The following is a 72,089-nucleotide window of genomic DNA, read 5'->3' as shown; positions in this document are numbered from 1 at the left end:
GTTTACTGAATCAGGCATTTTAACCTGAAACCGAAGATCTTGGACAAGAAAAAGCGTGAAAGGTAACTTGCGTTATGTGATGAAACTAGCAAGAAAAAATCACTATTATTTTTAGCCCCATCAATAAATTTAATTGTTATTACCATTTTCACGGTAAACAAACTCCATCATTCAGAAGAGGGAGTATTCATGACCTTACTTCCTAAGTTTAGTTCAGTTATCAGTTTCAGTTTCAGTTTTACAGTTCTTTCCTTCAGTTGTTTTACATACCAGTGCAATTCAAATGTACTAACGTCCCTTTTTGCCCGGGGCCTGCATCTCGCGATGGAGGTAACGATTTACAAGTTGACGACTCTTCTTGCTATGACATCTCGTATCAGCTATTGGTGAGCCCCAGTCTTTCGGGGCATTATCCCTCATTTGTTTTCGTCATTATAGTATTTCAGTTAATAAGGTATACCGGGGACCTTGTCTTGGTAAACAGTTAGCATTTCAATATTCTTTAGAGGCTTCATAGACTATAGTTCAGTCAGTTAGATGTTAGCAGGCTTTTATGTGTTAGCCTTGTCAGCTACTCGTTTATACTTGCAGACTTCTCAGTATTTTTTGCATCAATGATATTTCAGTCAAACTCTTTAGTAGATCATCATGTTATATATTTACATCTAGCTTAAAGTTATACCACATGTTGATCCAGCCATACAGTTGATTAGCTCGGTCACCTGCAATCAGGCACCGTATGTCGTGTTACGCCAAGGCCATGGTTGGGGTGTGACACTTCTTGGCGCTGTGTTTATGCCCACGAGTACAGATAGACCCGGTGACGCCCCAGTAGGTGGATGATTCAACTGTTGGTTGTTGCTCTCCACTTCTTCAGAGTAGCATTTCAGAGGTCAATAGGTTCTGAAGCAGATGTCATAAATGTTTTGGGTACGGTGTGACCCTATCTCGACCAAGTTGTGTAATATATATAACTCTTTTGGTACTCATAGAGGCTTGCATACTAGTGTTAGTGTTTGGTTGCATGTAATGGCTGGGTAGGACAATGTTAGTATCGGTATTGATCATATATAAAATGCAATGTTTCTTTTGTTAATAAGTTGTACTCGTTTTAAATTTTGATCGTCGTTACTAGAAGGCCTCAACAACCTAGATTTCTATGGATAAAAAGATGGAGGAGCACGCGTCGGTTCACGCGGGCCTCCTGTCATAGTGTGCCGGTCGCACCTCTCTAGGTTGGGGTGTGATAACTGAGTCACGGTCATGCCCTCTTAGAGTAGATTCTCAAACTCACTATGCAACTCATCCTTTGGAGTAGGTGCAATAACCTTTTCCAAGATGTTATCTGAGGATTAAGACCATTTGTGTGGTGCCATAAGCATGTCCACTCAACTCAGAAGTCTACCACTATCGGTATACTAGTCCCGTCAACGAGAAAGTAGTAAAGTCAATCGCATTCAAATCTGCTATACCCAAAGTGCGCAAGAATCCGATGACACTGATTAAGGAAACCATATGTGTCCTCGATAGGCTCCCAACTATACTGAGGAGGATAAATTATTTGAAATCTCTCAATCCTCTTCTACTCCTCAACAGTCAAGGCTGGCCTAATCTCGGTTTGAGCTGCAAAAACTAGCTTCACCGATAGAGTCCTCAGTGTCTGATAAGCACACGTCAACTACTCTGGTGTGTGTATTGCATGAGTCCGGGCTCCTTCCCCAGCTTGTGATGTAGCTAGATCAACAGGGATCATACCCACCTGAGCTAAACTCATATACACGCTCAAAATTAGAGCCAAAATCTCCTGAAGTCCCGGTGTAGCGACAGGTCCCTGTGAATCCTGAGTTGGTCAAACCGGCTAAACATAATCAGGAATATTCTCCTCAATAGGAACTATTGGTGGTTCCACTATGGCTAATCTAGCAGGGACTCTAATCGCGACACGTGGTCCATCCATGTCTCTACCTTTACCCCGACCTCTTGTGGCCCTAGCCTGGGGTAATGGCACCCGCTCAGCTATACCAGATGAACATGCCCTCACCATCTATGACAAAATAGAAACGCAAAGATTCAGACTCTAGAATAAACAAATTCGCACAATTCAGAATGAAAGAAAGGTAACTTTTCCTAACATTCTCGTAGCCTCTTGGAGATATGTACAGACATCTCTGTACCAATACGTAAGATTCTACTAGATTCGCTCATGACTTGTGGAACCTATGAACCTAGGGCGCTGATATCAACTTGTCACGACCCAAAACCCCACCGGTCGTGATGGCGCCTAACCCACTTGGTAGGCAAGCTAATAAATAAACAACAAAGAAACATAATAATAAATTATTGAATTAATGAAAATGAAACCAAATAACCATAGATAGCAATAGAATCAATACATAAAAACCCCAGAAACTGGTAACACTAAGTCATGAGCTCGAACATATGAGTACAAGTCCAAAAATACGATATACTATCTGAGTCAAATGCAGTAATAAAAATGATAGAAGGAGGCGCTAGGGACTGCGATCGGGATGCAGGTCTACCTCGAGTCTCTACAGCAACAACAATAATCTCCAAAAGCTCAACTTAGTCCAACTTTTGGATCTGCTCAATTAAGTGCATAGTGTAGAATGAGTACAACCGACCCTATGCACTCAATAAGTATCATGACTTACCTCGGTGAGGTAGTGGCGAGTATGGCCAAAGATACACACTAATCAAACATGTATAGTTATGATTACATATGTACACAACGACAGTAACAAAAGCTAGGCAGAGAGTACGGGTAAGGCCAACATTACATATAGGGAAGATATGCATGCATAACAAGTCAAGACACATAATTAGAAAACAAATATAGCAAGGATAACTCGGGTGCCATAACCATAACAACTGCACAGACAATTCATGTGCCAATAAGAACAATAATTGCAGGAATAGCACACGTGCTGCTCCGACAACCCACGTGTCAAATGACAACCACAGGGATAACTCACGCGATGTACAAATAACTCACGTTCCAATAATCACAATGAAAGCATGGACACATCATGTCTACCCGAAAACCCCACGTGCCGATACTCACAATAACTGTACCGACAACTCAGTGTTGCCACAAAAATCTATGTCACAGAAAACATATACAAGAATGCATGTATACGAATACGAATATCAAATTATATACTTCTGGATAGTGAAAAATAGCATGCGAAAGTGTATGAATGTGCAAAGTGTACAACTATGGCCCAGAACATGCGGATATACCAAACAATATCAAGTATAATGCTCAAATAGAAAATCAAGGCTTACACATGTCGCTACCATGATTTGTGAAACTCACATAGTTATACAAATGATCAGAACATCACTTATAGGAAGCACGTAGTAAAAACAAAGCATAATAGAAACCCAAGTTTACTCCGGTCTAAATCATACATAGTACCTCGATATACGCTCGTCACCTCGCATACACATTGTTTCCCACACATTCTAATTAGCCAAACAAATTGACATCCTAAGACAGGTTTTCCCCCATGCAAGATTAGGTAAGAAACTTACCATAAACGGGCAAAATCATTACTCCAAGAATTCTTTCCCTTAAAAATCACCTCCAACCGGCTTGAAGCTATCCAAAAATAACTTAATAACATCTAACAAAGCCATAGGAATTAATTTCAAACAATAAAACGTCAATATTCATTCAATTTCAAAAAAGTCAACTTGGACCCACTTGGTCAAATCCGAGTCAAGGGGTAGAACCCATCTAGACATAATTCCATAAGTCCAAATATGTGATTAGATTTCCAAATCAAGTCCAAATCGACCATCAAATCTTTAATTTTCACTCTCTTAAGTTGTAGGAAAAACCCTAAAATTTCTCTTGAAATTCTATGTTTTAGGCATTAATAATCCATGTAGATTCTTGAAATAATGCAAAAAATGAGTTGAGATCACCTACCTCAAAGTCTTGTATGAAAGTCTCCTTCAAAAATTACCCCTCTCCAAGTCTAGGGTTCAGAATATAAGAGAATAGGCTAAAATCCCAAAATAAAAACTTCATATAGTCTTCCCAGCATTACCCTTCGCAAATGCCGCCACTGCCTCACGTTCGCAAAGCACAGATGGTGACAGCCTCAAAGTACCCAATCACGAATGCGGCACTATCATCATGAAAGTGGTGCATAGATGCCCCAGATCTACGCGAATGCGAGCCCCCCTCCCCCACCCACCCACCCACTGCAAAAGCCAAGCTCCAGCCAACTCCCAACCGGCCTCCCTTCTACATGAATGCAACTCCCGGTGTGAAAACGCCAAGATCAAATGCCACAATGCAGTGCGAGTGCGATATCCACCTCGCGAACGCGATGGACAAACCAATCTACCCCTAAATCCTTCCCCGCGATCACAAGACCTGCTCCCCGACGCAAAGCACACCAGATACCAACAAAACCTTCAACATCAAACATGCTCTGGGTGATCCGTAGCACACCCGAGCTACCTGGGACCCCGTTCAATCATACCAACAAGTCCATAAATACTACACGAACCTATCCAAAGCCTCTGAACATATACGACAACATCATATCAATGAATCAAAGGCCAAAACACAAATTGCACTTCTCTTAATTTCAAGAACTTCTAAACATCAAAACAAGCATCCGATTCAAGCCTAACCAATTCGGATTGCAACCAAACTTTGAACACAAGTCCCAAACAACAAAACAAACGTATTCCGAATTCTGGTAATACAATACAAAATCGATATCAGTAAAGTCAACTCCCAGTCAAACGTATGAACTCTCTAAACTTTCAAATTGCCAACTTTCGGCAAACTCATCCAAAGCATCCTAGGAACCTTAAAAGCAAAATTCCACCATACGCGTAAGTCCAAAATAACCATACGAACCTATTGGAATCATCAAATCACCAATCTGATTCAACATATAAATCCAACCTCTGTCAATTCTTACAAGTTAAGTTTCCAACAATAGAACTAAGTGTTTCATTCACTCCAAAACCTTTTTGGAACCAAACCAACCATCCCCGCAAGTTAAAAAATAACAATCAGATATACAAAAAATATCAAATAGGAAAATGGGGCTCTAATATACAAAACGACCGACTAGATTGTTATAAAAGAACTTAAGTAGAATATATTAGGTGGTTGAATATGCAAGAATCTATCTTGAGACAAAAATCGCAATTTAAATAGTTTGAAGAGAGTGACTGCAATATTAAATACTTTCACAATCAAGAAGACTGCAATTACATAAAATCAAGAATCACATGGACAAGTAGATTCAAAGGGGAGGAAAGGATTGCTAAAGTTGCAATTAGATATTTCTAAAAACTGCTCAACTTGAAGCAGCCTATCGTGAGTAGCAGGATAGTTAAGTGCATTCCTTCATATATTACTGATGAAGGTAATTATGCCTTGATCATGTTGCCTGAAGAGCCTGAAATTAAGGAGGCATCATTTAGTAAGAGCCTTGATGGTGCTGCAGGTCTAGTTGGCTATAATGGATAATTTTATCAAAGTTGCTGGAATATCATACAAAAGGATATTATTATATATGTCCAGAATTTTTTTCAATGGAATGAATCTTACTAAGTTTTATACTCACACATGTTTAGTGCTACCATCAAACGTGGACATCCCTCAAAAGTTTCTCTAATTTAATGCACATTGCCTTGAGATATTTTCTACTAAATGCATCTCTAAGATCCTTTTTAGGAGACTTAGCCCTTCACTTTTGAGACGTTTTATTTCAGATAATTAGAGTGGCTTCATTAAAGTTAGATTGATCACTAAGAATGTACAATTAGCACAAGACATAGTACAGGGAACAGGTGAACCCAACAAAGGAGATAATATTATTATCAAGCTCGATATGGAAATGATATATAATAGAATATCATGGGAATTTCTATTTGTGGTCTTAAGAAAACATGCTTTTTTGAAGATTGGATTGGTATAGTGTGGAGGTTAATCTATGATGTTTGGTACTTAATAGTCGTAAATAATTCCATAAGATGTTTCTTTACTTCTTCAAAAGGACTCAAATAAGGAGACTCTTTATCCCTTCACTTTTTATTTTTAGAGCTGAAGTATAATCTAGACTTTTAAATAATATAAATACCAATAATAAATTTATTCCTCCTTCTATGTCGGATAGGAGGCCCAAGATATATCATTTGGCATGTGCGGACGGTCTCATTATTTTTAGCAGGGGTAACAAAAAGTCCATGAAACTTATTATGAATCAAATTAGAGCTCCGGACAAAAGATTAATGATGAAAAAAATTTCTTCTTCGTAAACCCTAAAGTATGTGCTAGCAAGATCAATAATATGAAGCAAAAATTGATTCTATGGATAAGGAATTTCTTTTCTGGGATGTCCAATCTACAAATAAAGAAAAAAGATGTCACACTTTGACAACATGTTGGCCAACGTAATCAAGAGGCTCAAATGGTTAGTAGCGAAGAATACATTCCCCGGGTGGAAGAATGACTTTGATCAAGTATATCTTGTAATCTATACTAGCTTAGTCTTTAACGGTTATAGATCCTGCCAAAGCCACCTTGAATTTGATAAAGAGTTATTTTGAAATGAAAAAAAAGTTGACGCAACAGTAGAGACAAAAATAAATTTCTAAGGGGTTCCTAAAAAACCTTTATCATCCTAATTAGGAAGAAGGGGGAATAGGAACTAAAGTTGAGGCAACAATGGTGAAAAAAATAAATTTCTAAGGGGTTCCTAAAAAAATCATCCTAAGGAATAAGGGGAATAGGAACTAGAAGAATTAATGCATGAGACAAGTGACACTATAACAATTAAAAAAATGATGAAGGTTTAGATCTCAACCTTCTTTGTGGGCTACCTACCAACAATCAAAATATTATAGTAGTAGAAAGTACTCTATGGCAGGAAAATCTATTTCTGGAATCTCACACTTGTTAAAACGTAAGATAAAAATCAAGACCAAAGCAGAATAGAATATGACACTGTAACGGTCGAAATCAGGTATCCCCGATTTTACGGGCTCGAAAAGTCGCTTCGAGCCCGAGTTGAGGATGGGCCGAGTTCGAGACCAATGAACTAAGCCCGAGCCCGTTGATAGAGTATAAGGCTCGAAGATCGGAGTACGCGGCGAACCACCGAAGCCGAGTATGATCGACCCCGGGATGATGCCGTTACGGGTTTGTTACAGAAAAGCAAGATTCCCGCCACGTCCCCATGATCATGATGTAAATTTCGGAATAGATTCGTACGAGTTAGTACGAATCCGTACTAGGCGGTTAGACAGTTGTCCCAACAAGATTCTTTACTATATATAGAAATATACCGTATTTAGGGTTCACCTATTATATAAAGGGGACCCCAATCATTTGTAACGATCATCAATCATTAGCAAAGAATATATTTTCTTACTTTATTGCTCATATTTCATCAGAATTGTCTATTAGCTTCTTTGTCTTTATTTCACTATTCTTGTTCTTGTTGACCAACCTCGAGGCCATCACAGCTCGAGGTCGAGACTTGCTTAAAAACTGGTTGATTCAACTTACATCTTTCAATTATACTTCAGATTTCTTAGTTATTAATTAGAATTGAAATAAACCACGTATCTTTAAAATAATAAACAAATTTAATTCACTCGTATTTTCGAGGTAAGCAGTTTGGCGCCCACCACAGGGCTAAAGATAATAGTGGTTATTTCAGTACTGATTCTTATAACACACGTCATTTTCACACTTGTTCTTGTCAAGAATTTTTGTTCTCGGGTTAAACATGTCAAACTCGCAAAACACACCCGTACACAATGATGATGGTCTTGGATTCCATAGGGAAAACAACAATGTAGGGGTCGGTGTACCACCGATTAACCCTGGGGAAGTGCCAAATGTTAAACTAGTTGATGTCAGTTCACACATTGCTTTGAATGCGGATCTAGGCGCAGACCCCGGAGGAAGTGTACGCGGGGAAGCCCGATCTGGTGGCCAAGGAACACAGGGTATAGGAGATGGGGGAGTTATCCTCCAAGTAATATTCGATATGCTTCAAGCTCAACAGCTTGCCATCGCTCAGCTTCAAAGTCAGCACAAAACACCAAGTATAGTCGAACCAGAAAACACTCACCGTGCTGAGCTGGTGCCTGAAAGATTAAACGCTAGTGGCTCGGGGACTAACCCCACGATTATGAGTATGCTCGAAGAACTCACCAAAAGAATCGCGTCGGGGGAGAAAAAGATTGAATATAATGACAAAATGGTAGAGACGTACAACTCCCATGTCGATCAAATACCGGGAGCACCCCTGGTCTTGAAGGGTTTGGATGCCAAGAAATTCGTACAAAAGCCATTCCCTCCGAGTGCGGCTCCGAAGCCAATCCCTAAAAAGTACAGTATGCCCGATATACCTAAATACAACGGGACAAGTGACCCTAATGAGCACATTACCTCGTACACTTGAGGGATTAAAGGAAACGACCTAAATGATGATGAGATCCAGTCGGTTTTGTTGAAAAAATTTGGGGAGACTTTGTCCAGAGGAGCAATGATTTGGTATCACAACTTGCCACCGAATTTTATTGATTCGTTTGCTATGTGAGCAGACGCCTTCGTGAAGGCACACGCCAGGGCAATAAAGGTTGCAACAAGGAAATCAGACGCTTTTATGATAAGACAGAGAAATGATGAGATGTTAAGGGAGTTCGTATCCTGATTCCAAATGGAGCGAATGGAATTACCACCGGTCTCGTATGATTGGGTCGTGCAAGCTTTTATGCATGGGTTGAACGAGCGGAGTTCGATCGCGTCACGACAGCTGAAGCAAAATCTGATCAGTACCCAGCTGTGACTTGGTCAGATGTACATAATCGTTACCAATCGAAGATCAGGGTCGAGGACGACCAGCTGGGAGCCCCCTCGAGCTCAGTTCACCCAAATAGATTGGCAGTTAAGGCCCCGAGGGATACAGACAGAGAACCAAGATCAAATAGGGAACGATATCAGCCATATGCCTATGATCGAAGAAACAATGGTTTGGGGCGAAATCCCCCTCGGAATGATCGGAGAAACGATCGAGGACGGAATTCTCGGGGACTTATGAGTAAGAAGGTTTTGATAAACATACCGATCCCAAAGAAGCACCTCGGTTGTCGAAGTATAATTTCAGCGTAGATACATCGGGGATCGTATCAGCTATTGGAAGGATCAAAGACACCAGGTGGCCCAGTCCTATACAAACCGATCCTTCTCAAAGGAATCCAAATTTGATGTGTAAATATCATGGCACACATGGCAATAAGACTGAAGACTGTAGGCAGCTAAGGGAGGAAGTAGCTCGATTATTCAACGAAGGTCAGCTTTGAGAGTTTCTCAGTGATCGGGCTAAGAACCACTTCAGGGAAAGAGATGCAAACAGAAAAAATGAGCAGGAAGAACCGCAACATTTAATTCATATGATCGTTAGCGGTATCGATGTTCCACAAGGGCCTATATTCAAACACACCAAGGTGTCGATCACCAGAGAAAAACAAACTCGGAGTTATGTGCCCGAAGGCGTCCTATTATTTAATGACGAGGAAGCGGAAGGCATATCCCAACCGCACAATGACACCCTGGTAATTTCTATTTTGTTAAATAAAATTCAAGTTAAACGTGTTCTAGTGGATCCAGGTAGCTCGGCAAACATCATCAGGTCGAGGGTCGTAGAGCAGCTCGGCCTACAGGACCAAATTGTACCTGCATCTCGAGTCATAAATGGCTTCACCTTGGCGAGTGAAACAACGAAGTGAGAGATAATCCTACCAGTGAACGTAGCTGGGACCGTCCAAGATACAAAATTCCATGTCATCGAAGGCGACATGAGATATAATGCACTACTCGGGAGGCTATGGATCCACAACATGAGGGCAGTACCTTCAACCCTTCATCAGATGATGAAATTCCCAACAATGGATGGTGTAAAACAGTTTACGGGGAACAACACGCTGCAAAGGAAATGTTTCCAGTTGATGAGGTCACACCGGTACCAGCGCCTTCTGCCTCAGAAAAGTCAAGCACCAAAGATAAGTAGACGTCAAATAGCAATCACCGTCCCCAACCTCGACCGAATCAGAGAAGCAGATAATTGAAGAAAAAGAAGAAGAGGATCTCCTTACTCCTTGAACGTTCTTTGTTCCCGAAGAGACCGATGCAACCAAGCCAACGGTCGAGGAACTGGATCAGATCATACTAATCGAGTACATGCCCGAGAAAAAGGTATACCTAGAAACAGGATTAACCCCCGAACTCAGGAAAAAACTCTTTCAATTTCTTATCGATAACATGGACTATTTTGCTTGGTCCCATTTAGACATGACAGAGATCCCACCGGAAATAACAATACACCGGCTAAGCCTCGATCCCAGGTTCAAACCGGTAAAGCATAAAAGGAGGGCCCAGTCCGAGGTGAAGCATGCAATCATAAAGGATGAGGTAACTAAACTTCTTAAAATAGGGTCTATTCGGGAGGTAAAATACCCAGAATGGTTAGCCAATGTAGTTGTAGTCCCTAAAAAGGGGAAAACTTAGAATTTGCATAGATTATAAAGATTTAAACAAGGCATGCCCTAAAGACTCTTTTCCACTACCTAACATCGGTTGCATGATCCATGCCATGGCTGGCCACAAGATCCTTACCTTTCTCGACGCCTACTCTGGGTACAATCAAATTCATATGAACCTGGAGGACCAGGAGAAGACCTCATTTATCACTAAGTTTGGAACATACTTTTACAAGGTAATGCCCTCCGGGCTAAAAAATTACTAGAGCCACGTACCAACGCCTAGTTAACAAAATGTTCGAGGAACAAATAGGTAAATCAATGGAAGTTTATATTGATGATATGTTGGTTAAGTCCCTGCCAAAGGACCATTTAACTCATTTGCAGGAAACATTCAAAATCTTGAGGCAGTACAACATGAAGCTTAACCTAGAAAAATGTGCCTTCGGAGTCGGCTCAGGCAAGTTCCTCGGCTTCATGGTATCTAATCGGGGAATTGAGAACAACCCTAATAAGATTTAAGGCCGTCGAATATATCACAATCATGGATAGTGTGAAAGATGTGCAAAGGCTAACATGACGAATAGCCGCCTTGGGTCGATTCATTTCGAGGTCATCAGATCGAAGCCACAGGTTCTTTTTCTTGCTAAAAAGGAAAAAAAAATTCGCATGGATCCCGGAATGCTAGCAAGCATTAGAGGAATTGAAGCGATATTTATCGAGCCCACCTCTGCTTCACACTCCGAAGGTAAATGAAAAGCTTTACTTATATTTGGCAGTGTCTGAGATAGCGGTAAGTGGGGTACAAGTTCGAGAAGTGCAAGGTATGCAATACTCTGTTTATTATGTAAGCCGGACTTTAGGAGATAATGAAACTAGATACCTTCACTTAGAAAATTAGCACTTGCATTAATACGCGCATCTAGAAAGCAAAAGCCATATTTCTAGTGTCACCCAATATGTGTGTTAACCACTTATCCTCTCCGAAATGTTTTACATAAGCCCGAGCTATCAGGCCGTTTGGCCAAATGCGCACTCGAACTTAGCGGGTATGATATCGAATATCAACCCCGAACGGCCATCAAGTCTTAAATCTTGGCTGACTTCGTGGCCGATTTTATACCGACCCTCGTACTCAAAGTGGAGAAAAAACTTCTGCTAAAATCGGGTACATCATCGGGGGTATGGACCCTTTTTACGGACGGTGCCTCGAATGTGAAAGGGTCCGGGCTTGGCATTGTTTTGAAGGCTCCAACAGGTAGTACTATTAGACAATCTATCAAAACTTCTAGGTTGACTGGAAATGAGGCCGAGTACGAGGCCATGATTGCAGGTCTCAAGCTAGCTAAAAGCTTCGGGGCAGAAGTCATTGAAGCAAAATGCGATTCTCTTTTGGTGGTGAACCAAGTAAACAAAAGCTTCGGAGTTCGAGAGGTAGGATGCAAAGATATTTGGACAAGCTACAGGTAACCTTGCACCGCTTCAAGGAGTGGACTCTAAATCATGTTCCTTGAGAACAAAACAGTGAGGTCGATGCACTTGCTAACTTGGGGTCATCAATTGAAGAAGATGATGTCGTCCCGAGGACTGTCGTCCAATTATCGAGATCTATGGTTGAGGAGGGTCATGCCGAGATAAACTCCACATGTTTGACTTGGGATTGGAGGAATAAGTATATCGAATATTTGAAAAATGGAAAACTCCCTTCGGATCATAAAGAATCGAGGGCTCTACGAACCAAGGCTTCTAGGTTCACATTGGATGAAGATAGAACACTGAATAGGATTTGATGGACCGTTGGCGGTATGTTTAGGGCCAGGGGACACCGATTATGTTGTACGAGAAATCCACGAAGGCACTTATGGGAATCACTCCGGCGTCGGGTCCTTGATTCGCAAAATTATTAGAGCTGGGTATTACTGGGATAGCATGAAAAAAGACACTAAGGAGTTTGTTAAAAAATGTGATAAATGTCAAAGGTTTGCACCGATGAGTCATTAGCCCGGAGAGCAACTTCACTCAGTCCTGTCCCCATGGCCTTTCATGAAATGGGGAATGGACATCGTTGGCCCTCTACCAACGGCTCCAGGTAAAGCTAAATTCATTTTGTTTATGACTGATTACTTTTATAAATAGGTGGAAGCACAGGCCTTCGAGAAGGTCAGAAAAAAGGAAGTTATTGACTTCATCTGGGATCACATCGTGTGTCGATTTGGGATACCTGCCGAAATTGTCTGTGACAACGGGAAGCAATTCGTCGGCAATAAGGTAACAAAGTTCCTCGAAGCACACAAAATAAAAAGGATCTTATCAACATTGTACCACCCGAGCGGTAACGGACAGGCTGAGTCAACAAACAAAACTATCATTCAAAACTTAAAGAAGAGGTTGGACGATGCAAAAGGAAAATGGAGAGAAGTTCTAGCCGAGGTTCTTTGGGCATATCGAACAACATCGAAACCCAGCACGGGGGTGACCCCGCTCATGTTGGTATACGGCTCTGAGGCCTTGATCCTGGTCGAGGTCGGGGAAACCAGCACCAGATTTCGACATGCATCGGAGGAGACAAATCACGAGGCAATGAATACTAGCCTCGAGCTACTAGATGAAAAATGAGAAACTGCACCTGTTCGGATGGCAGCGCAGAAACAAAGTATCGAGAGATATTATAATAGAAGGACTAACCTTCGACACTTCGGAATCGGGGACTTAGTTCTACGGAAAGTCATCCTCAATACTAGAGACCCAAATGAAGGGAATAGGCCAAAATTGGGAAGGACCAGACCGAGTCATCGGAGTTATCAGTAAAGGATCTTACAAAGATGGCACGATGGGGGTGAACAATTGCCAAACAACTGGAATATATCATTACTCAAACGGTATTATTGCCAAGGTATGACCTTCTCCTTTTTCCATTTGTATTTAAGACTAACTCATTGCAGATATTTGATCGAAGAGAGCAAGGGCACCATTATACACGAAGACCTTAGGTTTTAAAGCACACGTTACACTCTTTTCCCCTTAGATTGGGTTTTATCCCAAATGGGTTTTTCCGGCGAGATTTTTAATGAGGAAACAACTATGTGCTACCTAAGGAGAATTCAACAGTATCCAAGGCTTCTTTTCAATCAACCTCGAATACTGGGGGGCATCACCCTCAGTGGTTATAATTTCGAGGAAAATACTTCACGCCAAAGAGGGCCTCGGTAGGAAAATTTTGTAATGGGCCAAACGCTTAGATGAACCTGTCCATATAGAATAGTCGAGCCCCGATGGCAAAACATGTATGCATGTATCAATTATTCAAAGAAGCATTCTTTCTATATCAAAACACTTTGTGTCTCAAAGAAATTTGCTACTATACGAACATCATACTTGTGATTCTGCGAGAAATGGCTCAAGGGCAAAAACGCGAATACACCTCGAATACTCGGGCACTGTCATCGACAGTTAACACATTCGAATATCTAAACTCGAATTTAAAAGACCTCAAAGAGGCATCCCTCGACTCAAATGCCAAGGCCATTATACTCGAGGACTAACCTTTCGGACAAGTTCAAAAGGTTATCGGGAAATAAGTCCAAGAGACACACCCGAAGGCTATGGCCTCATTAAAGACCACGGTCATATAAAAAGTCTGCGGCGGAAATAATGTGGCTTAGAGAAGTCCGACTTCCCCCATAAGTTAAAGGCCTTAAAATACTTTGAAAAATCGGTTAAATAAGGCTACCCTCAGCAAAGCAAATAAAAAGGGGGCTTCGACAAAATTAGTCCTCTAATAATTTAAAGGCTTCAATAATATCAGCCTTCAAAAAAGCCTCAAGAGGTATTAAATTATCTTAACACCAACGGGTTAAGAAAAAATTTGGTTCTGATTGATTGAACCCTCGAAAAACACAACGGGTACAAAAAACACATGCTAAGGCATAAAGAAATTTTCATTAGGTCTTCTAGCCAAAGAGGGAAAAATTATATCCTTTTTAGAGGCCGAATTGGCCCAACTTAAAGAGCCTAAGGGCCTACCTAAAAGAGCCTAAGGGCCAATATAAAAGAGCCCAAGGGCCGATTTAGTAAGCCTAGAAGGCCGATACACATAGAGTTCGAGACCTTGTTCTCACTCAACTCGGACCTTAGGGTCCCATCATCCCGAGCTCGCTTCAAATCGACTTAAGCACAGCTCGAGGATTCGTCAAAAAACCTTAAGAGGTATTCCATTATAAGTTCAAAGATCACCCATTTATTGTTAAAAACTCGCTCGATCATTGAAGTTATAACATCAAAATATTCACAAAACGATGACGAAGCAGAATTCAAAACAAATCGAAGATGGAAAGAAAAAGAATTCCTTATATTCATAAAAGATATTTACAATTCCCACAAGGGGACTTGCACAAAAAAAACAAAAGAGCCTAATCTACTTTGGGAGCCACATCCTCGGGAGCCACATCTTTGAGAGCCGCATCTTCGGGAACCTCCTCCTCGGGGACTTCATCCTCGCCTTCTTCGCTCTCGAAGCCACTAGCGGAATCTTCAACATCGGAGAGTAAAGCGGCAGCCTCGTCCTCCAAAGTTTTTGCCTTTTCAATGGCAGCTGAGAGGTCAAAGCCACGAGCGTTCACCTCCTCGAGAGTTTCTCTCCGGGATTGTCACCTGGAATGATAGAGAGCACATGACAATTTAACTTTAGCAGCGGTGGAGATTTCCTGTGCTCGAATGTTATCAGCCTCGGCGTCAGCTCGATAAGAGGCCACAAGTGCCTCTGCCACAGATTTGGCCTTCGCAAGCTCAGCAGCCGATTTAGCTTCGAACTCCTCGATCTTTCGGCTCCGGGCCAAGCTTTCCCCCTTTACATTTTGAAGTTGGCGTTTGATCGATGTCAGCTGGTCTCGAGGTGTGTCTTTCTCCGAGGTGAGACGATCCATATGTTGCTTCCACCCCAGGGTCTGGACCTCTTTCACCTGGAGCTCTTCTCGAAGCTGCTCCACCAGCTCGCCTTCTACTGGGCCTACAAAGTTGAAGTGTTAATCGCTAAATCAAATAAGTACATAACTGACCCCAAAAGGCTACATTACCTATTCAATTAGCTTAGTCTGTTCTTGACGAGCCTTCTCCAATTCAACTCGGAGGTCCCTTACCTCCTCCTCTTTTTTTTACATAGAGGCGATTGAGGCTGTTCCTCTATTCCACCAACTTCTTGAGTTCGGCTTCGCATCGGGAAAGCTCGGCTCGATATTTGGAAAATGCTTGTCAATGAAGTGCCACAGCCTTCCCACAAAGAAAAGGAGCCCGACCTAGAGAAACGAGAATAAAACTCGAGCACAATTATGGAGGTAGAAACTTACTTCTTTGAGAAGCCACTGAGCCTCATCATAGATAAACGAAGCATCCGGGTCGGCACCATCTTCGACCTCTGCGAGGCACTCCCGGAAAATATCACTCCCTTCGTGGGTCGTTCTCACATTGGGGCCTGGGCATCTCGGAATTGCCCTTCGGAGAACACAGGGTAGGGCGGTGATTCATCTATGTTCATTATCCCAAGTGATTCACTAGGGACATTATCATCTCTTTGGAGGGCTTTGAAACTAGGCCCCTCGGGCTCACCCGCCAAATGACCTCCAAGACGAGGTGCTCTTTTGCCGCCCGATGGCTCGGGGACTCTGCTCGAACTCCCCTTCGGGATTTCTTCAGTTCGAGAATGAACCACATCAGCCATCACCGGTTCGACAGATTTTGAAGCCTCAATGCCTCCTCTTTTCCGAGCGAACAACATGCAGTCGTCATCTTCTCCTTCCTCCTCGTCATCCCGAATGTGTTTGACCACTTCTGCAGATAGGGCCGCAGGATCAGCCCTAATCTTTCGGGCCTTACTTTTCATGTGCTTCGGTTAACTCGTAGGCGAAGCCCTTTTCCTTTTCTTCTCCTTGGTTGACTTTGGGATTTCTTCTTCACTGGGCGGAGGCGGCCGCATAGCAACGGCGTCTCCGAGGCCTGCGTAAGAGTAAATTTAGTATTTCACTGAGAAACACCAATATATGAACAAGGGAACTCACTATAGTTTTTAGCTTGCCACCGACCTTTGGCCAAATCACACCAACTGGGTTCCGCGTATGAAGAGGTGGAGGCCAGTTGTCGGACCCAACCTTCAAGGTCCGGAATCGCACTAGGGACCAGGGGGCTACTGCATCATCGAAAGGGAGTTAAATCGAGGAAGAATGGGGAAAGCAGAATATTAATCATCATCGATGAATTTGTACTTACGTTTCATGTTCCACCCCTCGGGGATGGCATCCTCTCAGAAGGAATCAAATCGGAAGTCCTAATTCGGACAAACCGGCTTATCCACCCTCGGTCGTCATCTTCATCGATGCTGGAAAATATCGACTTCGAGGATCGACGCTAGAGCTTTATCAGGCCGCCTCGATAAAAGTGAGGGTTGTACAGTCTAATCAGGTGGTCGAGGGTAAAAGGAATCCCCTCAATCTGGCCCGAGAAATACCTGATCAAATTGACGATGTGCCAGAAAGAAGGATAGATCTTTCCAAGCGTCACCCGTATTGTTGGCAGAAATCAAGATTGACTAGATCTATAGGACCTAGTGATGGATCTACGGGACCCAATGTGAAAGGGTAAGTATACACGCTTAAGTATCCTACCTTATGGGTGGTGATGTCCTCTTCGGAGGAGGTAATCACGACATCCTTATCCCCCCAATTACAGTCTGCTTTCACCTACTTGAGTTCATCTTTAGTTATCAGGCAGATGTATCGAGACATGGGTTGGTATCGGCCTGGAACCGATATGGGCTTATCAATTTTCAAATCGGAGGATAGCTCGCATAGCCCGGGAATACATTCCTCGATACGAGGTTGCACCGTCATTCTACCTTTGTGATGTAATTCATTGAGTTAACAAAGAACCAACCAACCAGGATCAAGATCTTGAAACGAAAACGTGGTTTGTGGGTCAATTTCAAGAAATAACGTATCTCAAGTTTCAGGACTCAGAATCTGACGAGGTGAAAGATGACGATCAGAACTATAAGAAAGACTATTTTCTCGTCCAAAATAAGTGAATATTGATGTTGCACCAGTTCAATGAAAGTTATGATTCTATGATATCAAAAGAACAAATTTAGATCAAGAAACGTGTTCTTAAAAGATCAAGAACTAAACGAGTTCCTAAAGTCACCACTTGAAATTAATTAACGTGATAAAGAAACACAACACGCAATTGATAACAAGATAAAGACTATCACCACCTTTCTTGGAACCTAACACATGGATAAAGAAGATAAAATAGAGAAAAATACTCTATTGTAAAACTAGGGCAAGCCTAAAAAACGTCAATTCTATTCTACAAGGCAAGAGAACCTTTTATACAGGCCTAGAGTCTCTTCTTTGATGACTACAATTCCTATTCTAATGACAAGGAAAGTAAAATCCCTATTCTACAAGGAAAAGAAACTAGAATCCTACGAAAAGGAAAATCCTTATTCTAAAAGGAATAAAATAAATCCTCTTTTAAGAAGGAAAGAATCTTGGGTTCTTGATATCAATCTTGAGCTTCTTGGACTTCTTGGCGCTTCTTGAAAATAATTTCATATGTTTGGACTTGAGCTCAAAAACATTATCTTGTCAAAATTTAATAAACTTTTACATAGATTCTTCTTTTACATCATTCTCCCCTGGTTGAGAAAGACTCGTCCTCGTGTCTAAAGGTTCCACAAATGGCACAAATTGGCAATTTCCATGATTTGATTGAACTCATATTCACCAGGCTATAAGTTGCATTTTTCTAACTTGTCAAAGAGCTTCATCTTATTGTAACAAAGCTTAGCATGTGGCCGAACTAAATCCCACTTTCTCAATAGTAACTTTGACCAATAGTTCTGCAATAAATACCTCCTAAATAGATTTCCAAACACTAATCCATAATCATAAGTTGTTTTCTTTTTATCTTCAGGAATCTTGAACTTCTCCATGTCAATGTGGTGCTTATGGAATATGGCCAAAAAAGTCGATTTAATACCACAAAAACCCTTAGAAGAATCAAATTCAAGTACCGTTGTATCTATCTTGAAAATCGAGGTATATCTTCCTGAGAATTGATCAGCAACAACGCTTTCATATTTAACTAGATCATATCCATTGATGGAATTTGTTTTGAGATCTCTTGTTCCAATATATTCTTGAAAATATTCATCCATTGGGGGCAAGAAAAAAATTGGAACAAAATTTGAACTCAAACCCTCCATTATGGACTCCTTTTTAAGCAACCCTTCCTCTTGTGTTTGCAAAATTTCATGGTCTTCTGGATTAATGCAATATGTTGCCTCATTTGGAAGGATAGAATCAACAATCAAATCGATATTATGTTGATCATCTCTATTAGGCAAAAAGTTAATCTCACGTATCGGATGCTCTAATGGATCATCATCAAACTTCGGAGCTAAATCCTCAACTTGCAGATCAACTTTATGCTCCTCCTCCTTGATTGGACCTGTTCAAAGGGTTTTCTCTATTGATTGGACCAACTATTTGTAATTTGGTCAGAAAAGAATCATCATTGAGCTTCAGATTTTTAGCAATTTCTTCTGGATTCAATGGTACTAAAATAATCTTACGTTCATCCTTTGTAAAAGAATAGGTATTAAGGTATTCATCATATTTAGCACACCCATAAAACACCCATGGTCTTCCAAGTAATAAGTGACAAGCATTTATCTTCACTACGTCACACCAAATCTGGTCTTTATAGATTTTACCAATAGAAACAGAGAGTAGGCATTGAAAAGTTACCTCTAAACCATCATTATCTTCAACTTCGATGCTGTAAGGATATGGATGAAGTTTGGTTGACAAGCCAAGTTTTGTAACCATCTCTTCAGAAAAGATATTTATATGACTCCCATGATCAATGATTAACGAACAGACTTTTCCATAGGAGGTACATCTAGTGTGGAAAAGAGAGATGTTGTCTCATTTCTTCATCTTCTTGAACCAAGAATTTTCCTCTTTGTTGAATCTTAGACATGATGATTTCTCAACCTTTGGACATGTGGGTTATAGCTTTGATACAAAATTGATGTAATTCTTCGAGTTAACAAAGAACCAAGTGACCAGGATCAAGATCTTGAATGAAAACGTGGTTTGTGGGTCGATTTCAAGAAATAATCTCATGTTTTAGGACTCAGAATCTTATGATTAAAAAATGAGGTGAAAGATGACAATATGAACTATAAGAAAGACTATTACTCATTCAAAACAAGTAAATATTGATGCTTTACCCGTTCAATGAAAGTAATAGTTCTATGATATCAAAAGAACGAATTTAGATCAAGAAACATGTTCTTAAAAGATTAAGAACTAAACAAGTTCCTAAAGTCACCACTTGGAATCGATTAACGCGATAAAGAAACATCACACGCAATTGATAACAAGATAAAGACTATCACCACCTTGCTTGGAACCAAAAACAAGGATAAAGAAGACAAAATAGAGAAAAGCACTCTATTGTAAAACTAGGGCAAGCCTCAAAAACGTCAATTCTATTCTACAAGGCAAGAGAACCCTTTATATAGGCCTAGAGTCTCTTCTTTGATGACTACAATTCCTATTCTAATAAGGAAATAAAATAACTAAAGACAATAAAAGTAAAATCCCTATTCTGCAAGGAAAAAAAACTAGAATCCTACTAAAAGGAAAATCCTTATTCTAAAAGGAATAAAACAAATCCAATTTTAAGAAGGAAAGAATCTTGGGTTCTTGATATCAATATTGAGTTTCTTGGACTTCTTGCTCTTCTTGAAAATAATTTCAAATGTTTGAACTTGAGCTCGAAAACATTATCTTGGCCAAATTTAATAAACTTTAACATAGATTCTTCTTTTACATCACTCTGGCCGGCTGTGTTGATGAGGAGCCTTTCTCTTTCTGAGGAACGATTTTAGATGTTTTGGCCATTACTGTTAAGGAATTCAATAGAAGAGAAGAAGTTGGTGTTATAGCAAGAACAAGTTGAAGAAAGGATGAATTCAAGAAAGACGGAGAAGCTAGTGAGGTTTTGAGAAAGATTTGAGAAGTAAAGAGTGTAAAAGTTGTGAGATTAACCTATTTATAGTGATCATTTTAACGGTTTGGGGAAGCCGATGGCCGACCATCAGCCGCCTTCAATTAATGGCCTTGGGAACTATGCAGACGCGACCTTTCAATCACTTCAGTCGCTGACATCACGAGATTGACGTCATGATAGAGGCATCGGAGGATCGAGGATCAATTCGTTTCTTATCGTCTTACTCTAAGAAACGCGGGGACTATCTGTATACGGTCGAAATCAGGTATACGAGCTCGAAGAATCGCTTCGAGCCCGAGTTCAGGATGGGTCGATTTCGAGACCAATGAACTAAGCCCGAGCCCGATGATAGAGTATAAGGCTCGAAGATCGGAGTACGCGGCAAAGAACCGAAGCCGAGTATGACCAACCCCAGGATGATGCGGTTACGGGTTTGTTACAGAAAAGAAAGATTCCTGCCACGTCCCCAAGATCATGGCGTAAATTCCGGAATAGATTCGTACGAGTTAATACGAATCCATACTAGGGGGTTTGACAGCTGTTCCAAGAAGATTCTTTACTATAGATAGAAATGTATCTTATTTAGGGTTCCCTATTATATAAAAGGGACCCCAATCATTTGTAATGACCATCAATCATTAGCAAAAAATATACTTTCTTACTTTATTGCTCATATTTCATCAGAATTGTCTCTTAGCTTCTTTGTCTTTATTTCAATGTTCTTGTTCTTGTTGACCAACCTCGAGGCCATCACAGCTCGAGGTCGAGACTTGCTTAAAACTGGTTTGATTCAACTTACTTCTTTCATTTATACTTCAGATTTATTGGTTATTAATTAGTATTGAATTAAATCACGTATCTTTAAAACCATAAACAAATTTAATTGTTACTCGTATTTTCGAGCTAAACAGACACAAAAATTCCTGGGAGGAAATTATAGCTTCTGGCAGGATAAATGGACATGAAAAGGAGCTCCAGCTTCTTTAAGCTCAAACATCTCTAGGCTGCCAAAATTTATATCAATGATTTTTTGATTAACCATAAGTGAGATAGAAACAACCTACAGAATAATCTACAGTATTTTTAATTGGTACAACATATCATTATGATTTCTTAATTTGGGGATAAAACATTAGAGACCAATCTCAGGAGGATTTCTTAATTTTGGACAAATCATTTGATATAAACTTTTTTAATAAGTCTTCTTGGCAGATTAAACATGGCACAACTCCATACATTTCGAAGTTTCTTTTTTCTTTTTCTTTAGAGGTTTCTATTGAGGAAACTACCTCTAGATGATGTTATGTATAGATTAAGAAATAATGTGGTATCTAAATGTTGTCGCTGCTAGAATCCAAAATAAGAAATTACTCAACATTTATTTGTATATTGTGGTGTTGCTACTCATTTGTGAAAAAGCTTTGGTGCTCCTTCGAGTTTGAACTATCAATGAGGCAACATCACGAGTACTGTCACTGAATGGTGGCAATATGATGCACTACTCCAGGTTATTCACAATTTATTCTAGAAATTGACTCGATACTAATATGTATAATCCATGAAGACAGATGCACTAACACTTGAAGCTCAGGAAAATTATTGAAGACGCTATTCAGACAATATGCCAAGCTAATGTGCAATTCTCCCACTGCTTAAGAGAAGCAAACCAAATTGCTAACTACAAGTCAGGACAATAGCTCTGTATTCTCTTCTTTTTTATGATTCCTAGAGGGGCATAAAGTCCTTTTTCAATTGCATAAATGGCAAATATCTTCTCTAAGAATCAGATATAATAAGGCTAATTTTAAAGTTAGTTAAATGTATAGTTGATAGATAGAGGTGATTGCACTTTTTCTGTAATTAGGGGGCTAGCTTTTACTCTATTCACCTCTATCATATTTTTGGAAAAGAAGTTCTTTGTTCGTCTTTTTCTTTTATTGTATCAACTAGATGGTGTGTGCCTGTGCTGTACACTAAGACCGAAAAAAGTCAGGTGTCAGCGGAAGCTAGTAAAGCAAATCTTCAATGGCGATAAATCAGACAACAAAAAAGAAATATACCAAAAGAGACACAAACATATAATGTGGTTCGGTCAACTGGCCTACATCCACGGCGGAGATGAGCAATCCACTAAATAAAAGGGAGTACAAAATATTGAGAGAACAACCTCATGAAGAGGCAAATACAAGTGACACACTTACACTTGTCCCATAAAGTTCTCCCCCTAAACACGACTTTCAAACCCCATATGGCTACATTGTGGATGCTACTGAATGAGAAGGAAGGATCCTCAATTTATAGAAGTCCAAACCTTTTCCTACAAGAAAAGCGACTAACCAAATATGGGAGATTTATAATTTCCTACTACAAGAAGGAAAACCCAATTATGGTAAATATGTTGTCTTTTCCTTCAAAAGATAGGAAAACCAAATATGGTTAGAAAATCAGGACAACACCTAACAATTCTCCCCCTTGGCTTGAATTTTCTGATGAAATAAACTTGATCCACCTTCTTCGCATAGCTGTTGACAGGTCGCATCTCCAAATCTCCACCACAAAGTTTGTCTCAACGTGCGTAGCACACTGGTCAAATTTCTCAAACAAAAATCACGATTATCGTCAAATATGTTGCGGCTAGAGCTGAACTTGCCAAGATGAACCTGTCTTGAACCTCGTGTGGTTCTAGGCTTAGCTGCAAGTCTAGATTTAGAGGTTGAGCGGATGGATGTCAATACTGCTTTTCTTCATGGTGATTTAAATGTGGAGATTTATATGGAGCATCCTGAGAACTTCGTAGTTAAGCTTGCAGTAAGCATGCGTTTTGCAGAAAATTGATAGGCATGAAGCATTTGGCCCCTTGGCTGGAGGGGGAGTTTGTTGGGCACATGCCCATGTTGTCCAGCCAAAGTCCTAATGGCCTAATCCTATTCACTTTTGGTTTCCATTCCTATTTGGAATTGAATTCGGTTTTTGTTCCTATTTAGAGTTGGTTTTGGCTTTAAGAGAAAGCACCACTCATGATCTATAAATAGGAAAACCTTGGAGAATTATTCTATGCTCATTAATACAAGTCTTTGAAAGACTTAAGCACATAAGAGTGGTTTTTGAGAGAGCATTCATCAAGAGAGAAGAGAGAAGAAAAGTATTTGTTTTGCTGCAGATTTTTATTCCGACCAGCCAACTTCAAATCACGTTTTCCGATTCATTAACTGTTGAATCAGGCTGAAATTTTTACTGAGTGTTCGTAACATCTTGGTCTTGGATTTGAACGGTCGAGATCGGGTTTGGAGTCTCGTAGCATATGATTTCGAGCCTCGAACGGCAACTTTATTTGTGTGGATTCTCCTCTTTCTTCAATTGATTTGTTGTTGCTCTTGTTGCTATTGTTGCTCCGTGTTTAGCACTTGTTGTGTATCTAATTTGGAGAACTTTTATAACCCTCTTATTGTTATAGTAGCGCTTTTTGGATCTTTGTGATCCCGTGGTTTTGACCTTCGATTTGAAGGGTTTTCCACGTTAAAATTTGGTGTTCTTTATCTTCTTTATTTTCGGGTTTGCCTCTTTATTTGATGAAGTTTTATCCCCTATTGCGAAGATGTCTTCTATTCGTGTGGTTCTAGGCTTAGCTGCAAGTCTAGATTTAGAGGTTGAGCAGATGGATGTCAAGACTGCTTTTCTTCATGGTGATTTAGATAAGGATATTTATATGGAGCACCTTGAGGACTTCGTCATTAAGCTTGCAGATAAGCATGCGTTTTGGAGAAAATTGGCAGACATGAAGCCTGTCAATAGTTCCTCTACTTGAAGACATATTTGGCTCCTTGGCTGGAGGGGAAGTTTGTTGGGCACATGCCCATGTTGTCCAGCCAAAGACCCAATGGCCTAATCCTATTCGCTTTTGATTTTCATTCCTATTCTGAATTTGATTCGATGGTTATTCCTATTTTCAGTGGGCTTTGGCTTTAAGAGAAAGCACCACTCATGATCTATAAATAGGACAACCTTGGAGAATTATTCTATGCTCATTGGTAGAAGTCTATGAAAGACTGAAGCACATAAGAATGGTTTCGAGAGAGCTTTCATCAAGAGAGAAGAGAGAAGAAAAGTATTTATTTTGCTGCAGATTTTATTCCGACCAGCCAACTTCAAATCAGGTTTTCCGATTGGTTAACCATTGGATCGGGCTGCAATTTTGACTTAGTGTTCCCAACATCTTGCTCTTGTATTTGAACGGTGAGGATCGGATTTGGAAGCTCGTAGCATTTCGATTTTTCCGTAGAGCCTCGAACCTAACACGCTTTATTTTTGCGAGTTACTACCGTCTTTTCTTCAATTGATTAGTTGTTGCTCTTGTTACTAATGTTGCTCCGTGTTTGGCACTTGTTGTGTAGCCAATTTGGAGAACTTTTGTAACCCTCTTATTGTTAGAGTAGAGCTTTTTGGATCTTTGTGATCCCGTGGTTTTTACCTTCGATTTGAAGGGTTTTCCACGTTAAAATTTGGTGTTCTTTATCTTCTGTATATTCGGGTTTGCCTCTTCCTCGACATAACAAAATTGTTAGATGTTTGTCCAAATTTTTTTATTGTCCAAATTTTTTTACCATAATTGGTTTTCCAATCTCACGAAGGAAAAGACAACATATTTACCATAATTGGGTTTTTCTTTTTCTATAAGGAAAATATAATTCTTCCATATTTGGCTAGTCCCTTTTCTTGTAGGAAAAGAATTGGAGTTCTATTAATTAAAGATCCGTCCTTCTCATTCAGTAGCATCCAAAATGTAGTCATAGGGGGATTGAGAGTCGTGTTTAGGGGGAGAACTTTACGGGACAAATGTAAGGTGTCACTTGTGTTTCCTATTCGTGAGGTTGTTCTCTCAATATTTTGTACTCTCTTTTTATATAGTGGATTGCTCATCTCCGATGTGGGCGTAGGTTAGTTGACCGAACCACATTAAATGTTTGTGTCTCTTTTGGTAGATTTCTCTTTTGTTGTTTGATTAATCGTCGTTGAAGGTTTGCTTTACTAGCTTCCGCATGACACCTGACTTTTTTCGATCCTAACAGTACAAAGGCATATGTTCCACACTATAAATAGGTCTCGAAAGTTCAATTTTGTAGGGCAGAACAGTTCAAAAGCTGATTTTAATAGCAAAACAAATTAGAAAACAACACTCATCCTAAGATTAGTCAAATACAACTTTCTTTTGTTATGATAAAGCTTACTTACCTTTCGGCAATTTCACTAACTCATATGTGTCGTTCTCATGGAGTGACTTAATCTCATCTTACATGACTTCTATACACTTATCTTTGTGAATATCTTGCATGGCTTCATCATAGCTCTCAGGTTCTCCCATGTCAGTCAAAAGTTTTTCATACTCATCAGGAGGATAGCGCATGAATTTTTGCTTCTTCCTTATAGATCTTCTAAGAGAGGTTTCAGGAGCATTCGAAGTAGTTACCTGCTCAGGAATTAGTTGTTGATCAACCACAACTTCAGCAACTGGAGCATCCATAATATCACACCATGATGATCATTTTTATCTTGATCACTATCTCCATTATTGTCGTGGGTTCCATCATTTGCAANAATAGAGCCATGTGTCACATATAAAAGAAAAGATTTCACTCCTCGAGACACTACTTACGAGCCTTTGGTGAGCTTCCGTAGGCCATTAAAGAGGGCATTATAACCTTCATCGTCTAATCTTCTTGCAGAGATCAAATTGAAAGGAAGGTTTGGAGCATGCTTGATATCTTGAAGAACTAACGTTGAGCCATTATTTGGAAGCTCGTAGCATTTGATTTTGAGCCTCGAACAACAGCTTTATTTTTGTGGGTTATACGCTTTCTTCAATTGATTAGTTGTTGCTCTTGTTACTACTGTTGCTCCGTGTTTGGCACTTGTTGTGTATCCAATTTGGAGAACTTTTGTAACCCTCTTATTGTTATAGTAGAGCTTTTTGGATCTTTGTGATCCTGTGCTTTTTACCTTCGATTTGAAGGGTTTTCCACGTTAAAATTTGGTGTTCTTTATCTTCAGCATATTCGGGTTTGCCTCTTCTCGACATAACAGAATTGTTAGATGTTCGTCCAAATTTTTTTACCATAATTGGTTTTCCAATCTCACGAAGGAAAAGACAACATATTTACCATAATTGGGTTTTTCTTTTTCTAGAAGGAAAATATAACTTCCATATTTGGATAGTCCCTTTTCTTGTAGGAAAAGGTTTGGAGTTCTATAAATTGAAGATCCGTCCTTCTCATTCAGTAGCATCCATAATGTAGCCATAGGGGGCTTGAGAGTCGTGTTTAGGGGGAGAACTTTACGGGACAAATGTAAGTGTGTCACTTGTGTTTCCTCTTCGTGAGGTTGTTCTCTCAATATTTTGTACTCTCTTTTTATATAGTGGATTGCTCATCTCCGCTGTGGGCGTAGGTTAGTTGACCGAACCACGTTAAATGTTTGTGTCTCTTTTAGTAGATTTCTCTTTTGTTGTTTGATTAATCGTCGTTGAAGTTTTGCTTTACTAGCTTTCGCATGACACCTGACTTTTTTCGATCCTAACAGTACAAAGGCATATGTTCCACACTATAAAGAGGTCTCGAAAGTTCAATTTTGTAGGGCAGAACAGTTCAAAAGCTGATTTTAATAGCAAAACAAATTAGAAAACAACACTCATCCTAAGATTAGTCAAATACAACTTTCTTTTGTTATGATAAAGCTTACTTATCTTTCGGCAATTTCACTAACTCATATGTGTCGTTCTCATGGAGTGACTTCATCTCATCTTCCATGACTTCTATCCACTTATCTTTGTGAGTATCTTGCATGGCTTCATCATAGCTCTCAGGTTCTCCCATGTCAGTCAAAAGTACATATTCATCAGGAGGATAGCGCATGAATTTTTGCTTCTTCCTTATAGATCTTCTAAGAGAGGTTTCAGGAGCATTCGAAGTAGTTACCTGCTCAAGAATTAGTTGTTGATCAACCACAACTTCATCAACTGGAGCATCCATAATATCTACACCATGATGATCATTTTTATCTTGATCACTATCTTCATTATTGTCTTGGGTTCCTTCATTTGCAATAGGTGTCTTTGCAATAGAAACTGGATCATTATCAACTAAGCTCTCGTTACTCTGAGAATCTATCTTCTCAGCTTTATCAATATCTTCAATAGTCTGGTCTTAAAATAATATTCCATCACGACTTCTAATAAGTTTATTGTCAACTGGATCGTACAAACGATACCCAAACTCGTCTTGACCATAATCGACAAAGATGCACTGCTTAGTTGACATCCAGTTTCGGTCTCTCATCATTAGGAACATGCACACAAGCTTTACACCCAAAAACTCTCATGTAATCAAAAGAAACATCTTTAGCGAACCAAACTCTGTCTGGGACATCACCATCTAAAGCAACATCTTGAGACAAATTGATAACATAGGCAACAGTGTTAAGTGTTTTTGGCCAAAATGTATTTGGAAGTTTAGCCTCTGAAAGCAAGCATCTAACTCTCTCAACTAGAGTTCTATCCATTCTCTCTACCAAACCATTCAATTGAGGCGTCTTGGGCGGAGTTTTATGATGACGAATTCCTTATTCATTGAAATAGTTATCAAAGGGACCACAATATTAACCACCATTGTTAGTGCAAATACATTTTAATTTCTTCACCGCTTGTCTCTCAACTAATGCCTGAAATTCCTTAAACACGTCAAGTGCTTGATATTTAGATTTCAAAGGATACACCCAAAGCTTACGAGAATGATCATCAATGAAGGTCACAAAGTAAAGTGCACCACCTTTTGACTTTGCTTTAAAAGGACCACACAAATCAGAGAGTACTAGCTCCAATAAATAGGGATTTCTTGAAGGAGGATAGCTATGAAAGGGAAACATTTTCTGTTAGCCAACTAAACAATGAAAACACATTTTCTGCTTTGCTTGTTGCACTCTAGAAAGTAAACTTTTCCTAGCCAAACACGTAATCCCCCTCTCGCTCATATGACCCAATCTTCTATGCCAGAATTCTAATAAAGTGTCACTTTCCACCAGATTTATGGAGTCATTAAGAATAGAGCCCTGTGTCACATATAAATAAAAACATTTCACTCCTCGAGCCACTACTTACGAGCCTTTGGTGAGCTTCCGTAGGCCATTAAAGAGGGCATTATAACCTTCATCGTCTAATCTTCTTGCAGAGATCAAATTGAAAGGAAGGTTTGGAGCATGCTTGATATCTTGAAGAACTAACGTTGAGCCATTATTTGGAAGCTCGTAGCATTTGATTTTGAGCCTCGAACAGCAGCTTTATTTTTGTGAGTTATACGCTTTCTTCAATTGATTAGTTGTTGCTCTTGTTACTACTGTTGCTCCGTGTTTGGAACTTGTTGTGTAGCCAATTTGGAGAACTTTTGTAACCCTCTTATTATTATAGTAGAGCATTTTTGATCTTTGTGATCCCGTGCTTTTTACCTTCGATTTGAAGGGTTTTCCACGTTAAAATTAAGTGTTCTTTATCTTCTGTATATTCGGGTTTGCCTCTTCCTCGACATAACAGAATTGTTAGATGTTTGTCCAATTCTTTTTACCATAATTGGTTTTCCAATCTCACGAAGGAAAAGACAACATATTTACCATAATTGGGTTTTTCTTTTTCTAGAAGGAAAATATAATTCTTCCATATTTGGCTAGTCCCTTTTCTTGTAGGAAAAAGGTTTGGAGCTCTATAAATTGAAGATCCGTCCTTCTCATTTAGTAGCATCCACAATGTAGCCATAGGGAGCTTGAGAGTCGTGTTTAGGGGGAGAACTTTACGGGACAAATGTAAGTGCGTCACTTGTGTTTCCTCTTCGTGAGGTTGTTCTCTCAATATTTTGTACTCTCTTTTTATATAGTGGATTGCTCATCTCCGATGTGGGTGTAGGTTAGTTGACCGAACCACGTTAAATATTTGTGTCTCTTTTGGTAGATTTCTCTTTTGTTGTTTGATCAATCGTCGTTGAAGGTTTGCTTTACTAGCTTCCGCATGACACCTGACTTTTTTTGATCCTAACAGTACAAAGGCATATGTTCCACACTATAAAGAGGTCTCGAAAGTTCAATTTTGTAGGGCAGAACAGTTCAAAAGCTGATTAATAGCAAAACAAATTAGAAAACAACACTCATCCTAAGATTAGTCAAATACAACTTTCTTTTGTTATGATAAAGCTTACTTACCTTTCGGCAATTTCACTAACTTATATGTGTCATTCTCATGGAGTGACTTCATCTCATCTTACATGACTTCTATACACTTATCTTTGTGAATATCTTGCATGGCTTCATCATAGCTCTCAGGTTCTCCCATGTTAGTCAAAAGTACATACTCATCAGGAGGATAGCGCATGAATTTTTGCTTCTTCCTTATAGATCTTCTAAGAGAGGTTTCAGGAGCATTCGAAGTAGTTACCTGCTCAGGAATTAGTTGTTGATCAACCACAACTTCATCAACTGGAGCATCCATAATATCTACACCATGATGATNTTTTTATCTCGATCACTATCTCCATTATTGTCGTGGGTTCCATCCTTTGCAATAGAAACTGGATCATTATCAACTAAGCTCTCGTTACTCTGAGAATCTATCTTCTCAGCTTTATCAATATCTTCAATAGTCTGGTCTTAAAATAATATTCCATCACGACTTCTAATAAGTTTATTGTCAACTGGATCGTAAAAACGATACCCAAACTCATCTTGACCATAATCGATAAGGATGAACTGCTTAGTTGACATCCAGTTTCGATCTCTCATCTTTAGGAACATGTACACAAGCTTTACACCCAAAAACTCTCAGGTGATCAAAAGAAACATCTTTAGCAAACCAAACTCTGTCTGGGACATCACCATCTAAAGAAACATCTTGAGACAAATTGATAACATAGGCAACAGTGTTAAGTGTTTTTGGCCAAAATGTATTTGGAAGTTTAGCCTCTAAAAGCAAGCATCTAACTCTCTCAACTAGAGTTCTATTCATTCTCTCTACCAAACCATTCAATTGAGGCGTCTTGGACGGAGTTTTATGATGACGAATTCCTTATTCATTGAAATAGTTATCAAAGGGACCACAATATTCACCACCATTGTTAGTGCAAATACATTTTAATTTCTTCACCGCCTGTCTCTCAGCTAATGCCTGAAATTCCTTAAACACGTCAAGTGCTTGATATTTAGATTTCAAAGGATACACCCAAAGCTTACGAGAATGATCATCAATGAAGGTTACAAAGTAAAATGCACCACCTTTTGACTTTACTTTAAAAGGACCACACAAATCAGAGAGTACAAGCTCCAATAAATGGGTATTTCTTGAAGGAGGATAGCTATGAAAGGGAAACATTTTCTGTTAGCCAACTAAACAATGAAAACACATTTTCAGCTTTGCTTGTTTCGCTTTAGAAAGTAAACTTTTCTTAGCCAAACACGTAATTCCCCTCTCGCTCATATGACCCAATCTTCTGTGCCACAATTCTGATAAAGTGTCATTTTCCACCAGATTTATGGAGTTATTAAGAATAGAGCCCTGTGTCACATATAAATAAAAAGATTTCACTCCTCGAGCCACTACTTACGAGCCTTTGGTGAGCTTCCGTAGGCCATTAAAGAGGGCATTATAACCTTCATCGTCTAATCTTCTTGCAGAGATCAAATTGAAAGGAAGGTTTGGAGCATGATTGATATCTTGAAGAACTAACGTTGAACCATTATTAGTTTTCAAACAAACTATGTCATCACCAAACACCTTAACTTTATTGGCATTGCCCATCTTTAACACCCCAGAATCAATAGGAGTATAAGATTAGAAAATGTCTTTTCTTGGTGTGACATGTGAGGTAGCTCTAGAATCTACTATCCAGCTCGTCTCATGGGATACCAAATTGATGACATTTTCATCATAAGCAAAAAGAAGGTCATCTCGAGCAATAGCAGCAATATTGTTCTCATTATTTTCAACTTTCTTTCCTTCTCTATTGTCTTGCGTCAATGTGTGGAAAAATCTTTTGATGTGTTCTTTTTTGCCACAGTGGTTGCATGTAATATTATGGTATTTGGACCTTGGCCTATTTCTACTTTTACCTCTATTCCTCGAGCCTCTTGTTCTATCTCTCCACCGGTCTTATGTAACTAAGATATCTGCTTGTGAAGACGAATCCTGAGATTTTCTCCTTACTTCCTCGTTCAACACACCACTATTGGAATACTCCATGGTCACCTTACCTCTAGGAGCTAAATTTGTCAAAGTAACAAAGCGTTCCCAAGAGTCTAGCAGAGTATTAAGAAGCCAAAGTCTTTGTATCTCATCATCAAAATTAACTCCCATTCCAGACAGCTAATGAAGGACGCCCTGAAAATCATTTATTTGATCAAGGATAGGGCTGGCTTCCTTGTATTTATAGGTCATCAACTGCTTTAGCAGGAACAACTTGTTGTTCCCAGTTTTTGAAGCATAAAGAGTCTCTAACTTTTCCCACAATGATCTCGCATGTGTCTCATTCACAATATGGTTGCGAACATTATCTTCAACCCATTATCGTATATATCTACTTGTTGGTGCTCGAAATCCCAATCTTCATCAGATATACTCTCGGGTTTATGAGCTGCAAAAACAGGTAGATGCATCTTTTTCACAAACAACAAATCTTGCATCTTACTTCTCCAAACATTATAATTTTCCCATTTAAAAATATCAACTTACTCATATTCGCCTTCAATCCATAACAATCCAGATAAATAACCAAGGCTCTGATACCACTTATTAGGACCGAAATAATCAGGTGTCATGCGGAAGCTAGTAAAGCAAACATTGAACGGTGATAAATCAGACAACAAGAGAAAAATATACCAAAAGAGACACAAACATTTAACGTGGTTCGGTCAATTTGACATACGTCCATGGGCGAAGATGAGCGATTAACTATATAAAAGAGAGTAAAATATCGAGAGAACAACCTCACGAATAGGCAAATACAAGTGACACACTAACACCTGTCCCGTAAAGTTCTTCCCCTAAACACGACTCTCAAACCCCATATGGCTACATTGTGGATGCTAGTGAATGAGAAGGAAGGATCCTCAATTTACAGAAGTCCAACATTTTCCTACAAGAAAAAGGACAACCCAAATATAGGAGAAATATAATTTCCTTCTACTAAAAAGAAAACCCAACTATGGTAAATATGTTGTCCTTTACTTCTTACTTCAAGAGATATGAAAACCAAATATGGTAAGAAAATCAGGATAACACCTAACAATTACTATAACAATAAGAGGGCTACAAAAGTTCTCCAAATTGGCTATACAACAAGTGCTAAACACGGAGCAACAATAGCAACAGAAGCAAAGTGGTAGGTTCTTTCGGCAAAATATTTAGGATCTACCACTCGCATCTCCGTTCAAATTCATATAAGATTCAGCTCTCATAGACAATTGAGCATTCCAGTATTCTTAAGTAAAGAGATGAGCATTTGACAAATTGTTAGATGCATTACAAGATAGTCCACTTACTGAAGGACAGAAGTATTTGTGTGGGATTTCTACCTGATAACTATTAATTTCACAACAACAATTTGAAAGAATATTAAAAAAAGGGTGTCAAATATTAAATTTTGATATACATAAACTTAAGAGCCTGATAAGACAAAATTCTCGTGCTTACTTGTAAGGTCTTTGGTAAGGTCAAACTAAGCACTTAAAAAGCTACTTAAAGTGGAATCCAATGACACTAACAAAAGTGTCAAAACCCAAGTCATTAACAAAATAATTCTTATTACAGATTGTAAGCATATTACTCATTTTTGAAATTATCCAAGTTGAAAAGAATGGTTAAAGTTGGATTTGACATCGAAATATCCAATTATTAACCAAATGCCTAAAAACAAAAGAATAATTGCTCTATCTTAGATTTCTCTTCCTTCCATGCAAACCTCATGATATATAAGGCCCTGTAAGACAGTTCAACAATTTAAAAAAAATCTGGACCCTAACAAATAAAAGTACAATTAGATGAAAAAAACACAGATAAAATAGAAGCAAAAGAGCACAATATCCGCAACTAAAGGAATAAGCAGTCCTGCAAAAGCGACAATGATAAATTTTTCACCAGTTCCTTTGAGTCCTCGTACAACTTAGAAGAACTTTTGCAGCAAAATCCAACTTAGTCATTACTTGCTTTCCCTAAATTGGAACAGGAAAAAAGGTAAAAGAGTTGGTCATCGGACGAGGCTACAGCATGATTTTAGGTGATAAAATAATAAGTACCTTAAAATACTTACTGCAGGAATATCAATGGTTATTAGCGCCATCTTCTAAGGCGTAGGGAAGATTTTTCTAATACATATCTCGTCAAACACTTTTATGATCGACGGTGGTAACCTTCGGATCTTTCGGAAAGAGCCTCTCTACTGTTTTGGGTAGGGGTAAGGTCTGCGTACACACTACCCTCCCCGGACCCCAACCCCTAATATAACAAACCGATAAAAAGAGAAATGGATGATATCTTAAATGTTTGTGCGGCAGATCTACGAACATGAGGTTTACTACTTTTATTCAATTTTAAGTTTCACAACACAAGTTTATATATAGTTGAATATTATTTTGCAATGATTATTTTCTCATAAATTATCTTAAAATACTCCACTTAAGTATCATCTCTCTGCAATGCGTCATCATTCCTCATGTTCTTTCAATAATTGAAATTAACCTATTTATTATGGCATAGGAGAAATTAAGCTCCTTAGTACCTAAACTTCCGTATGAGCTGACAAGTACTATATTTTCATCGACTGACCAATGCAATAATTTTCGAATAGATTGAAGGTGCCTAACAAATAACAAACTCAATGTAACGACCCGCCCGATCGTTTTGAGTATTTCACCCTATTTCCCCTATTTATTACTTCTTCTATGCTCATATATGATTAGGAGACTTTTCGAAGTGGTGGGATTAGTTTTGGGAAGGTCTTGTAGTGAATTGGGACACCAAGTGCCAAGGTTGAAGGCGTAAGTTGAAATAGTTGACCGGAGTTTGAATTTTGTGTAGTCAACTATAGAATGATATTTAAATGGTTCCAGTAGCTTCTTATGGTAATTTTGGCCTTGGACGTATATCCGGATGTTGATTTAGAGGTCCGTAGGTTGATTTGATACATCTTGGCAAAAGTTGAAGGTTTGGACGGTTGATAGGTTTGACCGAGAGTTGACTATATTGATATCGGGTTCAAAATTTCGTTCCGGGAGTTAGAATATATCCATCGTGTCATTTGGGACTTACATGCAAAATTTGAGGTTGATTTGATACATTTTGGTGAAAGTTGAAAAGTTGAAGGTTTGGAGGATTGATAGGTTTGACCGAGAGTTGACTATATTGATATCGGGTTCAAAATTTGGTTCCGGGAGTTTGAATATATCCATTGTCTCATTTAGGACTTACATGCAAAATTTAAGATCATTCGGAGTTGATTTGATATGGTTCGTCATGAGTTTTAGAAGTTGAAAGTTCAATAGTTTATTAAGATTGAATTGGGTGCGATTCGTGGTTTTGATATTGTTTTGTGTTATTTGAGTTCTCGAGTAGGTTCGTGTTGTGTTTTGAGATTGGTTGGTGTGATTGAATGGGGTCCTGGGGGCTTTGGGTGTGTTCGGATGGGTTTCACACCATTTTCGTCATGTTTGGGATTGTTGATGCAGAGGTTCTAGTTTCCTTCTTCACGATCGCTAAGAAGTTGTCGCGATCACGGAAGGCATTGTGTGGGTAGGGGTGTTTGTTCATCGTGTTCGTGAAGCTTTGAGAGGCAGAGGCCACCACGATCGCGAGTGTGTAGTCGCGTTCGCGTGGAATAGGAGTTCAGCTGGGGGCTTCAGGCTGTAAGTCATCCCGATCGCGTAAGCTGTCCGCGATCGCGAAGGGTAATACTAGGACAGACTCTATAGTACATTTTTTGAGGGTTTGGTTCATTTTAACATGATTTAAGTTATAGAGCTCGATTTTGAGCGATTGTAGAGGGAATTTTCACCGTTTGGATAAGGGTAAGTGTTTTTTATTCGGATTTGTCCATTATTCATGATTCCATCTTTTTTTTAGTCATTTAATTGGTGATTTGAATTGGAGAAATTGGGAATTTTCGCACAAACTTTCCTAACGTGGAAATTGAGGATTTGAAGGTCGATTTGAGGTCAGAATTGGATGATTTTGTTATGGTTGGACTCGTATCGGAATAGGTATTCAGAATTTGTGAGTTTGGTCGAGTTCCGAGTTGCATGCCTGGGGTTAATTTTTTGGGTTGACCTTTTGATTTTGGGTTAAGATCCTAGATTTATCATTTAAATTCAGTTCCTATGGCTTTTACTGATTGTATTAAGTTCATTTGGATAGATTCGGGTCGTCCGGAGGTTGATTCACGCAGGAAGGTTTGTTAGAGGGGTGACTTGGCTTGCTTGATGTGACGACCCAAAGGGTCATCACCTTTTTTTAAATGAATTCTGTGCTTCCGAGGCCTTGAAAACCTCGTTTAGAGTCGCCTCAATTTGCGAGCGCAGTCCGGGCGCGTAGCCGGAAAGCTTAAATGTGAAATTCTATGAAAAATGCTAAATTTTGATGTTAAAATGAATAAATTTGACCTTGGTCAACCTTTTGGGTAAACGGACCCGGACCCGTGATTTGACGGTCCTGGAGGGTCCGTAGGAAAATATGGGCCTTAGGCGTATGCCCGGAATCAAATTCCGAGGTCCCAAGCCCGAGAAATTTTTGTGTGAAATTGTTTTTCTGGAATTAATTAAGGAAATTGGAAATAAAATTTGATTAGGAGACTATGGTATCGGGCCCGTATTTTGGTTCCAGCGCCCAGTACAAGTCTTATATATGATTTAAGCACTTTCTGTAAAGTTTGGTTTAAAACGGATGTCGTTTGACGCGTTTCGGACTTGAAATGGAAACTTGATGTTTTATGAAAAATCTGGAAGAAATCATGAGCTTTGAGGCTTTATTTGAGGTATGATGTTATTTTGGCGATTTGATCGCATGGATAAGTCCGTAGGATGTTTTTGAGGTTGTGTGTATGTTTGATTTGGAGCCCCGAGGGCTCGGGTGAGTTTCGAGTAGGTTCCGAGATGCCTTAGCTTAAAATATCAGCTGTTGCGGGTTCAGGAAATATTGCAGGCCTCTGAACCCTCTAGCGCGGTCCGCGACAAATCGCGAGCGGCCGTGGAGGGGCCAGCGCGGCCGCGGTCGCCTTTGCGCGGTCCGCGATGGGTGCTGTGCGGCCGCGGTCGGCTTTGTGCGGTCCGCGCAGGGCTAAGATCCGCAGGTCTTCAGGTAGGCCAGGCCAGCGCGGCCGCGGTCCCTTTTTGCGCGGTCCGCGCTGGGATTCAGAGGGGTATATATAGACGGGAATTTCAGTTATTTTTTCACTTTTTAAAAACCCAAAACATAAGAGGCGATTTTCCAAACAATTCTTCTTCTTCAAAACGATTGGTAAGTGATTTCTAACTCATTTTCTTCACTCCTTAACATCTTTTAACATAATTTCAACTTCAAAACAAAGATTTTAATGGGAAAAATTGGGAATTTTGGGTAGAACCTAGGTTTTTTCTAAAATTGGGGATTTGGACCTCAATTTGAGGTCCGATTTCAAAATAATTTATACATTTGAGTTCGTGGGGGAATGGGTAAACGGGTTTGGTTCGAACCTCGGGTTTTGACCATGTGGGCCCGGGGGCATTTTTGACCTTTTGGGAAAAAATGATGAAAAAGCTATAATTAGGTATTGGGTTCGTGTTGTTTAGCATTTATTGATGTATTGAAGTCATTATTGTATAGATATGATTGATTTGGAGCCGAATTCGAGGGGAAAGGCGGTTATTGAGGATTCAATTGGCCGTGGAAGTTTGAGGTAAGTGTTCGGTCTAACCTTAGCTTGAGGGATTAGGAGTTGAGTCTTATTTGCTACTTGTTTTGTGTGTCGAGTACGACGTATAGGCATGGTAACGAGTATCTATACGTTGGTGTCGAGCATGACCGTGGGTCTTAAATTGATAATTCTTGTATTCTTAATGGATGCTATGTAAGCTTGATTGATGATTCTCGATACTGAGCAAGGATTTAGTTTATTTCCGTGGACTTTAGTTATGACTGAGTATTGGTATTAATTGGGTCAAGTAGAAGTGCATAAGATTGGTTATAGCTGACTCCCCCTTGCCGGGACATTTGATTTGATATTTTGTTCCCTTGCCGGGAAGTTATTATATTGTTGTTCCCTTGCCGGGAAGATATTATATTGTTGTTCCCGTGCCGAAAAATTATTATATTGTTGTCCCCTAGCCGGGATTATTTTGTTATGTTGTGCTGGATTGAAATGGGAGCGGGTGGTATGCCTACCACAAGATTGATGAAATGGGAGCGGGTGGTACGACTACCACAAGTGATCGATGAAATGGGAGCGGGTGGTACGCCTACCACAAGATTGATGAAATGGTAGCGGGTGGTACGCCTACCACAAGTGATCGATGAAATGGGAGCGGGTGGTACGCCTACCACAAGATTTTATGAAATGGGAGCGGGTGGTACGCCTACCACGATTTGATGAAATGGGATCGGGTTGCACGCCTGCAACAAGATGAGCTGAACATGAAAATTGTCTTTATTTATTATTTTCGCGTTAGAAGCTAGACTGTAGATTTCTGTTCTATTATTCCTGATGTTCTATTTATATCTGTTACCCCTGAAGCATGTTCCCTCCCCTAGTTTTAATTGTCTATTTCTGTTTGCCTCTTCGTTGTATTGTGTATATATATNGCCAGGCACTTACCAGCACATGGGGTCGGTTGTGCTGATGCTATACTCTGTGCTCTTTTGCACAGATCCAGGTATCGGAGCAGCTTACGGTGCGCAGCAGTAGGCCAGGGAGCAGTCCTTCAGTCCACGAGATCCCGAGGTAGTCCTGCAGGCGTCCGCAGGCCCGGTATCTCTTTTAACCCTTTCTACCCTGTTTCCCTTGTACCGAGACAGAGTTTTATCATTTTGTTTCAGACTTTGTATTTAACATTCATAGATGGTCCGTGAAATGTTGTGACACCAGGTGCTGGGTAGAGGCTTGTATTGATGTTTAGACGCTGTTGCTATATTTTCAGTTCAGACTTCCGCTATCTTTTATTAATCGCAGTATTCTAAATTGCTTGTGCATCTATAATTTAAATTGTTTAATCATGGGTAAAATGAGTTAGGATGATGTTTGCGGCTGTTCTTGGCTTGCCTAGCTTCCAAGAGTAGGCGCCATCACGACTCCCGAGGGTGGGGATTCCGGGTCGTGACACTTGAGGTTAGTATCTTGCCTAAACTTGGTTGAGTCACTAGTTACCTGAATTATTAATGATAGACGTGCTATGACTGAAGTATATATGTGGGGATGAGCCCATATGTGTGCACCAGGGTACTAATTTATGTTCGGGGGCAGTGTTTAGGCTATGATAAGTTTTGATTTGACTGCTACGCTTAATGCTGTGATGTTTCTTCTATTTGTACCACTGTTGTGAGCTATTTGTATCATGTTTGAGATTATGTTGATTTTATTCTCCTGATTGAATATGATAAACTGTTGTTTTGTGAAGAAATTGTCTGACCTAGATATGATAGCACACATTGCATATGCCTACACCATAGCATGTTATTTATACCAGTTCAGGAGTATGAAACTCGATAACCATTGATCATGAACATGTAATTTTGTATATTTGCTTTCTGTGTGTTATGATCTAGATATGTAGCTTGTCACCACGCGAGGCAGATCGTGATTATTGTCACGTGAGTTGACCATGCAGTTGGTATTATTGGCATGTGATTTGTCCGAGCGGATCCCGATATTGATATAATCAGCACGTGAGTTATCCGAGCAGCATGTGGATATGGATCTGTCCCCTAGGGTCACCCTTTCATGTTTCTTTCTTGATAATGTACATGCGGATTGAGGAAAAGCGGTCACTGGTTTGGTACTATATTGGAAGTTTTGAGGAAAATCTGGTGAGTGTTGTTTTGTTATTGCATTTCATCTTTACTTGCAATTTCCATGATTAATTATCTGATTTACTTGCATATAATCTTTATATGTTGGATCATTGACTGAATAGAGTACCTGAGCAATTGTGGGCACCAAGGTGGTTTTATCTGTGGTTTCATGATTTGATCGTATTACTGTTTTATAGTTGTTAAATTTATGAACTGTACAGGTTTTAGAAAGTATCACTTGCAATTCTTGCTATTTTTACCTTGCCGAGGTTAGTTATGATACTTGATAAGAACATGGGGTCGGTTGTACTCATGTTATACTCTACACTTAATCGTGTAGATCCGAGTGTTAGACTCAATCACCGATAGCGGAATTTCCTAGCTGAGTTGATCATCAAGAGATTAGGTAGAGCTACTTACTCGACTGCAGTCTTGACGTCTCTTTCCATATTGTATTGTTGTCCTTATTTCAGATAGTGTTGCTATTCAACTTTTAGAGTTGTATTTTCTTTCCGTCTTAGAGCTCATGACTCTATATTTACAATTTCTGTGTGATTTATCATGTATTGGTATTAGTATGTTATGTTAAAGTTTTAGACTTATATTAAGTCTATCACTTCTGCTATCTTTGTTCATTATGGCTATATTCGGCTTGCCTAGCAACTATGTTAGACGCCATCATGATAGGTTGGGATTTAGGGTCGTGACAAGTTGGTATCAGAGCCCTTCGTTCGTAGCTATTATCGGTCATGAGCATGTTTAGCGGAGTCTTGCGGATCAGTATAGAGACGTCTGTACTTATCATTGAGAGGCTACATAACTGTTAGAAAAAAATATCACTTTCTTGCATTCTTGTCGCGTGGATTTGTTAATTCCAAAGTTTGAACCTTGATTTTTTTTATTCTCTCTCAGATAGTGTGGACACGTCAGCCCGATCAGGCGAACGGGCACCAGTACCACCAGTTAGGGCCGCAAAAGGTCGGGGTCGTGGTAGAAGCTGAGGTGGGGCTCGCACTACAGCATGAGCTGCATCTATAGAGCCACCAATTCCTCCAACTGTGGAGCAGATTCCCACTACCATTGAGTCGCTGGGACCAGCTCATGCACTGGCAGTACTCATTATTATTCCTTGCCTTCAGGAGGCCTTGGCATAGATTTTGACTGTGTGCACGAGCCTGGCTCAGACGCTTTCGATTCTAGTTGCACCAGCTACCTCACAAAAAGGGGTAGGTGCCAGACTCTCGCCGCCCGTACTCCAGAGCTCCTAGCTCAGGGTCATCAGACACCGGGGGTGTAACCACTTTAGCTGATTGCTGCTCGAGCCTAGGTTGGTCCACCTTGAGTGATGAGGAACAGAAGAGGTTGGAGCAGTTTGGGATTCTTAAGCCTCCAGAGTTCAGCGGAGGAGAGTAAGAGGATGCTCAGGATTTTCTAGACCGTTGTTAATGGATTCTTCGCACCGCGGATATTTTGGACACAGTGGAGTTGCATTAACTATCTTTTAGCTGATAGGGGTAGCCTACAGATGGTGGCAGGCTTATGATTTAAGCAAGTCAGCTAACGCAGCACCACTTACATGGCATGAGTTCTCAGTTCTTTTCTTAGAGAAGTTTGTCCTACCGACTCGCAGAGAGGAGTTGCATAGGGAGTTTGAGCAGTTACGCTAGGAGGGTATGACCATGACCCAATATGAGATGAGGTTTGCATATTTGGTTTTTCATGATGTATGGTTGGTTCCAACTAAGAGGAAGAAGATCAGGAGGTTCATTGACGGCCTCAACTATTGTTTACTTTATAATGTGGCTCGAGAGGTTTCGGCGGATGCTAGGTTAGTGGAGGTTGTCCTTCTAGACCCGTTCAGACAGCTCGTCATGTCCCTTGTGGTTCTTTAGTTAGCCACTATTCCTACAGTGCTCGCCTAGCTCAGTCATCGATCAGTGCGCTACCAGAACAAAGTTCGACTCCATCCGTATAGGGTTCCACAGGTGTTTATTCAGATTTTTAGGGACAGTAACTCCGTCAGAGGAGAGGTTATTTTAAGTGCGGGGACTTGAGTCATCTCAAGAGAGATTTCCCCAGACTATTGGGTAAGGCTCTACAACAGAGCTCTCAGCCTATAATTTCAGCATCAGCAGTTATACCACCCGCATAGCCAGCTAGGGGTGAGGCACAGTTAGCACGAGGCCGCGCTAGATGGGGAGGTCATTCATGCGGTGGTCCAGCCCGTTTCTATGCATTTCCCGCCAAGCTAGAGGTCGTTTCTGTCATGCCCCAAACGCGAGGAGTGCGACCGGTGCCCAACCGAGTGAACTCGGTCGAGCAAGCCTGTTAGATTTCCTTCTACCCAAACTCATCCATGAATAAAGAGGATATCTACTCCATTAATCAAACACTAAAAATATTTCATTAACAACTCTTATTTCATTTCCATTAGCAGCTTCATTCATAATTTCTAAAATATTTCGAAATTATGGATATTATGAAAAACATGTTTGCCAAATACCAACATTTCAAATTCAATTCCCAACATCAAACTCTCCCACAACCTCTATACGAATCCTCTAAGTACAACAGAAGAGTACTGTGGAAGTGCTGGCAACAAGGCTCCGGCTATACCTCAAACACAATACATGAGGAATAGAAGATACATGACCCCGAAATAAATTGGGGCTCACCAAGTCAGTTGGGAAGAGAGTGTACCGCTATCACTGATCAGTGCCGCCTCTTGTGGAACCATCTGCATCCATTAAAGATGCAGCGCCCCGGCAAAAGGGATATTAGTACCGTCGAATAGCACTAGTATGTATGACTAAATGTCCTTTTTCAAAATAAAATATCAATATAAGAAAGGGAAAACCTTAGAGACAACAAGACACAATCAACAATACCCAAATGCCCAGTTAAAATATAACAATTTTCAAAATACGAAAATAATATTATTTTTGGTTGGGAGACCATTAGCACCAATATACCATCGTGTTTTTAGCACGGAGTTCGATCACGCCCGATCGGCTAGGCCATCTCCCCACGAACAATATGTTTTGACATGTAATGCACATGTGCGCAACATGGCATCCGATCTCCACCCGATCAACTAGGCTGCCTTCCCACATATGCCTTGTGGGTTGACTTCTCCAATTCACATGTATTATCAATCTCATCCCAATTAATGGGAATAATCACATCAATATTTCATTCTCATCCAAATAAGGGGAATAATTACAATCCATTCCTACACCGGCACGTGTAGTTTCGGGTATGGGCCTTACGATCCACCCTTCCTCGGTGACTAACGATACTCCCAAAAACATTTTTATTTTGCACAAAAAGGAAAAAGAAATACAAATACATTCACCTCATAACCTTTCACATGATAAATAACTTCATTAGCACTTTCAACCAATTATAACATTAATATTTCCCTGGCTCTTTTGGCCTTTGATATGATTCTTTTTTCATGGCACAATGGCCGTATTTTACATTCCACACTTTCATATCTTTCCTTTAATGAATCATCATCATAAATACCAACATATAGAGTATTCATAAAATCGTAACTTTAAATTCATTAGAAATGAAGACTTTAAACACAACAGATTTCTTTCCAAGAAATGGAGTAAAATAATTGGCAATCGAAGCGGAAGTTAAAATCATAAACAAGCAACACACCATTTATTCTTCAAACACTTTTTCCCAAAAAGGGAAATACCCAATTTCAACTCATGTATATGTAAGAACTCAAAACAAATTGGAAATACATACGAATCAAAGCATTAGTTAAAACAACCACTTATGGGCATGACTTGAGTACATAAGCTTTTAGGTAATTATATTTTTGAAGTAATTTTGGAACAGTTGAGTCAAGGCTCATTTCATATTTCTTCTCACATCATCTCATTTTATTGGCACCCCTAGCCACAAGTATAACTTTCATTCTTGTTACGCTGGCCACACTTTATATCTCCAACTCACTTCATTCACGTTCAAGCATCTTTATAGATTATCAACAATAAGAGCTTTTGAAATCAAAGCCTTAAGTATATATATGAGCAGTAGGAATTCTAGACACATTGAGAATTCTTTCCAAGTTATGCATAATGGACTTTTATTTGAAATATGAATTGAGGTTATAACTCTTGACACATAAACCATACTTGAACATATTCCCGAAGAAGATCGTGATGAGATAGGAGTAATTGGAACACATTTTCAATACATACATCTCTCGACACTTTGCTTACTTGGAATAATCGAATTTATAGGGAATGACTCGGAACATGAGAATTAGGAACCTGGGCCAACCATACTTAAAACTTATGGAATATCATGGAATTCAATCAACAGAGAAAGTTTAGCCAACATACCTCAAATTCACCCCTTAGTGATATTACAATGATCCACTATACTAAGAAACTTTAATCAACAATAACAACATCCAATGGGACCAATATTAGTAACAAATTTCATAATTTAGGCCATTTAGGCACTTTATCAAACACCTAGTATGCATAAATCTCTATGTCTCTTAACCATAGAATTAGTTCATCCAACTACCGCCATTTACCAATAATTTATCCCACCGTCATTCTTAAACAATTTATAACTTCCAACATCAAATGCCTGAGCATCCATCCACACCCAACAAACAAATTTCCATCAAATAATCACCTTTAAATCTCTACAATAGTTATGTATTTAAATAAGGAACTTATGGCTTATAATCACAATAAGTTCCAATACTTAATTCATACTTACATTCCAATAATAAATCCATGCATGTAAGTGTAAGGGTGTAGTATTATATTTTGGAAGAAATCTTACAAAACCCTCTTTTGAGTTCTTGAAGAAATTTCTTGAAGATCTAAGAATTTCATGGTGGATTGAGTTAGTTATAGAGTGGAAATGATGAAATGAAACACCAAATTAGTAGGGATTACTCACCTTGGAGATGGTAGGAATTGGAGGTCTAGAGAGAGTGGAGGAAACACCCCAAAATTAGGCCTAGAGGAATGCGGAAAATGAACCCCTCGTTTATAGAGATATTTGAGCGCTGCAGGTGGCGTGGAGCGCTACCTGTGGCCCAATTTCTAGAACCTCAAAAATCCCAGTGCCAGGGCTAGCGCCCCACACTACCCTGGACGCTCGCGACGGGAGATCTTTCTCGACACGGAAATGGGCATAACTCTCTCATACGATGTCCGAATTCGACGATTCTTTTTGCTTTGGCTCTGAAATTTCAATACGGATCTAATGCTTTAATCAAAACTGAATTTGGAGCTTATTCTCTTAGTGTGATACCACTTATGCTTGAAGAAATGGCGTTGTTCCCGAATACTGCTTTCACACTTTAATATCTTAAAATCATTAGGAAATTTTAACAGGGTCTTATATTCTCCCCCCGCTTAAGATCATTCGTCCACGAATGAGGGTTAGAGTCCTCCATAGACACCCAATTTGACTTAAATCTTCATCTTGTAACAACCCGGTCGGTCATTTCCAGAGTTGTAGCCCCGTTCCCCCATTTTCTTCTCCTTATGTGCGTTATAGTTGTATATGACTTACCAGGTTAGTTGGTTCGGGTTCGGAAGTGTCATGCCCCTAACCTGATGACGCATGGCTGGCACCTGGTGCCATACTCGGCCCGAGCATACCACTCTGTAACTGTGAACTCTAGAGGGATAACCCTCAACTTAGGCCGATGAGGCCACATTATGAATCGTCTGAAAATAACTCATCTCTCATCTGTGGGGTAAATTTACCCAAAAGCTGATATATATAACTATGCAGGCCGACGAAGCTGCAATGAAGATCAACTGATATACAAAATATACAGGAATCGTCTACAAGCCTCTAGAGATAACAGAATTGTACCATGGTCGGGACAGGGCCTCGACCTACCCATCAAACCTGTATATATAAAATGAACTCATCTAGACCTGGTAACTCCAAGGAAGTGGAGCTTACCAACAAAGCTGATGTTTGACTCTATCTGCTGGGAGGGTCTGTCCAACTATCAATCAGGTTCTGCAGGAATAAAATACAGCATCTCCAGCAAAAAGGACGTCAGTGCAAAATAATGTACTGAGTATTTAAGGCAACAGAATAACGAAAAGCATTGATAATATAATAATTGAAAGTAACTGGGAGTCAAAGATAATCTGAAGATCTGCTTACCTGTTGATACTGACTCAACTCTCTCAATATAGTAAGTAAAATAGTTGTCCGGCCTTATAAAGCTTGGTATGCGTAACTGCCCTGCTGTAGTAGGCCTGCTCATAGGCACTCGGCCATATCAATATATCTCAACCGCCATTGTGGGTCACATAAAGAGCTACTTGGCGCAGTCTCGCGAAAATGCGAATATCTCTCTACTCCGACGTCATATCGGTGAACAATTTAATGCGTTTGAAACTACACTCATAGATTCAATTTTGCAGTAGATCACCCCATAATCTGAAATAAATTGGGAAAAATCGCACGAACATTTGACCTAATTTTCCGCACATTTATGAATGTAACGTGTGATAACCGTTGGCAACTTTTGTTCCACAACCTTCTTGACTGAAAAAAAACATAACACACGACTATCATACGGCTAAAATAACTAATAAAATAACCTCCTTAAATTTTTAAGCAAACATATTCTCATCACAAAAGTACACGTCATAACATTCGCAACTTGTCGATATTCGACGAAACTTATTTTCTTCAATTTGTTTAGCTTCTTAGCCTTTCAATCCTCTTGGTACTTTTTATCCATGATCTTAATGATTTGTAAACTCCAAGGTAAAATGATTAACTTACTTTATGTACTCTCAAAGATGATCTCATTTCTGAGCTTACATCAATTGACTTACGAATACTCTTTTGTAAGAAGATATGGGGTGTAACATCATCCCCCCCCCCCCTGGAACGTTCGTCCTTGAATGTTGACTTTTGCGCTTATCAATCTCACTATAGCTCTTACAGATATTTTACTGCTGCCCTTTTCTTCTAGGCAATTGTTTTGTGAATAAATCCAAAGGCCAGGGCATTCCCCCCTTTAGGCCTCTTTCTCACACCACGACTTGTGGTCAGAATTCTTCCAATATCGTAATTGTTGCTATCTTATGTCATGCAGCCTGTATGACTCTGTCCTTGTATGTGCGCTTATGTGACTATTCTCTCCTTTTTCTTTCACATTTAGCCAATCTCTAGGCCTCACTTTGTGAACATATGCAGAACTATGACAAGTTGTCCCTCTGGGAATCTATAGGTGTACTGAACGTTTTTTGCTAGGTGCTTTGTCGAATTTACAACTATTGCTATATCTTGTTTTGTAGCCTTGGTTAGCTATGCTTATGGCTTTACTATATCTAGGTAGCTTATACTATACCACAACACTTACGTTGATTTATTATGGCCAAGGTCTTCTACCCAACTCTAGGTTACTCTCTCACTGCTTATCCTATATGTATAAATTTAAGCCATTAATGCTTTCTCATTACTATTCATCTTAAGAATAACAGCCTAATCCCGTCTCACACATTGGAACATTCATCCATCCATTGTTGATTCACCTTACTGTTGATCTATTATCTACCAATGATCACTTAAACCTCTTATGTAATATATTGTCATTAGGGCTCACGTCTCATCCGGGAACATCTGGAGTTATTTGCTTGATCCACATAGGGTCAATACTATACTTCAATAGCCGTATTTTATAGCATCCCAACGTGATTCACCTTATGGGGGTATTTTAATCCTGTACAATTCATGAAATCGCTTTGAATCATTACCGAATCAAAGGCAAAAATGCCATCCTCTTATCTATCACAAATACACCCATATTCTACCACTAGGGCAGTATTCCATCTCTTTTAAATTCTCCTAGTCTTAAACTCCTCTGAGTTCACTCATGCTATATTGAGCTTTTTATAACTTATGGAAACCATCAACTCTCTTATTGTGAGGGGTTTACTCCCGAGGACTTACCTATTCTCGCTCACCTTTTCTTATCCTTACTCTTGTCTACTTAAAACCTTCTCGTTCTACTATAATTTATCTTGCAACCTACATATATCTATTTATACTACTCGTAACCTTCCTTTAACTTACTAGCACCATAGATTTTATTATATTATTATGGAACTCAAGAGAGACATCATATCATCTATAACTCTTCTTTATTCTCTTAACTAGACATCTCTGTACCTGGAAACCATAGGCTGGCAGATATACCACTGAAGACAACACTATCATTTCTTGATACAAAATTATGACGCTTGAAGCCCTCTGATATCTGGATTATTCGTAACCTTCTGTACTTAGGCATCTTGTACCTTCTTTACATGTACCTTACTTAGCTTTAAATCTTGCATCGTATCTTCTATATCTTTCATAACCTCCCTTTCACATAGGTGGAATTCACATCCACACCTTAAAGCTCTACTATAATACTTGCACATCATGTGCATACACAATCCGGCGAAGGCTTCATACTGACTTCTTATGAGGTTGGTACTGCTCTAACTAGATTTATCGTAGAGCCATTATAGAATATGGCCATTGTACTATCTCTTTTGTACCTCCGATATTTAGAGTAATTCTACAATGTTCTAAATCACGATTTCTATACTCATCGGGTCTAATAATCAGACTTCTAATTCACTTAGTTGATGTGACTCTCTAGTTTCCTCTTCTATCTCAGCTTTTAAGTAGGCCTACTTTATCTTTTGATCTGCGGCTCAGGGTATTAGTTATTACTTTATCCCTCATGGACGCTATGGAACATCAATGATATAACCTTCTAGCAATTTAAGCTTTTGTCTGTGATGTGGACTCAATTCTTTCTTTTAACTTATACTGGAGTCCCATATAGCTGTATCATTGTCAATATATATGCTGCATGGATAACACTCCGAAATATTAAGTGTGCTCATAACTTAAGTAACTCTGGGTCATAGATCGAATAATTCCTTTTGTGCCTTCTCAACTTTCGTTAAATGTAGGCAATTAAATTTCTTGGTCGATCTGCCACTTCTTGCATGAATACTTGGCTTAAGTGTCCACATATATTGGAATTTTGTGAAACACATATGATCTTGAATATTATATTGGATTTTACTTCCCGTTCCTTAGTCACAATAGGTACCACTTTCTTATACAGTGCATATGATGTTGTAGTGAGACAGTTGTTACAAGACCATTATTTATTTAGGTCACTATGCTTAATTTGAAGCTTTCTTCCTTATTTTCTCAGCTAGTCTTTCATTGTAGCAGTTAGGGAAGACTCTCCGACTCTTGTAAAGTTGTGAGCTTATCACATTATATACCTGACGGAATTTTTGATGTTCTTACTCACCTATAAATATCCTTAGTTACATACCTCCGTTCCTTTGTTCTTGTAGGGTTACCTTTGAGCTCAATTTTTTTTGTCTCCCCCGTGGCACTCTCTTTTATTTCCATAAAACTTTTACGGCAACTATAACTACCTCAACTCCTATCTAAATATTTCTCAACGATTACGATGTCGTATCTGTGAGACTGGATTCCCTATGCTAGGGTTCACCATGTTTATCTTACACGATCTGCTGATTTATCTATATCCTCTTGTCTAGCCATAACAGGCTCTTCTTGAATCTACTACTAACTACTCATTGGTCCATTCTCATATATATATATTCCGCGTAATCTCTCTTGGTTTGTTTCCTTTGTCTTATCTTACCTCTCGCACTGGCTCCTTATGTATCAAGTGTTCGTTCGCACTTATTTATCAATTACATCTTGGGAGGGAAACCCTTACTGCATCTCCACGCCATCATGCTCGTATAATGTTTTGGAGTAATAACGTATATGTTGGATCTGAATAAATGCAATCTCACCCTTTTCGCCTTTTTACCGCATTCTTCCTTTACTAGTCTATAGTTACCTCTTCATCTTTGGCATCTTTTCACACCTTCACTGACTATTACTCACCTTGCGGTAACCCTCTATACCAGGGATAACTGAATTTCTTACGCGCGAAGGTGACACCTAGCGTAACTGGCACACTTAGTCCCTTAAGCATAATCTGCTCACATTGCTTGCTTTAGGGAAGCATCTTCATGAATGAACTTTAAAGGTTATTCTTCCGTCCATTCTATCATTTCCGAAACATGATTCCTGAAATTCTTAGGATGCTGACTATTATTGAATCCTTTGGTCCCTAAATCATGTTCGATTGTTTTTTCTTGTTAACTAGCCTATGTTGATTTTTATTACTCCAGGGGGTCTAACTTAGCCTTCTGGTAATTACGTTGGAGTCGCCAACTTATTTTCTCGAAATGAGGATATGACTTTAGGGCTTATACTCTTTTATAGCATCAAGGCATGTCACCTCTTGTCTTTTCCTTTACTTGACTATAGACTATGTTATCCTGTCATATTATGATTTACTGTTACCAGCCTTTTATTACTTCTTACTCGTAATGCTCCATTTACTCTCTTCTTATTCTCCTACTAACCTTATTCTAAAAACTTCAATAAAATATTCTTTCACTTTTATCTCCCCTTGCTTCATCTCACTGGCTCTTCGGTTCGCCTACTATTCTCTTTTTACTAGGAGCGGGAGTCATAATAAAGTAAATATTTATCCCATCTAGGATGCCACTACATGTCTTCTGATTTTTTTTAATGTTCTAGTATTCATATCTACTGTACTATTCTAGAGTGCACCATCTGGTATGCATGATCTAATAGGGCCTCAAAACGGACCACGTCGTCAAGACGTCTCTCTCTACTAATGCCCTTACCTGTTGTTGTATTATACCATGATATTGATTTAAAAGAAGGGTAACATACTCCTAAATGCCTTGTAGCTTCCTGTTTAAATAATGTGGTGCACAACACATCTATAAACAAGTCTCTACTAGACACAGCTTGTAGATTCCATAGGACAGAACTGCTCCGATGCAAAGTTTGTCACGTCCCAAACGTGAAGAGGCGTGGCCGACACCCGGTGCCATACTCGGCCCCATCGTACCACTTTGTAACTGTTAACTTTGGAGGGGTAACCCTTAACTTAGGCCGATGAGGCCATATTTTGAATCGTCCAAAAATAAAGCCTCTCTCATCTATGGGGTAAACTGACCTAAAAGCTGATATATATAAATGTGCAGGCCGAAGAAGCCGCTATGAACATCTACTTATATACAAAATATACAGGACTCATCTACAAGCCTCTAGAGATAACTGAACTGTACCATGATCGGGGTAGGGCCTCAACCTAACTATCAAACCTGTATATATAAAATAGACTCCAAGGTCTAAACCTGGTAACTCTGAGAAAGTGGAGCTTACCAACCAAGCTGGTGTTTGACTCTGTCTGCTGGGAGGGTCTATCCAGCTGTCAATCAGGACCTGTAGGCATAAAATGCAGCGTCCTCGGCAAAAGGGACGTTAGTACGAAATAATATACCAAGTATGTAAGGAAACAAAATAACTGAAAGCTGAAACTGAACTGATAATATAATAACTGAAAGTAAGTGGGAGTCAAAGATAATCTGAAGATCTACTTACCTGCTGATACCGTCTCAACTCTCTCAATATAGTAAGTAAAATAGTTGTCCGGCCTTATAAGGCTCGGTATGTGTAACTTGTCACGTCCCAACCTCGGGAGGCGCGACCGGCGCTCGATCGAGTGGACCCAACCGAGCAAGCCTTATCACACACTTCCTACCCCACTCTCCATGAATAAGATAGCCATGCTCTTTTTATTTAAGCAGGGAAAAGGTGATACATTCAACCATGTTAATTCATTTTATATATTTTCAGGCTTAAACCGTGGTTAAAGTTAATTTTCGAGATTCTCATAAAGTCACAATTTATAGAAAGTAGGAGTTTATAATTACAACATAGTTCATGAGACCCACAACACCCATACATGACCCACACATATGTCAATGGAGCCCCTAAGGATACAAAAGATGAGTACGACAATGCCGGCAACAAGGCCCCGGCTATACCTCAAAATGGAAATCCACAACAACAAAAGATAAACAATACCACCCCTTGAAGGAGGAAGGGGCTGACCAAGACTTTGAGGAGAAGGTAACCTGCTATGCGCGATCGGCACTATCCAAAATGGAGCCACCTACATTCATTTAAAAAATGTAGCACCCCCGGCAAAAGGGACGTTAGTACCATGGAATAGTACTAGTATGTATAACTAAACACCATTTTACTAGAAAGACCTACCAAGCAAGAACAAAGAAATCACAAGAGTAAATCAAAGGTTTTAACCGGACACCACATCGTCACATAAATGAATCATATCATCTTCCACACAATTTCCATAACTTAGTTTGGGGCATTTCTTTCATATGCTCATCACTGTTCTTAATACCACCGCTATCTTGAGCGGAGTCCGATCACGACCCGATCGGCTAGGTCGCCTCATTTGAGACATATACCTCGATCACCATTTCATTTCCCTTTTTCCGGAATTCAATATTTGCACATCACCACCATGTGTGCAGCATGGTGTCTGGTCACGGCACGATCGGCTAGGCCGCCTTACCTAGGCGTTGTTCCTTTCTCATTAATCATCTCATTGGTATCTTTAATTCACTTAGATCACATCAATTCATTGGCACTTAGGGCCACAGCTATCACATCATTCCAATTCCAATGTCCATCTTGCAATTTTATGGCCATAGGTACGCACAAGCAATTGAAGTTACAAACATAGGTAAGTTTTCACATAATTAACATGATAATTCCAGTTTTAATCTCGGCTTATAGCCTATGCATTTCAACACATGATTCGTATTCTTCACACTTCTCTAAATATCAAGAAAGGAATATTATTCACATTGAGACACATCCTTTATTTACATATATATATTTGCAAATCAATTAATGTGAAATACAATCAATACATCAACCAATTCTAGCCTTACCACACATGCGTAAACGCCAACGGAGCTCAATTTCTAATAAAAGGGGGTTTTAGCCATACATACCTCAATATAGCTTTCCTTAATCCTTACAAAATTCCGAAACTCTTGGCACTTCGATCTATCGTGTAAGAATTACAAATGGAACTGAGAATTAGAGAGGAAATTGAGATTCTAGCTTGGTTCGAGCATATCATCAAACACTAAAGGTGCATTGTGATCTTAGGCCCTTTTTGTGAGGAATTTCTATCATTTTATACCCCCAATTGCACTCTTTTTAGTTTTCTACCTTCCAACATCCTATGCTGTGATATGCATGCAAGAATTTCATTCTTATACTCATAAGTTACTTCACTACTGACCCCTTATAGCTAAGTTATAGAAATAAGAGCTGAGGTGATGAATCTTACCTCTTGGGAATGAAAATTTAGGTGTCTTCACTTGATCTTCTTCAATGTTTTAGCAAGGCTCAAGGAGTAATTTAATGGGAGACACTTTCCCTCTCTAAGAACCTCTCTCTCTCTCTAAAAGCCTCAGAAGATATGCTTAAAATGAGCTATAATACCAAATATATCGATAGGGCGTCGGGTTTAAAAATTAGAGAATTGGAGCCCCGAGTCAGGTTTGCGATCGCATTTGCGATCGCAAAGTGGAAATGCGGCCCGCAGAATGGACCGCAAAAGTGCTCCCAAAATCTAATCATTCTGTCTGGGTTTGCGGCAGAAATGCGGTCTGCATACCCGTTCTGCGGTCGCATAATGCACCGCAGAACTGCCCTTTACAAAATTCCAAGATAATTATGCGATGACTATGCGGTCCGCATATCAGTTATGCGATCGAATAATGGACCGCATTTTGACCTCAAATTTGACTAACACACTTGACTCACTTTGCGATAGAAATGCGGTCCGCATACTTGATTTGCGATCGCATTCTAGACCGCATAATAGCACTTTTCTGGAAAACATTGATTCTTGATTTTTAAATGCTTAGATCAGTACAAAGGGTCCAAACCGCGGCTCACAGGCTCGTCTCGTAGAATTTTACACATTCCTAACACATATTTGTAATTTGGCACTACGAGCTTTTAAGTTTTGAGTACAAGTTTTCACGGGGCCTTACATCCTCCCCCACTTAAAATCATTCGTCCTCGAATGAGGATCAAGGGTCACTTATTAGGAGTTCTTTATGCAATCTTCTGCCTTTTACAACCTAAAATCTGGTAGTAGTCTCCAAATTTGGCTAACTCCCTAAATTTCTAAAAATTTTGCCAGAGTTTCCTTTGTATCTAGGCCTATCCACCTGTCAGTGAGCCTCAGAATCACATCCTAACAGCATATACATGTTGCACATCATAACATGACTTGTACAACACCAACCATGGCCATATAGGCAACATATATAACCAAAATGGGACAGTTTTTCATTGATTAAATTACAAGATAAGAGTTTGTAGGAATCAAATGCATAAAAGCTATTACATGACTATTCAAACAAATGCGGGTACTTCTTTTTCATTTCATCCTCGGCTTCCCAAGTGGCTTCCTCAACTTGCTAGTTCCGCCATAACACTTTCACGGATGCAATTTCCTTATTTCGCAATTTTCGAACTTGCCTATCAAGAATGGCAACTGGAACTTCTTCATACGACAGTTCTTCATTGACTTCAACAGTCTCAACTGGCACAATAGTGGACAGGTCTCCCACTACCTTCCTCAACATAGACACATGAAAGACTGGATGTACCAATGACATTTCGGGTGGCAGATCGAGCTTGTATGCCACCTGACCAATCCTCTAAATAATTCTGTGTGGTCCGACATACCTCGGTCTCAACTTTCCTTTTTTCCCAAACCGCATGATACCCTTCATAGGGGAAACCTTCAAAAATACCCAATCATCTTCCTTGAACTCCAAATCTCTGCGACGGACATCCAAGTAAGACTTTTGGCGACTTTGAGCAGTTTTCAACCTTTCCTTAATAATCTTGACCTTTTCCATGGCCTGATACACGAGGTCCGTCCCTATCAATTCCGTTTCTCCAACCTCGAACCACCCAATGGGAGACCTGCATCTCCTACCATACAACGCCTCAAATGGTGCCATCTGGATGCTAGCATAGAAGCTGTTGTTGTAGGCAAATTCTATGAGCGGTAAATGGTCATCCCAACTACCTTTGAAATCAAGAGTACAAGCACGCAACATATCCTCAAGCGTCTGAATAGTCCGCTCTGCTTGCCCGTCAGTTTGAGGGTAAAAAGCTGTGCTAAGATTTACCTGCGTACCCAAACCTTGCTGAAACTTCTTCCAAAAGTGTGAACTGAGCCCCTCGATCTGATATGATTGAGACTGGTGTGCCATGTAACCTGACTATTTCCTTGATATACAACTGAGCATACTGTTCCGCTATGTTGGTAGCTTTGACTGGCAAGAAGTGCGATGATTTCGTGAGTCGATCCACGATTACCCAAATTGAGTCAAACTTGCGTGGAGTGCGCGGCAACCCTACCACAAAGTCCATGTTAATCATTTCCCATTTCCACATCGGAATTTCTATGCTTTGAGCCAATCCACCGGGCCTTTGATGTTCGGCCTTCACTTGCTGACAATTCGGACATTTTGCCACAAAGTCCGCCACATCCCTCTTCATGTTGTTCCACCAATAAATCTCCTTGAGATCATGATACATTTTCGTAGAACCTGGGTGCACGGAATACCTGGATGTGTGAGCTTCTGCCATGATCCTTTCCCGAAGACCGTCGATATCTGGAACACATAGGCGGTCTTGGTACCGTAGGGCACCATCATTCATGCCTAAGGAAAAAGCTGTGGTCTTATGACTATGAATCCCTTCTTTCAGTTGTGCTAGCAATGGATCACTGAATTGCTTTTCTTTCACCTCCGATACGAGCGACCATTCGGCTCTATTTTGCACAATTACCCCTCCTTCACTAGAACCCGCCAAGCGAACTCCCAAATTAGCCAGCTGATGAACCTCCCTTGCCAACAGTCTTTGGTTTGCCTCCATATGAGCTAAGCTCCCCATAGATTTCCGACTAAGAGCATTCGCTACAACATTAGCCTTTCCCGGGTGATAGAGAATGTCGATGTCGTAGTCCTTAAGTAACTCTAACCATCTTCTCTGTCTCAGATTCAACTCCTTCTGCTTGAAAATATATTGAAGCCTCTTGTGATCTGTGAACATATCCACATGGACCCCGTATAGATAATGTCGCCCAATTTTTAGAGCAAACACCACTGCCGCCAATTCTAAGTCATGGGTTGGGTAATTCTTTTCATGATTTTTGAGCTGCCTGGAAGCGTAAGCTATAACCTTGCCATGTTGCATTAACACAAACCCAAGCACGATTCTCGAAGCATCGCAATACACTACAAACCCCTCTGTACCCTCTGGCAGGGTTAATACCGGTGTTGTTGTCATCCTTGATTTCAATTCCTGGAAACTCTTTTCACAAGCATCGAACCATTGGAATTTAACTGCTTTCTGCATCAATTTAGTCAATGGAGAGGCAAGAGTAGAAAATCCCTCCACAAATCTCCTGTAGTACCCAGCCAAACCCAAGAAACTGTGAATCTCCGTTGGAATGGTAGGTCTAGGTCAATTCTTCACTGCTGCTATCTTTTGAGGATCAACCATAATTCCTTCCCTGGAAACGACATGACCCAAGAATGCGACAGATTCTAGCCAAAATTCACATTTTGAAAATTTCGCATACAATTGATGTTGCTGAAGAGTCTGCAAAACTGCCTAAGATGGTCAGCGTGGTCCTCCCGACTTCGAGAATATACCAGAATGTCGTCAATGAACACTATCACAAAGGAGTCTAGAAAGGGCTTGAAGACTCGATTCATAAGATCCATGAAAGCTGTCGGGGCATTTGTTAACCCAAAAGACATCACCATAAACTCAAAGTGCCCATACCGAGTCCTGAAAGCTGTTTTTGGAATATACCGCTCCCTTATTTTCAATTGATGATACCCGGACCGCAAATCAATCTTTGAGAAGCACGTAGCACATTGCAATTGATCAAACAAGTCATCTATTCTTGGTAGAGGATATTTGTTTTTGATTGTGACTTTGTTGAGTTGCCGGTAGTCAATACACATCCGCAGCGATCCATCATTCTTTCTTACAAACAAGACCAGTGCGCCCCATGGCGACACACTCGGCCGGATGAAACCTTTCTCTAACAAATCCTTCAATTGCTCCTTTAGCTCTTTCAATTCTGCCGGTGCCATTCTGTAAGGTGGAATTGATATAGGCTACGTGCCTGGCATCAAATTGATCCCAAAATCAATCTCCCTGTCTGGTGGAATCCCAGGGAGCTTATCTGGAAAGACATCCGGGAATTCATTCACAACTGGTACAGATTCAAGGCTAAGTGCCTCGGCATTGGTGTCTGCAACCCGAACTAGATGATAGATACACCCCTTCTTGATCATCTTTGCGGCCTTTAGGTAGGAAATAAACCGACCTCTAGACACTACATTATCTCCCTTCCATTCAATAACGGGCTCATCAGGGAATTCAAGCCTAATAGTTCTATTTCGACAATCAAGTTTGGCAAAGCATGAATAAAGCCAATCCATCCCCATTATTACATCAAAGTCGACCATTCCTAACTCAACAAGATCGGCCGTGGTATCCCTACCCCGCACCGTGACAATACACCCTCTATAGAATCGAGCAGCCAAAATTGACTCACCCACCGGGGTAGATACTAAGAATGGTTCATGAAGCTGTTCTGGTTCTATCCCGAATTCCATAGCAACAAAAGGGGTAACGTAGGACAGGGTGGAACCGGGGTCAATAAGTGCATACACATCATGAGATTGGACAGTCAGAATACCTGTAACAACATCTGGATAAGCCTCTGCAGTCTGGCGACCACTCATAGCATAGAACCGGCTAGGTCCTCCTGAACTCTGCGCACCACCCTTGGCTGCACCACGCCCTGCGGGTGCTGGGAACCTCGAGCTGGAGAAGGGGCTGAAGATGTAGCAGCTGCTTGACTGGATAGCCGAGCTGTGCCCCTGCCCGCTCCCTGGCGGGATACACGACAATGTCTCTGGATATGACCCCTCATCCCACATCCATAGCATATTGGTAACTCCATATAGAAAATCCACGAGTGCATCTTCCCGCTCCTGGGGCACGGGGACCTCTACTGCTGCTGGGACCTCTCTCCTGATCGACCCCGCTGATGGGATCCCCTGTTGCCCTAACCGGGCCTGAAATGACTCCACTGCTGCTGGCTGGGCCCTGATGGCGGTGCACTGGCTGAAGACTGGGCAATAGACTGGGAAGGCCTTGATGATCCTCCCCTGAAAGCTGATCTTCCCCCACCTTGTGACTCTCCCATGTTGCCCGTAGACCGGGCCTTGCTGTTACCCTCTCTCTCCATTCTGTTCTTCAATTTACGGCTCTCTGTGGCCTGAGCAAATGCAACCATCTTCCCGTAGTTCATATCAGAATTCAATGCAGCCGTAGAAGCCTCATTAATGGTCAAAGAATTAAGGCCCTGAACAAATCGGCGCACTCTGGCCTCCATTGTGGGCAACATATGAGTGGCATACTTTGACAAGCGAGCAAACTCCATGTGGTACTCCAACACACTCTTGTTACCTTGCTTCAAATTTTCAAATTCTGCTGCACGGGCTGCCCTTGTCTCAGCGGGCAGGAAGTGATCTATGAAGGCATCTGCGAACTCACTCCACCTGGCCGGAGGGCTCCCCTCCTCGCAGGAATCCTCCCACAACTCAAACCACGCATAGGCCACCCCATTCAGACGGTAGTGCAAGGCCCCGGAAAATTTCGCTAAGTAACCTAGGATTTCGTGGTGCCACGTAGGCTAATTATAACATTTTATGTGCTACTAACATGGTGAGCATCAATTGGATTTGGTAAACGAGTGTATGAGTCATTTGCTAAGTAAGGTGGTGTGAGGCCCGTGCAAGATTTTTGCTATGAACCCAAAAGCTCGTAGTGCCAAAATAAGAATATGTATTAGAGATGTGTAAAATTCTTCGTGGCGAGCTTGCTCGCCGCGGTTCAGACCCTTTTTGACTGATCTATGTATTTAAGAATCAAGAATCAAAGTTTTCCAGAAAAGTGCAATTATGCGGTCTAGAATGCGGTCGCATACCAGGTATGCAGACCGCATATCTGCCGCAGAGTGAGTCAGTTTGTTTGCCAAAATGAAGTCAACTATGCGGTCAATTATGCGATCACATAATCAAAATGCGGATCGCATAGTCATCGCATAATTTCCTTGGGAGTTTGTGAAGGTCAGTTCTGCGGTGCACTTTGCGACCGCAGAACGTGAATGCGGACCGCATTTCTACCGCAAACTCAGTCAGTGTGTCCAGTTTTTGGGAAGCATTTTGCGGTCCATTATGCGGACCGCATGTCGACTTTGTGATCGCAAATGCGATCGCAGACCTGACTCGGGCTCCAATTTTTTAAATTTTAAACCCGACCCCCCTATCGATATATCCAGTGTTATAGCTCATTTTGAGCATATTTCCTGATGCTTTTAGAGAGAGAGGGGGGGTCTTAGAGAGGGAAAGTGATTCCCATCAAAATTTCTCCATGAAACCTTGCTAATCATTGAAGATAATCAAGCGAGGCACCTAAATCTTCACACCAAGAGGTAAGAAACTTGACCCCTAATCTCTGGTTTCAAATTCACACTAGAAGGAGTACTTAGCTTTGGGGGTTCATGGGTATAAGATTGAATTTCTTGCATGCATGTCAAACCATAGAGTATTGGGAGGTAGTTAACTAAAAGAAGGCAATTGGGGTATAAAATGATAGAAATTCCTTTCAAAAAGGACCTAAGATCACAATGCACCTTTAGTGTTTGATAATATGCTTAAAACAAGATAAAATCTCAAGCTCGTCTCTAATTCTCGGTTCAATTTGTAATTCTTACAAAATAGATCAAAGTGCTAAGAGTTTCGGAATTTTGTAAGGATTAAGGAAAGCTATATTGAGGTATGTATGGCTAAAAACCCCTTTTATTAGAAATTGAGCTCCGTTGGCGTTTATGCAGGTGTGGTAAGGCTAGAATTGGTTGATGTATTGATTGTATTTCACATTAATTGATTTGCAAATGTATATATGTATGTAAATGAAGAATATGCCTCAATGTGAATAATATTCCTTTCTTGATATTTAGAGAAGCGTGAAGAATACGAATCATGTGTTGAAATGCCTAGGCTATAAGCCGAGATTAAAACTGGAATTATCATGTTAATTATGTGAAAGCTTACCTATGTTTGTAACTTGAATTTCTTGCGTGTGCCTATGGCCGTAATATTGCAAGATGGACATTGGAATTGGAATGATGTGATAGCTGTGGCCCCAAGTGCCAATGAATTGACGTGATCTATATGAAATAAAGATTCAAATGAGATGATTAATGAGAGAGGAACAATGCCTAGGTAAGGCGGCCTAGCCGATCGGGCCGTGATCGGACACCATGCCGCACACATGGTGGTGATGTGCAGATATTGAATTTTGTAAAAGGGAAATGAAATAGTGATTGAGGTATATGCCTCAAATGAGGCGACCTAGCCGATCGGGTCGTGATCAAACTCCGCTCAAGATAGCGATGGTATTGAGAACAGTGATGAGCATATGAAAGAAATGCCCAACTAAGTTATGGAAATTATGTGGAAGATTATACGGTTCATTTATGTGATGATGTGGTGTCCGGTTAAAACCTTTGATTTACTCTTGTGGTTTCTTTGTTCTTGCTTGATAGTTCTTTCTAGTAAAATGGTGTTTAGTTATACATACTAGTGCTATTTGATGGCACTAACGTCCTTTTTGCCGGGGGCGCTACGTCTTTTAATGGATGTAGGTGTTTCTATAGCAGGCAGTGTTGGTCGCAGCTAGTGTCGCATCATCCTTTCAGCTGACTTGGTGAGCCCCACTTCATTTCGGGGTCCTATTTCATTTGTTTGTCATGTACTTTGTATTTGAGGTATAGCCGGAGCCTTTTTGCCGGCATTTCCATATTACATTACTCTTCAGTTGTGTTTAAAGGCTCCGTAGACAGGTTGTGGGTCGTGTCGGATATTGGAATTAAAGTAGAAATATTGATGTTTGGCAAAGATTTATAAAATTTGTAATATTTTGATAATTGTGATTTAAGTTGCTAATGGAAATGAAATGGAAGTTGGTAATGAAATACTTACTAAGTTTGATTAATGGAGCCCATCTCCTATTTATTCATGAATTAGATTGGGTAGAATGAGACCTAACATGCTTGCTCAGTCGGGTTTACTCGGTTGAGTGCCGGTCGCGCTCCTCGGATTTTGGGGCGTGACAAACTTGGTATCAGAGCCTAAGGTTTTAAAGTGTCCTAGGATGTCTCGGAGCCGTGTCTAGTAGAGTCCTTCTTATCGGTGTGTAGTCGACCACATCTATAAGTTGGAGGCTATTCGGACATTTAGGAATTCCACCCTTCTTTGATACTCCAAGATCGTGCAGTAGAGCTCAAGATAGGGAGCCAATTTCCATTCTATGTCTTAATCTTAAGATGAGTAATTCATGATTGTGGAAGCAGTAAGGAGGGAATGACCCTACCATTGAATATGAGGGAGATCGCCCAAGCGTTTGTTAGCAGAATGTATCGAGTCGTTGAGGGATCGGTAGAACTTGTTGCTAAGGGGAGTACCCTTGTTCCTATTAATGTCTCAATGTCTCTGCACCACCAAATCCTATAGTACATCGGCATGGTACTAACGTACGTTAGGGATGCGGAGTCGAAGGGTATCGATTAAGCTATTGCCCTATTAACCTAAAGTCATTAAGTGAGTCAAATTAAAATTTCTACTCGTTGTATATGTACGTCCATATTGAAGAGTTCTCATAAACATGGTCTTAGCAAGGTGATGAATAACAAAACATTGCATGTATCGACTCTTTGAATGAGGCGCATTATTCGTGAATCCACTCTATTACGAATTCTCTTATTTACATTCTTGTGGAATTAAGTTCTATAATTGTATCCTTGAATGGATTTATGACTCTACGATTAATACTTCTGACTTGCTTCCCTAAATTCTCAACAAGGGACTATATGCAATAAATTTCTTACAGAATCTTTTTATTTAAATAGACAAAATTTACTCGCTTGTGCCTATACATGCACCATCGTAAAGTTTACCTATGTGGCGTCGAGTTCCATGAAAAGCATCCCAGTGTTGCGATCCTTCTCGAGTCACTCTTTTACTCGGTTGTGTATATGGCTTGTATGGTTTGGACAAGTCAATCTACTCTCTTGCGAATATCATCATAAAAGCTTCTCACTATCTAGTAACATAAGAGCATACCTTAACACCTATCACATGAGTACGTGTTAGTCGAAATGGTCACTGTGTGCATAAAGTCTCTCTAAAAATTGAGATCCTCACATCCCCGTTATTGGAAGGTCTTGTGTCGTCATCTTAGTATAACTTTCCTGTCCATTTGAGACATCCCGCAGTAAGTATCTCACTTTATTCCTAGCATTGTGGTTGCTCGTGGCGTGGTCGTGTATTGCAGTTGGGAGTTAGTATAGCAGAAGCATGTTCAGCTTATACAAATGTTTATTTTCTCTTTACATCTACATAACATGTGTTAATTGTGTTCTTTAGTTAGTGAATTAATTGTACTAGTTTCCCCACACTTGTTCGATAACCATGAGAGAACATATCCTTCTATGAGTCATTGTAACACTTTCTTTCTCGTAAGGACCCAGGCTCTCCATCAAAGACCAAGCACACCTTTGGGGGTTATTATAGCACAACGGCTGTTTCTCATGTTTTTCCGTCTTTCATTAGAATCTGGGTATTTCTCAAATCAAAACCCATGGAGAACTCGTTACGAACATTTGCAAACCTTCCATGATTATTTTATACTATCTCATTGGGTTCTCATATCACTCCAAGTTCATCAAGGGTTGATAGCACGCCGCAACTGCTGAGATTGAATGATCTCTTTTCGATAATGGATTATCTACGCATGCGCTAGTCCAACGATCCGCTTATTAGTCTAACTCTCGCCTTTAGGTTTTGGGTTGACCAAGGAGAAATACACCTAGTAACATATTCATATGTCAAAGCCTTTCTCTCAGTCAAGTCTTATAGCATCTCCCAATGTGGTTTGTAATAGCTGGTTGTGTAGAAGTGTGTTGTAGTGCCTCATTATGAAGTAGAGTTGCTAAACATGATTGGACATTAGAATTCTGGAGCTATACATCACGTGACGTCATACAGAGATCCTCTTTCAAAAATGTAGCTTCTCGTAATCGCTTTATATTACCACCCTTCCTAGTGGTTACAATGTAAAGGTTAATTCCATAAGGCTCTTTCATTTTCTTTTCATTTGACTTGCATCGTGTGTTGTTTACCCGTAATCTTCAATGTGATATTATCTCAATGTGTTGACTAGTTATCCAACTATACGATTCGATTTAATTCACCTTGTTTTTATGTACTCTACAAGTACGCCTTTTCTAAAAGGACACTGAAAGTGGGTAAATCCCCCTTTACTATAGACTTCTAATGTCTTCGACTTAGTTTGAGCTTGTTGGTTCCAAATGGTGCTCATTAGTTTTGCTACCCTACTATCTATTCCATCTGATAACTCTCATTGTAAAATTCATTATGTTTCATGGCATCAAAGAGGAAGTCTTGTAGCATTAAGGATGGGGACATATTCCTTTTGTTAAGAATAAATAAATATTGTTGGTATTCCTTGTAGATGTTCTTCTACCAACCATTTACCTGCTCTGCTTGTCCATGTGACTAGATAACCTAAGTTACTTTTCCCCGATAAATGCATTAAGACGTCTCATTCTTTCAAACTTATCCATGTGGGCACTTTGAGGCTTTGTTTTATACCAATCGTAATGGTTTTAAGTACTTTCTCGCCATTGTTATCGATTTTCTAGGGCTACGTGGGCTTTTCTCATGGGTTCCAAAAGTAATTATTTCCCCTAAGTTCAACTTATATTGCCATGGTTTCAAACCAAAGTGTGTCCCATTTCCAAAAGTCTTAAATGGGTCGGATTGGATGGGTTACATGGCCTTCTTCTCACTCGGCTTCTAGGAATAATTGACTATATCATTGTCATATGAGGGGAGTTTTGCTACCCTTGGTATTCCACCTCCTTGGGTGGATAGGAGTGTCATTTGTCTTTCTCCCCGGAGAATCATGTTAACCAATAGAACTCCTCTAACCAATACATGATTTCACCCCTATGGTAGGATGTCCTAGCTGTGTGGTTTCACTCGTGAAAGGTTGAGATTAGATGCCTTTAGATTTTGGCACATATCATGAGCATATTGATTTGAAAAGACAAGTTGTCGTATCTTTAGTTCTCTCATATAGGATCAACTATCCTCCGGAAGGGATAAGCCGTTCCAAATATGATAATCCCATAAGTGTTCAACTTCTTTTCATCCTCATGGGCTTGTGGCATAGATTCTGTGTGTCAAGTAATGTTATGAGTCTAATTCAACTTCATGTATTTTGAAACCCATATCGCATTCAAGGTGCCAGAGTATTCTTATTCTTGATAAATGGATTTTTCCTTCACTCTGGAAGACGAGTGGTTCACGTACTTGAGTATTCCTCCTTAATGGTTCCTATTGCCAATGTACGAGTTACCCCTATGCCTTATTTGTCTAATAATTGATGTCGTCACAATGATTAACCATGTCAATATTGTTAGTAGTAATATTTGTGTCCCTTAGCATATAACCTCATGAAATGCTCTGCTCAGCGCATTAATGGATTCCTGAATGACTCCAGCCTGATCTTGAACTCTGTTGTCCCTTATCGTATTAGATCCATTGGGTATTGTAAGTTCAGACAAGTCAAAGATGAAGCTTCGCAGTGTGATCACATATATATTTGATAGGTGATTTTACGGTCAGTTTATGATAGCACCTCTTAGAGTAATTGTTGAAGGTCATCAAGGGTTTAGTGTGAGTGTTCGCCTAGAGATTTAGAGTTTTGGAGGGTGAACAGGTAATTCTCAAAATTTCCCCCCATAGATGTTATGAGAATTGATAATGAAGGGTACGTAAGCGCATTTCCCATTAGGTCGCACTAGGAGTATGATGTTTCCCCATAGTTGTTCCTCATGAATTTTGTGTTTTCATATGCATATGTCTATGAAGGCAGGTGGGGATAAAATGTGTATCATTCCGGTGGGAATTATTGAAGGTGAAGTTAATGGACAGTTAGCTTATGCGAGATATCTACTTGTCATCCTTGTTAGGTAAGTTTGGGGGTGGAAATTGCTCCCGTGAATGTGTTCTGGCGAAGTCTATAGGTATAAGAGGCCACATTGAAGGCCGAGAGTGTTATGGAAATAAAATATTTTCTCTTGATTGTATAACAGTTGGTTTTGATTTGAAAGGTACCTTATAGGTGTTATGAACTAAAATATGCAGTCCAGGTTCGTGTGTCCTTATGATAATGCAGTGCTCGTAATGCTGAGATTCATGTTACTGATATATACATTATGGTGCTTTGTCGAATGGTGGATGTGTTATTAAGATGGTTTTGGTGGTTTCCTGGCAGGTGGATAGTCCTAGTTACAAAGGAGACTCTGCCGAAATTTCTGAAAAATTTGGGAGTTAGTCAAAATTTAGGGACTTGAGGTAGGTTAGAAAGAGATTTATTATGTTAAGCGTTTAAGTCGGACTCTACTCCTCATTCGAGGACGAATGATCCTGGGGGGGGGGGGGGAGAATGTAAGGCCTCGGAAAATTTCGCTAAGTAACCTAGGATTTCCTGGTGCCACGTAGGCTAATTATAACATTTTATGTGCTACTAACATGGTGAGCATCAATTGGATTTGGTAAACGAGTGTATGAGTCATTTGCTAAGTAAGGTGGTGTGAGGCCCGTGCAAGATTTTTGCTATGAACCCGAAAGCTCGTAGTGCCAAAATAAGAATATGTGTTAGAGATGTGTAAAATTCTTCGTGGTGAGCAAGCTCGCCGCGGTTCGGACCCTTTCTGACCGATCTATGTATTTAAGAATCAAGAATCAAAGTTTTCCAGAAAAGTGCAATTATGCGGTCTAGAATGCGGTCGCATACCAGGCATGCGGACCGCATATCTGCCGCATAGTGAGTCAGTGTGTTTGCCAAAATGAAGTCAACTATGCGGTCAGTTATGCGATCGCGTAATCAAAATGCGGACCGCATAGTCATCGCATAATTTCCTTGGGAGTTTGTGAAGGTCAGTTCTGCGGTGCACTTTGCGACCGCAGAACGTGAATGCAGACCGCATTTCTACCGCAAACTCAGTCAGTGTGTCTAGTTTTTGGGAAGCATTTTGCGGTGCATTATGCGGACCGCATGTCGACTTTGTGATAGCAAATGCGATCGCAGACCTGACTCGTGGCTCCAATTTTCTAAATTTTAAACCGACCCCCTAATCGATATATCGGGCGTTATAGCTCATTTTGAGCGTATTTCATGATGCTTTTAGAGAGAGAGAGAGAGAGAGAGAGAGAGGGTCTTAGAGAGGGAAAGTGCTTCCCATCAAAATTTCTCCATGAAACCTTGCTAATTATTGAAGATAATCAAGTGAGGAACCTAAATCTTCACACCAAGAGGTAAGAAACTTGACCCCTAATCTTTGGTTTCAAATTCACACTAGAAGGAGTACTTAGCTTGGGGGGGGGGGTTTCATGGGTATAAGAATGAATTTCTTGCACGCATGTTAAACCATAGAGTATTGGGAGGTAGTTAACTAAAAGAAGGCAATTGGGGGTATAAAGTGATAGAAATTTCTCTCAAAAAGGACCTAAGATCACAATGCACCTTTAGTGTTTGATAATATGCTTAAAATAAGCTAAAATCTCAAGCTCGCCTCTAATTCTCGGTTCAATTTGTTATTCTTACACAATAGATCAAAGTGCTATGAGTTTCGGAATTTTGTAAGGATTAAGGAAAGCTATATTGAGGTATGTATGGCTAAAACCCCCTTTTATTAGAAATTGAGCTCCGTTGGCGTTTATACAAGCGTGGTAAGGCTAGAATTGGTTGATGTATTGATTGTATTTCACATTAATTGATTTGCAAATGTATATATGTATGTAAATGAAGAATGTGCCTCAATGTGAATAATATTCCTTTCTTGATATTTAAAGAAGCGTGAAGAATACGAATCATGTGTTGAAATGCCTAGGCTATAAGCCGAGATTAAAACTGGAATTATCATGTTAATTATGTGAAATCATACCTATGTTTGCAACATGAATTTCTTGCATGTGCCTATGGCCGTAATATTGCAAGATGGACATTGGAATTGGAATGATGTGATAGTTGTGGCCCCAGGTGCCAATGAATTGATGTGATCTATATGAAATAAAGATTCAAATGAGATGATTAATGAGAAAAGAACAATACCTAGGTAAGGCGGCCTAGCCGATCGGGCCGTGATCGGACACCATGCCGCACACATGATGGTGATGTGCAGATATTGAATTTTGGAAAAGGGAAATGAAATAGTGATTGAGGTATATGCCTCAAATGAGGCGACCTAGCCGATCGGGTCGTGATCAAACTCCGCTCAAGATAGCGATGGTATTGAGAACAGTGATGAGCATATGAAAGAAATGCCCAACTAAGTTATGGAAATTATGTGGAAGATTATACGGTTCATTTATGTGATGATGTGGTGTCCGGTTAAAACCTTTGATTTACTCTTGTGGTTTCTTTGTTCTTGTCTNTAGTGCTATTCGATGGCACTAACGTCCCTTTTGCCGGGGGCGCTAGGTCTTTAAATGGATGTAGGTGTTTCTATAGCAGGCAGTGTTGGTCGCAGCTAGTGCCGCATCATCCGTTTCAGCTGACTTGGTGAGCCCCACTTCATTTCGGGGTCCTATTTCAGTTTGTTTATCTATGTACTTTGTATTTGAGGTATAGTCGGAGCCGTTGTTACCAGCAGTTTTCTATATTACATTACTCTTCAGTTATGTTTAAAGGCTCCGTAGACAGGTTGTGCGTAGTGTCGGGTATTGGAATTAAAGTAGAAATATTGATGTTTGGCAAAGATTTATAAAATTTGTAATATTTTGATAATTGTGATTTAAGTTGCTAATGGAAATAAAATGGAAGTTGGTAATGAAATACTTACTAAGTTTGATTAATGGAGTCCATCTCCTATTTATTCATGAATTAGTTTGGGTAGAATGAGACTTAACAGGCTTGCTCAGTCGGATTTACTCGGTTGAGCGCCGGTCGCGCTCCTCGGATTTTGGGGTGTGACAGGTAGGCAGCCAACTCTACTCCCTCTCTCTCAGTCGCACGTATAACCCTGAGAGTCTTGTGCATCTCATCAATAAAATCCAGAGGGTCCTCTTCCGGATTGGCACCCGAAAATTTTGGAGGGTCTAACTGAAGAAATATGTTCAACCCTGGAACCTGGTGGAATCCCCGTTAGCTGGCTAGATGAACTGGGTNNAACGGGAGGGATAGTGGTGCCCTCCGCAGGTGTAGGAACTGGGGTAGTCTGCTCTGGAATAGAGGGATCAGGCAGAGTAATAGTAGGGCGACTACCCTCACCCGCAGCATCAAGCAGTGAATCATCTGTCACGCCCCAAAATCCAAGGAGCGCGACCGGCGCTCAACCGAGTAAACCCGACTGAGCAAGCATGTTAGGTTTCATTCTACCCAAATTAATTCATGAATAAATAGGAGATGGGCTCCATTAATCAAATTCTACAAACATGTAAATAACGATTTCTACTTTGTTTTCATTAGCAACTTAAATCATAATTATCAAAATATTACAAGTTTTTATAAATCTTTGCCAAACATCAATGTTTCTACTTTAATTCCAATACCCGACACTACCCACAACCTGTCTACGGAGCCTCTAAATACAACTGAAGAATAATATGGAAATGTCGGCAACAAGGCTCCGGCTATACCATAAATACAAAGTACATGACTAACAAATGAAACAGGACCCCGAAATAAAGTGGGGCTCACCAAGTCAGCTGAAAGGATGACGCGACACTAGCTGCGACCAACACTGCCTGCTATAGAACACCTACATCCATTAAAAGATGTAGCGCCCCCGGAAAAAGAGACGTTAGTGCCATCGAATAACACTAGTATGTATAACTAAACACCATTTTACTAGAAAGAGCTATCAAGCAAGAACAAAGAAATCACAAGAGTAAATCAAAGGTTTTAACCGGACACCACATCGTCACATAAATGAACCATATAATCTTCCACATAATTTCCATAACTTAGTTGGGGCATTTCTTTCATATGCTCATCACTGTTCTAAACACCACCGCTATCTTGAGCGGAGTCCGATCACGACCCGATCGGCTAGGTTATTCATGTTCACTTTGGACTTCCTTTTTGTCTTTTTCTTTTCTTGCTTTTTCATTGCCTCCCTTTTTCTTTTGCTTTTGTACCTTTCTACCACTTTATTTCCTTTCTTGTCTCTCCCCCCAAACTTAGAAATTTGCCATTGCTCAAGGGAAGATTTGGGTGCCAAGAGAGGGTAATCATTTAGAACGGGTATAGGCTTGTAGCATTGGTTCTTGAAAGAAAAAGGTTTAAGGCTCAAAAGGGTTAACTAGGGATCATCTTTTTGGTAGGCTATGGAATTATTCAACTTAACATTCGGATCAAAGAGAGCCTATAATCACTTCTCAAGTCAAATTTCACCTAGGATTTCGCCTCAACGAACATTCAGGGCAAGTTCTAGACCATTGGCTCGGGACTTGGACTCACAATTCTATTCCTCACCACACACGCTAGGGGATTGCTAAAGACATCGAGTCGAGGGCCCACAACGACCTTAGTTACGATTTAGGCACACAATGGTCCGAGAAGACCACATGATGATTGTTTTAGTCAATGCAAGAGTCTCAAAGCGACGACTTTCACCATCCTAAGCACAACATTATGTCTTTGACCATGGGATCAAAGGCAAATGTGCTAGGCCCAAGTGAAGTTTTGCTTGAGGTGCCCTTAACTACAACTATCAAAAACAAAAGAAAAATCAAAGAAACGGACTCAAACCCTTAAGAAGGTTGTCACCCCATCCATCATCGGGAAGAGCCACCCGGTTCACACAATATTCCACCCTTGGAAGAACTGTGGCCATAAGAAAAGGGCTTATTGGAAGCGTCAAAAACAAAACCAAAGGCTACGAGCCTAACTATAAAGCTAAAAACGAAAAAAATTTGCGAAAAAAGAAAATAGAATGAACATTTACAATAGGGAATTAGAATATACAAACGGGGGATGAATATATACAAAATGTAACTTAACTTTATATACAAACCAAAATAGAAGATAAAAAGTACTGAATGTAAAGTTATATACATACCAAATAGAAAATCAACCAAAAGGAACAAAAACTGAGTCAAATATGTACAGTCATCCAGATCGTCAACAAAAAAGTAGGGCGCACCCCCACGAATTAAAGCTAGCATTGTCCCCAATGCCAACTATCAAACTAAACATCAAAAACAAATCAGAAGAAAGGATATAGGGGCTCCCTAAGCCTGGTCCGTCTGCATGGGATCATCTGTTGTGAGGCCCCGTAAAATTGGCTCAAAACCTAGTATCTTGTGGTGTCGACTCCAAATATGTGTTAGGAATGCGTAGAATTCTTCGCGGCGAGCAAGCTCGCTGCGGTTCGGACCCTTGGTATTGATCTAAGCTTGTAAAAATCAAAAGAATCAATTTTTCCAGAAAATGCCATTCTGCGGCCCAGAATGCGGTCACAGATCTAGTATGCGGTCCGCATTCCTACCGCAGAGTGAAACAGAAGAGTTGTCAAAATTAATGTTGAAAATGCGGTCTATTATGCGATCGCATAACCAATATGCGGACCGCATAATCGTCGCATAAGTTCCTCAAGGATTTGTGAAGGTCAGTTCTGCGATGCACAATGCGATCGCATAAAAGGAATGCGGACCGCATTCCTGTCGCAGACCCAAACAGAATCATCAGTAATTTGGGAGCAATTTTGCGGTCCAATCTGCGGACCGCATTTCATCTGCGATTGCAGAATGCGACCGCAGATCTTGCTCGGGCTTCTATTTTCTAAATTTTATACCCGACCCCCCTTTTAATAAAACACCCCCAGCCCCTCATTTTTAACGACCTTCTGCACAAAATAAGAGAGAGAAAGAGAGAGTCTTGAGAGAGAGAGAGTCATCTTCTCCAAATTTGATTCTTCAAAACCATCCGGGCCGGGAAATTTCAAGCTTATCTTCATCCCCCCTTTTTCTTGCAGGTAACATCCCTAACCCTTTTCACTGAATTTCTGGTTTAAACTAGGGGGGGGAGTCTCATGCATTGGTTTTTGAAAATTGCGGTTGAACTCATACATGCATGTCAGTCTATAACCTAAAACCTAGTAAGAGTAATTGGGTAGGAGTAAAAGATGGTACAAAGATGGGTTGATGACCTAAATAAGTTTGAGTAGAAATTGTGAACTTCTTTTCTAAGTCATACGCGTTAACTTTTGCACTAGATTGACGTTGCTAGACCATTTGGTGAATTGGAAATAGAAGTTAAAAGGGAATTCGGCTCCAGGTATGTATGGCTAACTTTGAACTTGTAAAATCGCCTTGTTTGGGTGTTTGAGTGCTTGGTATGTGATTTCTACGTGATTTGTTTGTGAAATTCCTGTGATTGGTATGGTTGAGTGATTGTGGTTGTGCCTTCGCTATATTGATGCAAGTAATCAGAAATAAACCAAGTTTGCGATTGTGGATGTGCTATGTGGTAAGAACTGTGAAACAAGTAATGGAAGGAAATGGGAATTGATGTGCTCGGAACAACCGTGGTATTAACATATGTGGTTTGTCGTGGGAAATTATCGTCGTGACCTATCAATGCATATGAGTAGAGGAATACATGGAAATGGTATTGATGGCTATGGAAGTTCATGTAAATTGTTGTTGTTGTTCTTTGTAAATTGTTGTTGTTGATTCTTGAGGATTGTTGTTGTTGTTCTTTGTGAATTGTTGTTGTTGTTGTGTTGTTTGTAAATTGTGATTGTTCGGTGGGATCGGGTTGCGCGCCGCAACACGAAGAAATAAGGTGTGGGTTGTGGTGATAAGGGTGGCCGAGGTAATAAGGTTGGAAAGCGATCGAAATCGCTATTGAAATGAACTATAAACAAATTGTGAAATTATTGATGTGGAAATGTGGAAGGGGAAACAGGAGAGATTGTAAACTTGTTGGTTTGATTGCTCTTTCTTTGTGGATTTGATTGTTATTTCCATCTCAATTACATGCTTGTTTATGGAGGAGAGATTGTATACCTATTGGCTTAATTGTTCCCTCCTTGTGAATTTGATTGTCGCTTTTATTACTGCTACTTACTTGCTTATGGTTCAAGTTTACTTGGAGCAAAGTTTGTTCATACATACCAGTACAATTCAAATATACTGACGTCCCTTTTGCCGGGGGCGCT

At 40.1% G+C, this 72,089-nt stretch overlaps 1 pseudogene; it reads right to left on the bottom strand.

The window, feature by feature from the left end:
• On the bottom strand, positions 40,569-55,636 carry LOC109224231 (annotated as a pseudogene).

This window comes from Nicotiana attenuata, chromosome 3 (assembly GCF_001879085.1).
Source record: "Nicotiana attenuata strain UT chromosome 3, NIATTr2, whole genome shotgun sequence".
In the NCBI taxonomy this organism is placed as follows: domain Eukaryota; kingdom Viridiplantae; phylum Streptophyta; class Magnoliopsida; order Solanales; family Solanaceae; genus Nicotiana; species Nicotiana attenuata.
This window is presented reverse-complemented; position numbering and strand designations above follow the sequence as displayed.